The sequence below is a fragment of the Neopelma chrysocephalum genome, unplaced genomic scaffold (genome assembly GCF_003984885.1).
Source record: "Neopelma chrysocephalum unplaced genomic scaffold, ASM398488v2 Primary Assembly neopelma1_63, whole genome shotgun sequence".
NCBI classification, from domain to species: domain Eukaryota; kingdom Metazoa; phylum Chordata; class Aves; order Passeriformes; family Pipridae; genus Neopelma; species Neopelma chrysocephalum.
Window position 1 is genome coordinate 13,587,263 of NW_020897720.1, and position 70,977 is coordinate 13,658,239.

General features: G+C 45.9%; 3 protein-coding genes across 9 annotated transcripts in view; all 3 read right to left on the bottom strand.

Annotated features, from left to right (window-relative positions):
• Positions 1-29,864: 29,864 nt before the first annotated feature.
• PCBD2 (pterin-4 alpha-carbinolamine dehydratase 2) lies at positions 29,865-53,117 on the bottom strand. Of its 4 annotated transcripts, none has more exons than XM_027682573.1 (4): positions 53,061-53,117; positions 50,280-50,411; positions 33,143-33,223; positions 29,865-31,706 (listed from the first exon to the last, which is right to left on the bottom strand). In XM_027682573.1, the coding sequence occupies exons 1-4, from the start codon at positions 53,115-53,117 to the stop codon at positions 31,611-31,613; spliced, it is 366 nt and encodes a 121-aa protein (XP_027538374.1). In that variant the 3' UTR covers positions 29,865-31,610. The 4 variants fall into 4 exon arrangements, with proteins under 4 accessions (XP_027538374.1, XP_027538377.1, XP_027538376.1 ...); XM_027682576.1 differs by lacking the exons at positions 50,280-50,411; positions 53,061-53,117 and adding exons at positions 35,479-35,527; positions 39,245-39,305; XM_027682575.1 differs by lacking the exons at positions 50,280-50,411; positions 53,061-53,117 and adding an exon at positions 46,242-46,289.
• An 806-nt stretch (positions 53,118-53,923) lies between these two features.
• Positions 53,924-57,650, bottom strand: TXNDC15 (thioredoxin domain containing 15). The gene is made up of 5 exons (XM_027682572.1): positions 57,530-57,650; positions 57,071-57,438; positions 56,389-56,552; positions 56,060-56,190; positions 53,924-55,367 (listed from the first exon to the last, which is right to left on the bottom strand). Exons 1-5 carry the CDS (start codon positions 57,582-57,584, stop codon positions 55,171-55,173), a joined length of 915 nt encoding a protein of 304 aa, XP_027538373.1. The 5' UTR covers positions 57,585-57,650; the 3' UTR covers positions 53,924-55,170.
• Positions 57,651-60,515: 2,865 nt separating this feature from the next.
• Positions 60,516-70,977, bottom strand: part of CUNH5orf24 (chromosome unknown C5orf24 homolog) — a 22,861-nt gene continuing 12,399 nt past the window's right edge. For 2 of the 4 annotated variants that reach the window (XM_027682317.1, XM_027682315.1), the window contains exon 2: positions 60,516-65,168. In XM_027682317.1, the coding sequence (XP_027538118.1) occupies positions 64,599-65,165 (567 nt within the window). In that variant the 5' untranslated portion in view covers positions 65,166-65,168 and the 3' untranslated portion in view covers positions 60,516-64,598. Of the gene's footprint in view, positions 65,169-68,867; positions 68,889-70,977 lie in introns of those variants that run through there. The other 2 variants (XM_027682319.1, XM_027682318.1) reach the window with 2 other exon arrangements.

Sequence of the window (70,977 nt, forward strand, 5' to 3'; positions counted from 1 at the left end):
TTGCAATAAAAAGCTGTGGTCAGTTTAACTCCAAACTGCATTCTTCTCTTTATCTGTGGCCTGGAACTCGGCAAACCATGCAAAGTCCCATTTAAATTAATGGGATGCTTCAGTACTGATTTTAATGGGGTTTTGTATAATAAAAATAACACTTAGAAATGCCCTAACATTTTGCTGCAGTCTTGCAACAAAAGTCCATGGAACTGGGATAATAAAAATACAGGGTTTATATGAAACCTATGAAGGGTTTGTCATTAACTTCAGTGGCACAGTTTCAGGCCTTATTATTTTAGTATACCCTCGTATAAGTAAAAAATTACTTTATTAATTAAACGAGAATCTATGACTTTTCAGTCTGGCAACTTCTATTTGAAATACTTAGTCTGATATTATCAAAACAGCCAAGATATTCCAATTTATAAACCAGCCCATACACAAGGACTGAGAACAAATAAAAATATGAAACTACACATTGTTTTTTGCCCATTTTTTATTTTGCCCATCAAACAAAGCCAAGTTGTTCCTTCTAAAAAAATACTTCATATCCCTCCTTTAATCTATCCAAGAGAACAGTTTTCTGCTCAAGCTCATAGAAAACAGTAAAAACCTCCTTCAAAGTAAAATATGTTTTAATTAACAGAGCTGCAAAATAAAATCCACAGCTATGCAACAAGCCTCTCTCTGCAGCTCACCATTGTGCAAACTGCTCGGGCAAGCTGCTCTTATTAACAAGCTACAGGCTACACTCTGCTCCAAACTGATTAAGCAGGAGGGCTGCAGGCAGATTTTCTATCAAAAATGTTTCAATGGCAGCCAGCCTATTCTTTTGCTGAATGATTTTTTTTAATTTTTTTTTTTTAAACAGGAAAAAATAATTTGTTTATCCCCAACTCCAATTTCTCTAATGAGGAAAGCACATGCACAAAGATTTTATTTACCGAATAACTTCCCAACAAATAAAAAATTCCCACAGGAAATAAAAATAAATAAATAAATAAAAAGGAAAATGAAAGAACACATCCATTTGATTTTTTTTCTTTCCTCCCCTTCTTCAATCAAGTAATTTCTTGCAAAAAACCGGGTAACAACGTTCGGTCTCTGCTAGGGATGAGCAAATTTGCTCACAAATCTTCCCAGGAGATCAGTGGAGCGGAGGGAAGGCTTGTGCCCACGGGCGAACCCCAGCGATGTAAATGAGGAGCCCAGAGCCAGCTCCTCCCGACACCTCTGCCGATGCAGCCCCATGGCAGCCCGCGATACCTCCCCGGAATTACATGTAAAACAGCTCCGAATTGCTAATTCAAGTCTCGCAGAGCAGCTTCAGACCTCCCCCCCAAAAAACCCCGACAAAACCTACGTGTTAATATGCAAGAAACAAAAATCTGACCCAGTAGGAGCAGGGACAGAGTAGTGGCTGTCCCCCAGAAGCACAGAGCAAGTTATATTAAGTTATATTAAGTCTTCAAAGTGATACACGCCTGGGTACAGGAGATTAGCAGTGGGATTTTCAAATCCCTACGTGTGAGTGAGGACCAGATTTAAAAAAAAAAAAAAAAAGACTCAGAGAATCAGTGGTGGTGTGAGATTTTCCTAGAAGTGAGTTAGGCACCCGGGATTTAGACACTAAGAGTGAGACTTTTAGAGGGATTTAGATGTCTGAAGATACAGCTAAGTACACAGTGGGATCTTTGAAAGCACCCAGTACCAGTGTCTACCAGAGGTATCTGCTCTGGCTCCTTCTGAGGCTCCTCTAACTACCTGTGTGAAACTGGGAGAACCCAAATCCCTCCCAAAGGCACCCTCAAAATTCCCATTCTCCCTCCACTCCCTTCCTTTCTTTTTTTTTCCCAGAAAGTCTGAAAGGAGGGTTCACTCTTTAAGAGCTAATTCAGGAAAGTACTTAAGCACTCAAGGAAACTACTCAGAGAAATGCTTCTGGGCAGGAGGTGAAGCCCTGGTCCCAGGGAGGCCAGCTGGAGATCTGCCTCTGGCTGTGGGGCAGGGGGCTGTGGTGGATACCCACAGCACTGCTCACTCCCCACTCCTCCACTCTGCTGCTAAAGTCAGCAAACTACAGTGGCTTAAATTTGAGCATAAAGTCAAGCAAGGTGCTGGAAGCATTTTGGAGAGTTGTGCTCTCACAGTCCCTGTTTCAAGTCAGATTCTAAATTTAATCTTATGGTCTCACAAAGCAAAGACCTCACTCTTTAATCTTTTACAGGGGCAGGTTTTGGACCTTTGACAGAAAACCTGGAAAAGCAGGTGAGAAGTTTGAGGGCCAACCCCTCCCAGGGACCAGAGAACACAGGCAGCAGCCTCCCCTCCCTGCCCTGTGGAAGGCAGCAGCTTTGGGGAGCTGAGTGGGTTCAGAAGTGGAGGCTGGGGCTGGAATGTCCTGCACAGGTCTCTCCACATCTCCTGCAGCCCATGGGCTAAAGCTCACCAGGCAGGGGCTGGCACCTCCACTGGGCACATTTGCAGGGGCTAGAATTTGAAAAAGTCAGAAACTGCCAATCCACGGTCCTGTCTGCTTTCTGACCTGATCCCACCCCGTCACTTGTCCCACCCATACACACCAACAAGCTCTGACATCACACATTCCAGGGATCCCCCCTACTCTGTGTGTGTTCACCTGTCTCACATTTCCACCCCCCTCTCATTCCTCACCTGTCTATCCCGTACCATCACCCACACCTACCTCAAGTCTACCTGGATATGTGATTTAACCACTGGTCACATACATCACTCTGTTTTATGCACCTTCATCTACCTGATCTCTGGCCTGAAATCATAACTGTGAATTTCTTATGTACATGCACACTCTGAGCTCTCTGCTATAACTTTCCTAGAGGCACATAATTCATTTGTCCATCTCTACCTTGTACCCACTCATTCAGCCAACCCTCCTGCCTCCCTGTTGCCAACAAAAACCATATAACTTTATAACACATCACCTGACAGCTCCATCTCTGACATCTTTACCTCATTTTCTTCCTTATGCCTTAACACAGTTTAGTATCAGTTAAATACAAATGTTTCACATATTTCTCCCCGTTCCTCTAAGATGCAAGGTTAATCTTGAGTTAGAGACAGGGTTAAGGCTTACTGCTTAGAATTAGGGTCAAGAGTTGGTTAGGGTTGGGTGGAGATTGGTTTAGAGTTAGGGATACAGTTGGTTCAGCATTTAGGATTATGTTTGGTTTATGGCTGGGTTCAGGTGAGGCATGGGTTAGGTTTAGGAGAGGATTATGGTTGGTGTCAGGGTCAGTGGGAGGTCTCAGCTTGTGTTAGGGTTATGGACTGGGTGCAGTTTTAGGTGGGGTCAGGGTTATGGGTTAGTGCTGTGTTCAGATATTTTTGGGTAAGGGATAGGTTTGGCTTAGTGTCGTGTTAGGATAAGCTTTAAGTTAAGAGCTGGGTTTGTGTCAGAATTTAGAATTAGTGTTAGTTTTAGGATTGATTTGGGAGTCATGTCAGCCCCGATCACGTAACCTCTCCATGCTTCTTTCTTGTGTCAACAGATCTGTTCCCCTTCTGTCCATCTCATGACTGAAGATCACCTCCTCTCTCTCCCACACACCCCTGTAGGTGTTTGTACGTGAGTTTCATAACACTTAATAATCCATTTTCCCCACGTTTTCTCATTTACCTGACCTCTTTGCCTAGTTTGCATGTATTCCTGTCTCACACATCTATAATCTATCTCACTAATCACTCTCACCCCTTCTTACAGCACTAATGTATTCACCCCTTCTGCTTTTGCCTGTCATGCCCAAGACATCAATGCAACCAGTGCCACGATTAACGATACCTTTTCACAGTTTCTTTTCTACATACTCATTAAACTAGAGCCTGTGACTACTTAGCTATTTAATTAATCTAATGCAAATTTCAATTAATCTCCCTAGATTTCCATAGTACATCCTAAACTCCGTATTTTCATCTCCCTCCTTGTTTCCATCCATATTCATCTCTCTGCTCGCTCGTACCCACTCTGATGAACTTCCTGGTACCCACTCATCTGCATGTGCACCCACATCCTTCTTCATCAATCATCCTGTCCAGGCTTTACTCTGCCATTAAACATCCCCCTAATTCGTACCACCAGGCTAATTTCTCAACACTCCCAGCTCATGAATACTCCTCTGTCTCCCTATCTACTCAATATCTAGTCCAACCTGTTAGCTCGCTAATTGTTCCAAGCTTGTTTTTTCAGCATAATCTCTTTGTTCTGCATGAATTTTGTATGCAATATATTTGCTCCATTACTGTCTTACCTCACTCCTCTTTAAGTGCTTTTTTTGCTTTTTCCCATATCTATTCTCCTCTCATGTCTGTGCACTTTAATTTTTTTGTGGGGGTTGACCCAGAGCTCCCTTCACTCACCCTCATCTTGTGCATCACCTTTTTCACAGCCTGTGTCTTTGCAAGGGATCTCAATGACCAGATACCCTCTCTGTGGGTGCTACTCATCTACTATTCTGTTCATTACTCATCTATTAACTCTGCTATTGTTCTTCTTTTATCTGTTCCTCCCTCTATCCACAGTTCCCATAATCAATGGGGACAATCAATTCACCCTATCAGCCCAGATTTTCTGCCATATATTTATTCCATTCTTCCAGCTATCTTTCCATCCCTTTACCCAGACAACACACGTTCTGTCTGCTGTGAACTTGTCCATCTCAAAATCTAATCTCTTTCTCTTTTGGCCTTTAATTTATTAATCTGTTCTCTACAGGTTTATCTAGTCAATCTTTCTGGCTAGTACAAGCTCAGCTGATAATCTCTTCAGCCAGTATATGTACCCATCTCTTCATCCACCCAATTTCTACCCAGCTGATCTAACCCCAGAATATTCACAGTATTTCCAGTGGATCATCTCTTCTTCCTCACACCCATTTTCCTGTTTTAGATCTGGTAGTGCCACTGCTGCTCGTGTCACTCTAATTTATGTAGCCAAACATATCCCTACATACCCAAACATGTTGATTGATACAGGTATCAGTTCATGTCTCCACTTATTCCCTACATTCTGCTAAGTTTTCTCCTATATCTGTACTTATCTCCTTCCTACCTGTTACAGCCACATACTTACAATACCTACTTGCAATAGTTCACATTTCCATATTTTAATCTATCCATATTACATTTACTCTGCTTAACTCATCAGCCACTCAGTAATTACTTTATGTGCCCAGTCCAGCTTCCTTTCTTTCACATTTATCTGTTCCACACCCATTCAACAAACCAATACATGACACAGGGACACCTATTTGCTCATTTTAACATGGCCATCAGGCTCAAGTGTGCTGCAACCTGTCCCATACGTATTTCTTGTCAAATTAATTTCAGGATTTTTCTAAGCCTTCCTTCCTCCCTTCCTTCCTTCCTTCCTTCCTTCCCTCCTTCCCTCCTTCCTTCTTCTCCCATACCTAGCTCTACATTTTGAAATATTTCTATTTTGTGGCAGCCCCTCTCTTCTGTCCCTTATTTATCCCCTGGGTTCACCCACCCATGGCAGCCCATCAGCCACCTCATCCCTATTCCACTGCTCAGCTGTCCAGCCAGCTGCTTAATAAACTCTCTGCTCACCCAGGCAGGACTTGCTGTAACACATCACATCCCACTTCTCTTCTACTTCTCCTGACGTGCATCAACACCACCCTCACCACACCAAACCCCTGACTAGGCCACCTAGTCCATGCCAAATTTATGTGCTTTCCCTCCATCATCACATCTTCTGCATTTATATCAAATTATCCACCCTCTGCACAGCCCCCTGATTATTCTAATCCATCCATCCCCCATGTACCTGTGGATCTCTACACATTTATTTATGTATGTTCATCTAAACTAAAGTTTACACCATAAAAGCCAGCCAGCAGCACAGGGGCTGTTTGATCTGGGTGCCCAACGTGCTCTCCCTCGTTAGATAAGCTGTAATTCAGATCCACATAACTGATTTTATCATTCTCAGTGACCCAGCCTTGCATCAGGTTGATGGGTACAGGATACAGAGAGGCAGAACACGTATTGTCTGAGTAAATGTCATGTAACTCCATGTCCCAAAGCAGAAATAACAACCAGCTGCACACAAGTAGAAGTGGTGAGGGGCTCAAGACCATCATGCCAACAAGAAGAAGAAAAGTGGATGTTGGGAACAGACAAAGCAATCACCTCTGCATTGATGGAAAGTGTGATTTTCATAGTGTGGGACCGATTTCCAGCTTCAAAACCCCCGTGGCTGCAGCAGCTGCAGGGGTGTTGTGTCAGTGCCACTTTTGTCATCCTGTCTATCAGGGTAAGAGAAGTGCTGTCAAAGGTTCTCACCTCACCTGTCCAGCTCCTTATAACTTTTGTTTCCTGTTTTCCTTTGGTGCTCAGGATCTTTCCCTGACCAGGTGAATCTACACCTGCCTGCAGCTCTTCTGGGGGAGCTCCTATACAGTGAAATCTCTTCTTACTCTTTGATATCTTTTTTTGTCCTGCTCAGATTCTGGACCCTGCCCTGGCTGAGTGGGGAAAACCCCTCTGAAGCCCTGAGTTTGGAAGAGTTCAGACCCAGGAATTTGGATTATCAGGATGCTGAGCCCCGGGATTTGGGTTTGAATGCTTTGCTGTTATTTTATCTATTCTCAATTACTCTCCGAAACCAAACCAGTATCACTTGATGCCAAAAAAAAATCGGAATCAGTCAACCATCAGGTGGCAAAGACTGACAAAGCAAGTTTGGAAGTGTGTGGACTTACACTCCCGGGTGCCACGGAGGGAGCTGAAGGACTGGGATGCCCGGGGAGGCTTTTCTGAGTCCTTGCAAGTCGCACACGTGGCAGGAACCGGGGGAGTGGAGGGCAGGAGTCGGGAAACTCTTGAGAAAGTGTCATAAATACCTCTCGGTATTCCCTGAGATAGCAGAGCCCGAACATGCACTGCTGGTTGCAATCACCAGCCTCGCTGAGAAACTGTTTGTCTTGGTCTTTGCATTAGGTAAATGCCCAACCCGAATTCACTGATAAAAGCAGACACCGAAGAAAAAAGGAAAAAAAAAAAGAAAGAAAAAACAACCCAGAGACAAGGTCTCCTTTGGGCCCCCAATCAACAACAAAAAGGCAGCAACCAGACAGCCATTTAGTGAGCATCTCAAAGCTATCTGCCGTCTGCTGGAGGGGCTTTAAAGGCATCAGATTTGTGTGTTTGGCTCAAGCCAAGTGAATTGTAGTCTAAAGCTTTTCCTTGAATTCAAGGCTGTGTTTACTGCAGTCAGGGCGAGGGGAAGGAGGCAACCCCAAAGCCCTCCCTCCTCCTCTTCCCCCACCCTGCAAGCCCCAGGCTTGAAACTTGATTTAAAAAAAAAAATACAAGATTGAATTTCAGTTTGCAGGATTAGGGAGATGACTTTTAGGGGCTGCTTGTTGGAAAAAAAGGAAAGCAAAGCAGCTGGGAGGGATTAGGCTGAGCTGGCGTCTGCACTTTCAACTGATTCAATTTTGCTCCACAAGACATTGTATCTGAGCCTTTCTGGAGACTATTCAAAGCAAATCATTTTCATTTTACCATTTGGTAAGTGATCAGAGTCTATTTTTAGTGTCTTGGAAGCGTCGGGCTTTTTCTCTCTCTCCTTTTCTTTTCTTTTCATTTCTTTCCTTTTCTTTTTTTTCTTTCTCCATTTTCTTCCACAATTGAATATCTGCATTTGGGGTATCAAGAACAGGCATGTTTGGAGGGAATGTTTACCACAGCCAGCAGCTTAAATTTATTTTATGCCTCACTTCTAGAAGAAAGGGCACCAGAGAGAGGTTGGAGCTGGCAGGGCTGTCAAGCCACTCTCTCAGAAAGTCTCCCAGAGCCCAGACTCTGCATCAGTTTGGGGGTTTTTCTGGTGATTCCTTATGATTTTGGCAAATCCAGGCTGTTGCATGTGAGTCCTGCAGCCTGTGGGGCTGTTAGCAGAGGTTGGGGTCCTTGTGCCCAGCAGGAATCGAGCAGGGAGTGGGGGGGTGCTGGGGTGCAGTCAAGGGTACAAACTGTTTTTCCAGTTGATCCCCACCCCCCCGACTCCCTCCCCAAGGTTAATTTGGAAAGTCGGAATTTTTTACAAAACCTTTGGTGCCTTGGTTGCATTTTTCATGGAAAAAACCCACCCAGAAATCAGAAAACCTTTTTGAAAATAAGAAAAGGAAGAAAAAGTGTTACCACTTGGTAAGGGGGGAGATACTTTTTCTTCCAGTTAAAATGTATTTTTCCACATTTTGCTTTTTTCTCAATTTCACTTTATTGCAAACAAAAGGACTTGAAGGGTGTTCTCTTCCTTCCTTCCTTTATTTTTCTTTTTCTTTCTTTCTTCCTTTCTTTTTCTTCCTTTCTTTCCTTCTTTTTCTTTCTTTCTTTCTTTTTCTTTCTTTCTTTCTCCCTTTCTGTCTTTCTCTCTCTCTCTCTTTCTCTCTTTTTTTTCTGTTCTTTCTCTCTTTCTCCCTTTCTGTCTTTCTCTCTCTCTCTCTCTTTCTCTCTACAGTTCTTGGAGGGGTTTGGTCTGGTACACTGCTTCACAAACTGAAACCCTTCTACAAAAGGGAGGCACAGGTTCAGTGAGAGTCCCACAACATCATCCTCTGCCCCTGCAAAACCACAACTGGTTAAAAGCCTTTCCCTTGCTGACCTTGCCACAGATTCATTGTGTACCTTTAGGACAAGTTATTTATTGTCTTTGCATCTTCTCTTACATAAAATGCCTGTAGCAGGGAACAGAAAATGCTGGGGTGTTTTCCACCTCAGACTGTGTTGCAAAACATCCCTTTGCTCCAGGAGCACAAATGCCTTCTCTGCTCCCCAGCCCAGAGGTGGCAGGGAACTGATGCAATACCAAATGCTGCATTTCCAAATCAAAAAGACAACCTCTGGACGAGAGTCCTCAGGGATGAATGTTTTTCCTTCTTCTATTTTATTCTCCAGGAGGTGTTTTTCCTATTAGTGATGTCTGTAAAGGTCTTGTTTTGTATAACAGGGTGCAGATTGCATCCCAGATCGAGGGGGTGAGTTTATTCAGTGTAGTTTGTAAAGGGGGAAAGGCACCATCAGCCCCTGATGGGCATCCCTGTGGTGGTGGGAGGGTTTGGAGCAGGAGCCCTCTTGGGGCCACCAGCCCTTTGAGAAGCACAGGGCTGCTCAGGGAGAGCCCTCACCCTGCAAGATGCAGCTCGAAAGGATGGAGTCAAACAACAAGGAGGAATGTAATAAAACACTCCCCCTGTGCTGGGGGGAGAGCAGTGTGAGAAGCCCTAAAAGCACCAGATCCAAAAAAAGAAGCTGTGGGTGAAGGCGGGGAGACCAGAGACCACCCCCTGCCACGAGAAGATCTTTAGGAAGGCTTGGTGAGATGCCTAGGATCAGCTATTCCTTAAAAATCGAGGGAAAAGCCTCTCCTGCCCTGTTCTTGCTGTCCTGGGCTGAGCCTGCAGCCCGGCCGGGTGTTCTGGCCAGAGCAACCCCCACCCCCAGAGCCAGGCAGCAAGAGCTGGGCTGTTGTAACAGCAACAGTTCTTTATTCACAGGCTGGAGCAAGAAGGAATCTGCAAACAGGGGGAGAGAGGCTGGGGGGGGGGCAAAACACAACTGATCTTGTAAAAGAGACCCTACCGAACATGAAGGCCCTCGCACAAGCCTTTCATTTATCAGTCTGCAGCCAGGAGAGGAGAATGCAATAAGTGCATGGCACACAGGGAACTGGGGGTGGGAGGGTCTCTTCCAATAAAAAAGAATGGGCCTGAACAAAGAGAAAGGTTCTGCTAAACTGATGGTGGCAGATGGCATCAGCCCCACCGTGTTCCCCTTCAATTGCGGGAAAATATAGTAAAGCAATTTAATGAAAACGCTTAAATAAGCAAACAGTGCAGTTAATTGAACCCATATGCATTAGGAAGGAAATCTAAAGTATACTGATTCATTAAGTTTTATATAACTGTAAACCCCCAGAACCTAAGACAGAGTAAGAAGCCATGATGAAGTGCCAACTAGAAGGGGACCTTCTACCCAGCTTCGCCCCGGTCTGTTTTGTTATGACAAGAACAAGTGGTTTTAACAAGTACACCATAAATCAGGAGTGTGCACTCCAGCCTGGAGTCTTCCAGGTACCAAACTGAGCTGCAAACTCACATTCCTTTTCCTCTGGTAGACTTTTTTTTATTTTCCAAGACAGAAATAACTGGAACTTGGATGCTGCCATCTGCAAAGAAAATAAGCAGTGAAGAGCTTGGTTTGAGATCCTTACTAATTCTTTTTTTTTAAATTCAAGTAAACTTGGTGGTGTACCTGGGTGACACTCCCTGAGACACTTTTAACTGATCCCTCACACCTGGCTTTGACTGGCAAACGAAACTCCTCTCTTTGGCACTGAGCACAACTCTCCAGCTGTGATTTTTGGGTAGAGCTGGCACAGACAGAAAGCTGGGACTGAAAAGGCAACTGTTATACCCACAGCTTGAAAACCATCCAGAAATAAAATCCTGGGGAGAAAACAGCCCTGGCACCACTGAAGCAAGTTCGAAAGTCCCCTTTGATTACAAGAAGGGCAGAACTTCAGGAGATGAGGAAACCGTTGGGAATGCTTGGTTCAGGATTCGCCTTGTGTGATTTGGGTCTGGAGGTGCCAGCTTTGGTTCCTGCTTTTGCTTAACTCTCCTTGGCTCATGAAACAAGATCCATTCGGTTTTCAGAGAAATCTGGTTAGCTGCAAATAAAAGCCAACACGTGATGATGAATTGATCCCAAGGCACAACTCAGAGCTGGGCTTTGGGGTTTTTGGTGATGCTGATTCAAAGGGCTGTTGCAGTGACAGGATAAGACCTTCATCCTCAGAAACTTGGGTCTGAAATGAAGGTGACCTACCGCCAAGAGAAGGGTCTAAGGCTAATTGGAAGGACTTCATAGAGCATCCAGGCTGGTTCAGGAAATCCTCAGTGACTTGTGAAGACACTGAAGCCTTTCCCATTCATATTCACCTGTCCAACTCAACAGATGGGGGATGTAACAGGAGAAAAAGCTACAATATTAAGTTTTCATTCATAAAGGTGGACCAGGGAGGCTAAATCATTGTACAGTGCACTTCTTGCTGCTCAGGACTTAAAAAAACCCCAACCACCTGAAAACAAGCGCAAAGAAAACAAGCATCTTTAATGAATATGCAAAACATTATGGAAAAATATTAATTAAAAAAACCCAATAAAAATAAAGGCACAACAGTCTTCTAGGTGGGGGTCTTCATAGAGACTTAGAAATATGATGGTTTCTTGGTCTCTCCCCAGGTGGTGTCATGGGGGTCCCAAGGGATGGGGAGTGATGGGGGCACGGAGGGGCACGGGGTGACCTGACCCTGCCACCCAGAGCACTTTGACCCTGCTGTGAAATAGGTGCAGCCACCGTCTGAAGGGAAAAGTTGCTCTGGTGAGGTGACTACAGCAGCCCCTGCTTGAATTTCCTGGATGTCAGGCACAGTTAATGTCAGGGAGACAGAGGGAGAGCTCAAGTGCTGGCCCCGATTCAACGAGGCACTTAAGCACAAGCTTAACTGTAAGTAGGTACTTAAGTCCCTCCTTATATAGCAGAACATATGTTAACGCCTCGCTGAAGCCTGGGCTAAGTGCATGCTCAAAGTTAAGCGTCTGCTTAAGAGCTTTGTTGAATCGGGGCTGTTGTTTACTTCCAACAATTGATGTCTCCTGGAATATCCACAGTTCTGGTTGCAAACCTCACCCATCTGTTTTCTCTTAGCACTATTAATAGAGTCGTTCTTCAAAAAACGCACGGCGACGGGATCCCTGGAAATCTGGGATTTCTCCGCTCAGGAGAGCGAGGGACCAACAAGCCACGAGCATTTCCACAGAGATCCCTCACACTCTCCCTTTTCCCGTTTTACTCTGGGGAGCTTAAGGGAAAGCAACGCTGTTACAAAACAATGTGGGAGTCACCCGCAACACGAATAATCTGAATTCAGCTTGATTACCAAAAAAATGTGTTCCCATTTTTAAGAACCGCAGAGAGGGTTGGAGTACAAACTTGTAAATGACGAATTGTTTATGTAAATGTGTGTCAGGTTGGTATATATACATGTAAATGACATAAACAAAAATTAGTCCTATAAATAGAATATCTATGTCAGGAAATCTCGAGCTATGGGAGATTATCAGAACAGGGCTTAACTCCACCATCAGGTAGCAGGAGGGACATCTTAGGGAAATGAAGATAATTCACAATTTGGGTTCTTTACAATAATTCCCACTCCCAAGGTGATTAGCTCCACAGAAATAATGCTCCTTGTTAAAATTCACCGTGGTGAGCCTAGAAAAACACTGTTGGGGTGCTCCCAGGTCTGCCAGGACAGATGAGGCACAGAGCAACATTTAAAATTTATTTACTTTTGTCTGGTTGTTGGGCATCCCTCCCGCGCCTTCTTCCCTTTGGGAACAAGGCTGTTTGTTCTGTTGCTCCAGGCAGGTACCAGCATCTCCATGGAGATCCCAGGGAGGATTTGGGGACCCACCGAGGCCCCACAGTGTCCCCAGAGTGGTGAGTGACCATCCCAGCCACAATTTCACTGCCTCCAGCCCTCTGGGCCCTGCCGGGCGGTTTCCCAGCGATGCTGGAGACTGAGACCACAATAGAAGGAAATCACTAAAGCTGAATTGCTCCAAGTAAGTCCTCAGCAGGGTTTGACTGGTAAATATTTAACAAGGAGAACTCCCTATCCTCTCCTGGTACGTATTAAACTAATACATTTATTTTAACAAGGGAAACGCTTTCCCCAAGCTCCCGCTCAATTTGAGCCCCTGACTTGTAGAAAAGCCTGGGTAAGGTTGGCTTCCTGGGGCTCAGTAATTCACTGGGGCTAAATGAGAGATGGCTCCGAGCCACAAACTCGGATTCTGGAGGCGACAGGACCTCCCCAAGGTTGGGGAGAGCTTGGTACTGGGGTTTCCATTCCCATCTGCCTCCAAACTGGTCCAACATCCACCTCAGGACATCCCAGGTTCTGAGCACTTCAGCCGTCCCGTGGAGCCGGGTTGACTCTGTCCCTTCACGGTTTCCATGTGTTGGAAGCAGTTCACAGGCCAAGTCTTCCCCAGAGCCTTTGCAAAGCTCCAGCTCCAGGAGCACCCATCCCACACTTCCTCCATCCCCAGTCCTTTTGCTGCCTGTCCCCGTGCTCAGGTGGAGCTGGGTGCCATGGGCAAGGACGTGATGCTGGGAGAGCGAGCAGCTCCCATCCCTTCTGTCCAGGCTGGTGATGCTGAGGGTTTATTCCCCCTCAGCTCTGCTCTTTGCTCCATTCCATAGACCAGAGGGGGACTGACAACACCCCAAGAGAAAAAGTGTTTCACTATTGATGATCCTCCAGGGTGGCCAAATCCAGTAGCCCTCAGGAAGCCCTGCTGAGCCATCTCCTCATGCCTTCTGGCCTGAATGGGGCACACTCACATCTGTAACCCCACACGTGGGGGATTGGTTCTCCACAAGACCTTCCCACACGACCTGGGGCTCTGTCCCTCTGCTGGAACTGGCTCTGTGCCCCGAGCAGGATGGTGGCTGCCAGGCGAATGCTGCCTCTGCAAAACATGCCCTGAACAGCTCATGGGGCATGTCACTGGTGCCAGGGCTCACCCACGGGCACCCAAACTGCACGGCTGCTTTCCCTGCCATGGCATTGCTGTTCCTGGGGGCCACAGAGATGGTCCCACCCTCTGTGGGCAGTGGGGGCTCCGATACCATTCCATGCCATCCCAGCTGGGAGAGCCCAGCGCTGCCCCCGTGGGCTGCAGGCAGGCTCTGAGGCTGCTGGAGTCTCTCTCGCTCCCTCACTAACAATTTTCAGGCTTTCCCTCAAGGAAACAAAAATCTCTGAAAGCAACTCCCAGCTTTGCATCTTTGCTCCGAGCCATCCCATGACTCCAGCACTTCCATTCTGACTCACGGGCAGAGGGCAGGTTTGAACAACTGTGGCTGCCTCTGCCAAGGCAATTATGACTCCTGGCATCGCGGCCCAAAAGCCTCTGGGAAACTTTCCCTGCTCCGCTTACCCCACTCGCGGTGTGTGTGATGATGTGAGAGATGTAGGCATGGCTCTTGTGGTGGGAAATGGAAGATGCCAGTCCTTGATGCATTGGGAAGAGCTCCCTGGTACCATAAACCCTCTTCTGCTCACAGTCCCTGGAGCAGAGGCTGCCTTGGCACCTCCCTGTGTGCCCACAGTTATGTAGTGCTGCGAGATCCTTTCAGGAGAGGCCACCAGCATGGAAACATCCAACAAAACCTGCCCTGGCCTGAGCATCTGACATTTTTTTGTCCTGCCTGTGATCTGACATCATGTTTAGCCTTCATCACCACCAAAAGCTAACCTGTGAAGCATCTCCAAGTATTCCTTCCCCAGGTATTCCAGTCTGCCTTCAGTTCTTCACAATATTTAATAAACTCCCCTCTTGAAAAGAAAGGGCTGAGGAGAAACAAGGAATGTTCACCTCCCCCTCACAAGCAAGCAGAAGGTCCATCCCTGTCCCAACCTTCACCTGTCCCATCCCACAGCAGCCAGTGAGGTCTCTCCCACCACCAGTAGGAAAATCAGTAGGAAAATCCTTTCCACTCTGTTTTTCTGGGACTGTGATTCCAGCGAGTCTCACAGCAGCTTGGCAGTACAGTAAATAAGAAACAGATTTCCAAATGTTTTGATTTACCATTTTTTTTCTCTTTGTAGCATCTAAGCCCAGGGGCTGAGGACCTGACTCCACAAAGTCTCTGTCCTGCACCCACAGGCAGGCACCCAGCACGGGCTCAGCCTGGCAGGGGAGCATCCTGGAGGGGAGCATTCCTTGTGGAGCAGCAGCTCCTCAAGCCAGAGGAGCTGCACACACAGAGAAGCTACACTTCTGTTCAGAAGTGCCCAATTCCAGCGTCAAATGGAAAATTGGACAGAAAAGCAGGCCCTGGAGTGCATCCCATGCTGAGGGTGGTAAGCCATGAAACATTCCCTGCGATGGCTCCTGTGCTGGTTTGAGGTGCTGTGCTGCTGCCTCTCACAGTTGTCCCCAGTTGCATTTTCCCCTCGTGGTGTCTCACACCTGTGAGCATTAATGACAGACAGGTCTGAAAGCTCTGGGGCTGATTCTCTTCCCACATCAGCATCAGTCCAGAATAACTTCAGTCCAGAACAACTTCCTCAGCTGGAACTCGCCCTGGTGCACGGGTGTGCGAGAGGAGCATGAACTGAAGGATTCAGGTAAGGATCCCTGTTATAACACAAAACCAATTTTCAGGACTTTTCTTAATCTCTTTCTAACTGGACTCTCCACTCTTTGAACTCAGGGAAGTTCCCACTGAGTTCAAACCCTCCCCTACAGTGTTCCTTGCTGCTGGCACAGGCAGAGGGGATGGCTCTGGGTGATGTGACTTTTATGTATCAGAGCATGTTGCTACCTATGAGTGCCATATCAAACACAGCATCCACCTAAAGATCACCTCTTGTGCAGGGTGAAGTTGGGCTCCACCAAGTAGCATAATTTTGGAACGAACTTCGAGCCCTTTTTTAAGGAAAATCCCTGTAGGATTGGGATATCTTGCAGAGTAAAGGTTGTTCTCCCTGCCTGATTCACCCAGGTGATGACTAAGCTCACAAAGCATTCCTCAGCCTGTGTGTTACTCACAGATCTTTCATCCAACACTTTCTCCCAGCACAGGAAAATAATGTTCTGCAGAAAATGATGATTGCAGCGGGAAACCCCTTCTCTATCCACTTCTCCCTGTTGTGCAACCACATTGTTCAGGGTCTGCAGCCTTGGAGAAACACTTCACAACACCTCAAGGGAGCCCTCTGGCAAAGATCAGTCTCTGGCCTGCACATAAAATCTTATCTTCACAAATTAATTTTTCTCTTTTAAATACAATGTTTCACACATTGCAGATTTGGGTGCAGAATACATCAGAGTTGGGTAATGAGGTCAGGTTAGTCCTAGCCTGGTTCCAGCCAGAGCCAGAGTGGCAGCAGTAGGTGATCCAGCCTCTAACACCAACATGCCTTGAAGCATCCCCATCATCTGCTGGGCAAGGCTGACTTGCAAAGCAGGCAGATAAAGTGTGTGCTTATGCATCTTGTAACACTGGCACTCTGATGCCATGGTACAGGGTAATTCCAGGGATCACAGAGGTAATATTTGGAGTGGAGAGCTTCAAAGCAGTGTCTAGGTGCTGCAGGAACTGATGCTGGCGTGGATTTAGTTCCCAACCATAATTTTCTCTAGTATTTTCTTTGCTGCTACGGAGCTTGTTTCAAACTCAGCTGACAAAGCAGAGCAAAAACACATCAGAGGCAGCCAGTGACATGGCTAGATGGGGTGATTCTTCCTCCCTGTGCATGTGGGAGCTGGACACACCGGGATGGAGGACCTGGAGTTTGTCACCCTCCAACCCAGGCTCACAGGCACTTCCCAGGTTGTTAATTCCCTGTGCAGGCACCTCCCAACCTGCCAGAGCTCCACAGCAGCATCACAGCTCTGGGTGGAAGTGCTGCAGTGTGGAAGGCACAGGCTGGAAAACAAAAATGACACAGGCAGCCTCCATGAGCAGGCCAGGGGTGTCCAAAATCCAGCCACGGACACGTGCATGCAGTGCATGATCACACACCAGCACAGACAGACAAGGAAGTTATGGTGGGCAGAGGTTTATACTAAACAAAGTCCTATTGGATTATAAGACAAAATCAGCATCACCCTGGTGAGTAGCTTGGGAAGTAATTAAGAGCAGTTTTATAGGTGCAAGATCCCGCTGTGCCATGGACCAGTAAAACCGTGTCTGAGTCTTCTGATGGACACATGCAGGGCTGTGTGTAACACACAGGCCAGGCTCAGGCTGCAGGTGTGCCAGTGCCTGCTCATCCCACCTCCCTGACGGCCTGAGGGAGCTCAGGGCACTTCACATGGGATCCAATCCACCCCCAGCACATTGGGGAATGGCTCCTCCTGCTCTGGAGCTGATTCACACAGTGTACGAACCAAAACTAAAGGGCCGTGGTCCCAAAAAGCTGGACCAAAAAGCTTTGTGAAGCTGAGCTTTGAGGCAGCAGTGGAGGAGCAGTGCTGAGAGGCTGGAGATGCTCCACTTCCCTACGATCTGGTCACCCAGCACCTCCAGGCTGGGCAGCCAGAAATGGGGGCAACGAGGAACAACCAGGTGTTCTCCCAGATCCAGGGTTTGCGTTTTAGCAGTTCAGCCTCAGCAGAATGGGCAGGAAGCTGATTCCAAGATGACAAAAGGGAACACAACAGTGGGACCCACCAAGCCGTTGGGTCCTCGCTCCCCAGAACCCTCAGCCAGTGCTTGGCTGACCCAGTGCCAGGGGCTTGGGATGCAGCTCATGTTCCCAGACCAAGGCAACGTTTTAACTGTGCCAGTTTGAGCCATTAATAGTTGTCTTTACAAACCCTCCCAAGCTTCCAACGCTATGTAAACAGAAGTGAATTAAAATTATTTCTTTCCATCACTGTTTGAAATGTGTGATGCTTTTTCTAAACGGCCCCACGAGCAAAAGAGATGGGAGGGGGGGTCTGAAACAGTTCCCTGGCCTCCAGCCAGGTCCCAGAGAGTGCTTTGTATCTCACTTCAAGACGGTCAGAGCAGGGGTTTAAGAGGCTTTGAACACAAACAGCGTTAGGTTGGTTAAGTCCTGCTTTGACCGGTGGCGAGCGATGGAGACATAAACAGATTTCATTTGAACCTGGCTTAATGTAGCTGGGTTTACAGAGGCCCAGCTGATTTCCACATACATCAGGAGTGGTGTATATTTAGGGTGGCAGCGTGGTCCAGCAGCCACCAGTGTGGGTGCCCCGGCGCCGGCGCTGACCCCCCGTGCACCTCCCAGCCATCCCCTCCTCTCCTTTATCTGCAACATGGAAAGAGCTGACCTACTTCACAGAGCAAACCTGGAATCAATTAATGTCTAGCCTGCATTTAGGAGAGGCAAAACACTATATAAACATTATGTATCATTTAGCTTCTGAGGAAAAGCCATCGCCTGACAGAAGGGGCCTCTCCTTTCTATTTTATGAAGCCCAGTTCACACTAGTGCAGCCCTCCTGACTTTTTTGGCCTGGTCCTAATCTACACCAGCCCAAATTGCAGGAGAATCCAACTCACAAAGTCCATTAACATCCCTCATTAATAAGCAGGAGTCTCTTTGCTGAGAACCCCATTTGATATTTGGCTGCTCTGTGAGTCTCCCCAGGACAAAGCTGAGGGTCAGCATCACACTGTGCTGCTGGCACCTCCCAAAACCAAGGGCACTGTCCAGAGGGCAGCTTCACACTGCCCAGCCTGGCCAAAGGGGTCGAGCAATGTCCCAACACAGAGCTTCTCTGAGCAACCTGTGCCAGGGCCTCACCACCCTCACAGGGAAGATTTCTAGAAAGTACCCTCTTCATCACTATGCTTCCAGCAGTGAAATAAATGAGAGCCTGACATGAGCAGCATCTAAGCAAAATTATTGATGCATTCTGACAGAGATGAGTGGGTTGATCTTGCAGAGCTCTCCCTGCCACTGTTGAGGCCCTGCCTGCCTTTCACCAACCCCAGAGAGCTCCTCTCCACCACTCTCCTAAATCTGCTCCTGGGTTGCCATTTGCAGGGTTTTTGTGCCTCAAAGCTTTCACCCAAGCTGGCTGAGAGCTGCTAACAGGAGCTCCTTGTAAAAGAGTGAAGGAGAAACCAGGGACAACTCAGCTCCTGCTGAATTTGTTCTTCATGTTCTCATTTGCAATCATTTTGTGTTTTATGAGGGATACTTCCTAAAACCTTGCCAACATGATGGAAACACATGTGGTGCTCTAATACATGATGTGACAAATTTGGTGGAGAGATGAGATGAAAACCTGCTTTTCTCCGTGGCATATAGTCCAATGAGATGGAAAATCATTGGGGCATGGGGGGTATCTGACCTTCCCCCAGCCGTGCCCACCACCTTGGAGCAACCTGGTCTAGTCAAAGGTGTTCCTGCCAAATGTTCTTTAAGGTCCCTTCCAACCCAAACGTTCTGAGATCCTATGTTCCTCTGGCAATGCTGAACTCCCACTGACTGTGCAGGATCACGAGGAATGGTCAGACAAAACTGTCAAGACCAAGAAAAACTCACCTAATGTTACACCAGCAGTGCCATCGAAGGCACAGCTCGTGGCTGTCTCATGTCCAGGTCATCAAAGGCAGGAGCCTGTTTGCACAGGAGCAGAGAAGCAGCCGTGAGCCCTCAGCACCCCTGCTACAAGACACCCACCTCTCTACCCCCCATCATCCATCCAGGAGAGATGCCGGGTCCTCTCCAGGCGCTTTCCCCCCTTTTGTCACCCCCAACACTCATTTCTGGGTTCCTGCCACAGCAGGGACAATAACAGGGGATTGTGTCGGGGGCAAATTAAAGCTGTGCAGCCAGCCCTGCTCTGCTAATCCCCGGGAGGGGGTCAGGATGCCTCAGTCCCCATCGCCTGTGGCACAGCAGGCTCTGCCACCGCGGTCACCCAGCTCTGTGCCGGTACAGCCCGTGCCGTGCGGGGAGGACACAGCTCTGCCCTTCCCTACTCCGGTTACCCCGAGCCGTGTGGGTGTGTTAGGGCTCAAACACGGCCAGACCAAGCCAAGCCCGTTGTTCCAAGGTGCTAACGAGCATCAGAGCACAGAAACGAGCTGCTTTGTTCCGAGGCATCGCAGCCTCAGTGCCGCTTGGTTTGCCGCGACTCGGAGCGCAGCCCTTTCGCCGTGCCAAGGCTGCTCGATCTTAGAAAGAGGGAGCTGGCAGGGACAGCACTGCAGGCCTGGGCTCTAGTCCCAGCCTTGCCACAAGGTTTCCAGGAAAAGGACGCAGGCTGTGATGTGTTCCCAGCCCACAGTCGCTCCAGAGCTCAATGGCAACGTTCCTCCCTCCATCAGCAGCTCCGGGGCCGGAGAGGCGGCTGCGCTTCCACCCGCTCAGAGCACGGCAGGGAGAGCAGAGATTTCCTGAATTACTTTCAGTCACAAAGGTTTCTGCCTTGTTTTAATGAAGGTTGGAAGCACAGGTAGCAGGCAGGGCTCTGGCAGCCACTAAGGATCCTGTTCTGCCTGAAGAGCTTTTAACTTTCCATCCTCTTGTGATCCGGCAAAGATTTTGCTTTCATGCCTTCCACAATCTCTCCCAATATGCCAGGATGTTCCCAGTAGTGATGCTGCAACCTGCAGTGAGAGAAGGGCATGGTAAAAGGGTCCCAAAATGCCATGCAAAATGGGAAGGGCCATGTCTAGGGCACATGGAGAACTGCACCCTTGGTAAGCACCCCTCCACCACCCAGCAGGGCAAGGAGCAGTGGAGAGATCCCAAGTATTTTGAATCATGTTGAGCCTCCTGACTCCGCAAATTTTCTTTCATATCCTTGAAAATAATCTTCTCTCAAAAGATCAGAGGACAGTGGCAGAAGGGCAACCCAGGAGTGGCTTCACAACGTGTGCCATGTGCACACAAAACAGTTTTCAGAAGCCCTAGTCCTGGAGGAAATAACACAGAGACTCCTGACAGTAACCACAGTCACCTGGAGTCCAGGGTAAAAGAGAATTTTTGATATCCAGGGATTTTTTTTCTGGACTCCAGGCCAGACTGTGGGTTTTTTAAACAATAGGTATCACACTGTGATCATAGGCTTGTACCACATTAAGGTTAACCCAAGATATGTAAAACTCAGCAGCCTCCATTTGGGGGATTTGTGGGAGGTTTTTCTGGTTACATGGTTTAGACTTGCTGCCTGGGGTTAGTTGTTCCCCAAATAACATCCAGAGAAGTCCCTTGCTGAGGGAAAGCCCAGGTCAGCCTGGACTAGTGCTGTAAGAAGGCAAGTTCTTACTCCCAAACTTCAATGCAAACACATTCTCCAACCCCACTGTCCCCATAAACATGGGATGTGCTCTCTCCTCTCTCCCAGGCGTGCTGAGGGGTGGAACATGTGAGCCAGACCATGAGGATGGAGCCTGGGGCTGTGCACCCAGAGGAGACCCAGGACCCTGCAAACCCCAGAACGTGCTAGGGCTGGGCACAAGGAACAACAGTGAATTTTCCAGCAGGATATTGATCCCATTTGTGATGGACCCCGATCCCACACCGACACTGCATGGTCCTGGGAAACAGGACCTCAGTCCTCCTGATGGGGATGAATCCAGTCCATTTCTAGGATGCACCATATGATGGTGCCTTCCCAGACTCTCAGTATGGCTCATGCTGAGAGCACTTTTCCCTGGGAAAACAGCCTTGAAATATCCATTCATCCCAAAAAAATAATTCAGTATCTCAAAGGGGCATCTGATTTTGTGACTTGGAGTCTCTCCTGTAGTCACCCCTTCCACCATTACTGACCTGTTCAGTCTGTCACCCCGGAGATCCAGGAATGGCAAATACAGGTCAATAAATGGGATAGTGAAAAAAACCCACCCATAATTATGATATCAGGGTGGCACAAAGTCTTGTTGATGTCATCCAGCAGCTCACTGAAATCTTCACTCCAAGTGATTTTGTGCTGTGAGAAAGAACAAGCACAGGAAGGAGACACTCCCAGCAGGAAGGAGGTGACCCTTGGGACTGTCACCCTGTAGAACCCTCCGTTTGCTTCACACCAGCTGTGAGCTTGCAAGGAGGTTGTCTGGGATTCCCATCCCCAGTGCACTTCTGGAGAAGGCAGATGTGCCAGGCAGTGCAGGAGCTCCTGGGCACTAATGGGATGGGGGTACCTGTCCCAAGGGAGGCAGCCTGGGGTGTCCCCAGTGCCCACCCAGGCAGGCGGGTCCTGCAGCCCTGCAGGGACCCCCACCCCTGCCCTTGTGTGGGACCCAACCATTGACCCACTCAGTCTAGGACTGAAACCAGTGATTCTCTGGCCCAAAGGCAAGAACACTCTCAACCAAGCCATCCTGAACTGATTATTTTCAAATTACATTTGCTAAAAGCAAGAGTGAGCAGAAGAGTTGGGGGAAACAGGGAGTCACATTGCTCTAATCATTTACATTTCAGTGACAGCTTTACTGCATTTATTTCAAGTCAGCTTTGCAAAAGCCCTTCATCAGGCAGTGCTCAGCTCTCCTGCACCATGTGTTTCAAGTCCATGGCAGCATTTTGGATGCATCACATCGAGGGGCTGCGAAAGCGCGGGAAGGAGCACGACCTCCCTCGAGCACCCACAGAAAGGGAGTCCAAGCCACGCTGGACAGGGCTCTTGGCTTGACATGACCTGAAAGGATTCCTTTTTAAACTTCTCTTTGAAGTTAAACAAACTCAGGCAAAACCCATCAAAACCCATTAAGAGCTTTTTCCCCACCTCTGTAATACTTTAAGCACTCTGTGCCGCCGCGATACTTTCAGCTGCACGTGTGATGGGCCTACCAAAAAGGCCTACAGGATATACAGCCTGGATTATTATAAAAATGGGCAAGGGAAGAAAAGGAAATTTTTCCTCCATGGAAAGCTTTTCATCCATGTCTTGCCCTGCTGAGCAACATCTGACATTTGCAGGCAGTGCTGTCGGCCCAGAGCCCACCCACTGCAGCGGGACTTGGGTGGTTGCTCATGTTCTTCCCCTGAAGATCCCCAGAAGACCTTTCGGGATCTTCTGTTTCTTGACCCAAACAGCAACGTTCTCCACTGCTCTGCAGTCCTGTGCATCCCTCTGAGTCCAGCCCTGCCACTGCCAAACCACGGGGATGTGAGCGAGCCCCTGAGCACCACTCCCAGCTGGGGGGGTCAAGGGATCAGTCAAGGAGATTTGGGGTTCACAAAACCCCTGGTCCAGCCCCGGAGCTGTGCAGCAGGAGGAGGTGTTAAGGGGGCCACCTTGGGCCTGGCAGCTGACAGCTGATGGGAGCAGATGCCTCTTGCATGGGATTTTCCCTTTTCCCCCAGCACGGGCAGCTGGCCCTGGCTCCAAGTAGAGACTCGCTGTGGAAGGGCCAGAGGCAGCAGCTGAGGGAGATCTTGGCAGGGATGAAGGCTGGGAAAGTGTGAGGTGACAGCCTCCCTGGAACACCTCTGAACCAGCTTTCTTGCTTGTATCCTCAGGGCTGTACTGGGAATTAAGGAGAAGGAAGGGGCAATCACCACAATGCATGGGAGCATGACAAAATCCAGAGGCTGTGGATCAGCCTCTGGGACTGGGAAACGGCCCTTGTGGGGCTCCATGGTGGGTAAGTGCTGCAGAGTGGGAAGACCAAGGGCTGCTTGGTCCCAGAAGCATCACAGCTACCAAACAGGGGCTTTTCCCTGCCTTTTGAAATATGGGCAGGTTAGTAATGGAGTAATGGATTCCTCTGGATAAGGGATGCAGCTGCTCCCAAGCCCCTGCATTAATAAATTAGCTGAATAAAAATGATCAGTGCAATTAACCCCCGTGCCTTGGGGTTTGAGCACAAACTGATGGTAGAATAATGTCTCTGCTGCTCCTTCTCCGTCATGCAGGATGAGAGACAAGAGACCACAATCATCCTTCATCTCTAAACCCGCTGAGTTTGGTGTGAATTCCTGGAGGAAACAGCAGAGGGTTTTCCTGCCTCCCTGCACACGTGGGTCTCTCTGGCAGGGGAACAAAAGCCATTCAACCCCCCAAATCAGGTGACATTTTTGCCAAGTTATGTCATGGGGTCGGGCAGGTTTGGGCTGGGGCACGTGGTCATAAAGAAAACCAGCCACCCAGAGCTGAGGGTGGCAGGGGGGCTGTAAAACACTCCCAGCAACTGCAGGCAGGCCAGTGCCTCCCATGCAGGGCCATCAGCTCATTTTGGATCACCAAGGCTTCTTCTCCTGCTTCAGGAACCACTGCAGAGTCCTGTGAGCTCTTATTGAGAAGGAGCTTTGTGGCTCACAGTCTGCACAAGCAGTAAACTACATCAGAATTAATCCCAAATATATTTTTTAAAAAGCAGAAAAGTTGATTATTTTCTTTTTTTAGTTTTTTTCTTTTTTAGTTTTTTTCTTCTTTTTTTTTTAATAGAAAAACCTGGCATTTTGAAAGTTTATTTTGAAATTGAAATAAGGCTGAATGGGGCCTACACTGAAACGGGGATTGCAGCTAACAGAACGTCTCTGTATGGAATACAACAAGGAAATTATTTCCTCAAGGTGGAAATTTATTGCTCCAAGGTGGAAGGCAGAGTGTTTTAAAGAGGTTTTTAATTAATAAAGGGAAACGTGCCAAGAATGTGTTGCATGTTTGAGCTCTCTGCATTAAATACTGCTAACCTGTTGAGGGCTAATTTAGGCTTCAATTAATAAATAACAATACACACAGAGGCATAAACAGCCTCCTGCACCTTCAGCAAAATGCATTTAGATGGTTCTAGTGCATTTTAAACAAATTTAAGGCGAAGAGGTGTTGTCTCTTGGGATGCCAAGTGGTTCAGGGCACTTGTCCCTTCAGGTCAGGACACAAAGCCAAGTTCCAAATGCCCTTGGAGTTGGTGAGAGTTTGCAGGATATTTATAGCATCCCTGGAATGGGAAGGGACTGTGAGACCCTGAAGAATTTTTGTCTTTGGCATTTTTTCCCCCAGCAATGCCATTCTAGGCACTCTCACCCAAAGCCAGGATGCAATTTCCCAGTGGTCCCAGTCCCTCAGGTGTTAAGTCCCACGGACTTCCATCAAACCCTAGTGCTGCACAGCCCAGGTTTTCAAAGGCATTTAGGCTCTTAAACTTGCAGATTTGTGCTGACTGGGATTTTTTTTCAAAGCACCTCAGCATTTTAAGTGTCTCAGGGGGGAACGGTGCCAAATCTTATCCTACAGGTTTTCTTCCTTGTGGTCCCCAGGCGAGGCATCTCCTGGCAGTGAGTTCCACGAGTGCATGGTGTGAGGCTCAAACCAACAAACACACACTTACCCTGATTTAAACCTCCCCAATTTTGCCATGCATCAGTTTTCTCTCTCGTAATCAGTCAGCCCAAACTGGAGCATCTGATCCCCCGTGCCTAAATTATTTATTATTTCATGCACTCCTATGTGTCCTCCCTTCTCCCAGCGACACAGAATAATTAACATATAAAAGTCTGGTGATAAGTGAAGTTTACGATCCAAACTAGAGGAATGAAGGCTCAGAAGTGAACATTATAAGAGCCCTGTGCCAATAAACATCCCACTTCTGGTGGGCTACCCAGCCAATTAATTACAGGCAGAAATGCTGGCTGAGCATTCATTGCCCACATAAGCTCCTTGCTGAAAAATAAACCTCCAGAGTCGTCAGGAGAAAACTAAGTAGGAGATGGTGGAGAGAAAAATACACACAGACCAAGAATAGGACATGACCTATGTTTTATAGGGGTTTTTGTGTGTGTGTGTGTGACTACTCTGCTGTAGTAAAAAAAGAAAATCTCTCCTCTCCTTTGGGGATAGAGAAACTGGGGGAAAATACAATGGACAAGTCATGGGCTCCTTAAAAAATCAGGAATTATTAATTTTCACCTTTTCTCATGGGCTACCACAAGCCCATGTTGGGCCAGCCAGCCCCTGAATCTTGGGTACAGGAGAGTCCTGGGCTTGAATCCCCCCCTCTCTGCTGTGACTTAGCTATGGAGCAGTGCTCCACACTCATCCCACTGCTGTCCTGGGTGAGCTGGACGATGGGGAGGGTCTGGAAACCTTTGGTTGTCCCCTCCAGTGGGTGAGTGTGGTGCTGTCCACGGGTAAGACACGGGAGGAAGGCAGTGAGGAGGATGGTGGCACCTGAGATCACAGAATCCCAGAATGGTTTGGGTTGGAAGGGACCTTAAAGGCCATCTCCTTTCACCCCTCTGCTGCGGGCAGAGATGTCACCCACTAATCAGGTTGTTCAGAGCCCCATCCCACCTGGCCTTGAACACTTCCAGGGATGGGCCAGCCACAAATTTTCTGGCAAACCTGTGCCAGTGCCTCAGAGTGCCAGGCACATGCCAATCCCTTCCCTGCAGGGAGCCTGGTCCTGCAGCCAGAGCTCTTGGAAACCTCTGATGCTCGTGACTGGATTTCTTGACATTAGCCAGGCCTGGCTATATATTACTGGGATGTATAATCAAGGCTCAGAGGTTTGCCTACAGTAGCTGCCTTGTGTAAGACAAGGAAATCAAGGAGTGTGACCAAAAGAGATTTTTCAATGTGAAAATTGAGTATTAAAAGGGTGCTGAGCCAAAACCATGAGGGGGAAAGGGTTGCTGTGGAAAGGACCAGACAAATGGCATTTTAAGAATGGTTAAGTGTCAAATAGGCGAAGGGATCTGAAGCTGAAATGCATTTTATCCAGACTCTGAGCCAGTGCAGGCAATGGCACAGGGAAGGACAGTGGCCTGACAGCCACCCCAAGCAGCTGTGGGTGCCAGACCCCATCCCCTCCTGGCCAAGGCACATGGGAGCACACCTTGCAACAGCCTCAAATAGGTAATGTAAGCATCTGGTAAGAAAATTGGAAGCAACTCATCCATCCTGGAAGGATCTGGACGCTCCATGTGCCACTTGCATGATGGATCTATGGAACAGTTGGGTGCTTCTTACCTTCCCCCAGTCACACTCAGTGTGGGTGGCAGGGTGGAACTTGCTGTTTGATGTCACCACCTTATGAGGTCACTTCCAGAAGAAACCACACAGGCAACCTCCAGGGCCAAGTCCTGGGTAAATCAAACTCCAGCATTAGCAGTATAACCAGCAGACACCGATTATTCTTAATTTATTGGGTTGGAGTTTAGGCACCCACCTGCTCCTACCGGGGGGAGTAGGTGTGCGGACACTGGGTATGATCCCTCCCAGCACCCCGTGGGAACAGCCTGGCTCTGTGCCACGGGGGGAGCAGCCAGGAGTGAGATGGAGACCATCACACCCCCCTGTCACCTGGCTCCCGTGTCCAACAGCAAAAACTGCCCAGAGCTCCCATGCTGGGCCGTGACTTTGAGCTTTGGGGGCTCACCCTCCTTTCTTTGTGCACCCACCAGGTCTGGAAGCAGAGCAGGAGCCCAAGCAGAGACCTCTGCTCTCCCAGGGCTCCAGCACCCCTGCAGTCCATGTGGGTTGGCTGGCTCTGACTGGACAACCACTGGCAGCCTGGGCTCCTTCCAAAGTTCGTTTGCAAACGAGTTGTCAGCTCCTCACCACAGCCCAAAGCCTGCAACAGATCTTCAGAGTGAGCAGCTTTTACATAAACACAGCCTTTGATGTCAGCAGGACAGCTCACGTCCGTGTTTGCTCCTTTCCTTGGATCCTTAGGAGAAAGAGCACTAACAATTGCCATTTCCATGAGTCAGCAGCTCTGTGCTGCGAGTCTGGACGCTGTGCAAGCACTTGTTCCAGGACACACACAAGTTTGGTTAATCCCGAGGTGCATCTTGGAGTGAGCCACAAATATTTGTTTCTTGGAGCAAACAATGGTGAAAAACTGAAAGTAGGTCATGCAGAAGAACTCATTAACTTCAGTTAATTGACAATCCCCTCATTAACCTGAGGCTTAAAGGGCCAGAGGAGATGCACACGCCAGTAAGAAGTTGCAGAAAGCGCAAAGTTTTCAAAGTTATGTTTTGCAGGATTGAAAAACCCTGTGGAGGAGGGAAAGGCAGAGCAGGGTTGAGGACCTGGCAGGCTGTGAGACTGAGCATGGAGGCAGTGCTGGAGCAGGGATTGGGCAAACTCAGGAATTGTGCTCGTCACCCAAAACCAGGGATGCTGCAAGAACCCCTGACCTTGGGCCAAGCCCCACCCAGGGAACATAAACCAACTCAAAACTGCCACGGGATCCACCCTGTGGTTTTGCTCTGCTGAACCCCCAGGGCTCCAGACAAGACCAATGAACAGGCAGTGGTCAGCAGCACAGAAGCCCTGACACGTTCCAAGGGATGCTGTGATCCCTCCGGCCCCACCCTGGAGCCAGGGAAGTGTCACAATCTGAAAAGTAACCACATCAGTCTGTCCTTCCAGCCTGGAGAGGCAGCTGGGTGAGGACATGTCCTCAGTAACCTTCTAATGTCCAAACTGCTCCAGATGAGAGAGGTTAATTAACAGAAAATCCACCTCTTCTTCAGCCACTCCACCACCACCCCTCGGCCTGCAGTCTGGGCAGGCAGGAGGAGGAGGAAGGGCAGCAGGAATCCCTGTGCAGCCAGACCCAGCCGTGACTCACACACCAAGATAGACTTTCGCTTTCTAACATGTTCCTGCAGAGCTGTGGGAGCCCATCCCCAGAGCCCTGCAGCACATCTGATGCCGCTGCCTCTCCTTTCAATATGACTTTTGCAGTTTACTGGACCTGAGCTCCCAGTGTGGGGAAAGAAAAGGATTATTTGCTGGCCCTGTTTCAGGGACGGTCCTGTGAAGGTCTGATCTCCAGCCTCACAGGAGCTGAGCACCAATCCCAACCACACAGCACACTGCAGGCATCTCTCAGCCTTGAGTTCTTGCTTTTTTAATTTCCTGTGGCCACAGAGCACCACTGGAGGGTCTCCCAGGGACGGCGTTTCCCATACACTGTGAACAAGGTTGGTGGAGGGGACACAGCGAGTTATATCAGTCTCAACACTCAAGTTGCCTGCAAGGAGGTTGTTTCTGACGGATTATCCAAATATTTTAATCCACAATCAGTCTTAAAGCAAAAAAACCCCCCCAGAACTCCAGGGGAGTGTTTAACCTGGTGGCTGGCAGCCGTGAGCCGAAGCTGTGATTAGTGATTAGTTTGCAGGAGCAGCAACACACTGCCTTGGGGTGCAACTTTGTGGGCTCACGGGAAGCAGGTACCAGGCTGACCTCGAGGAGAAGCCAGCACAGCAGAGGAAGCTGTATTTTGGGCAGCTGCTCGGGCTGTAACATCCCAGAGCAGCACATGCCATCACCTGGGAAGGACCCACCCCCTGCACACCGGCTGCTCCGGCTCAGAGCTGGGCTGATGATGCTCTTCACAAGAGAAGGAGCCTTAGGCTGAGTTTCCTGGCCCAAATCCAGCGCCTGTCACTAAATCCTTGCTGTCTAAATTTGCTGTGAAGTTCCAGCTCAGCCAGGGGGGCTGTGCATCCCCTCCCCATGGCCCCCGGCACCCCGAGCCGGCCGCACACGTGCAGGTGGGGAGGAGCTGGGGAGAGGTGGGAGCATGGAGTGGCTGGGAGCTGCCTGCCGTGGATTTAGGGAGCCACAAGAAGGTGGGTCAGGGCTCCCCAGCATCACAGGACTCCCCTGCCCAGCTCTGCAGAAAGATGAGGATGCTGCCAAGACAGGGTGGGAGGTGAAGTTCAGTGCAGTTTGGGAAATGCAGAAATGATGGGAAACCTGCCTAAAAACCAAACCAGCCCCAAAATAAAACATGCTTGTATAAGAAAAGATCTTCTTTATGGCATCTGCAGAGCCAGGATTTCACTGGGAGAGTGCCTCCCAAGTCAGCACTCACTGGAAAAGAAAGTGGAAGCTGTTTATTCCCTATTTTTATGTTACTATTATTGGTACTACACAGCAATGCTCACCTCACTTGCAGGTCTGTGGGATGCCCCAGGAGTTAGCAAAAAATTACCAAATTATGGCTGAAATTATGGCTAAACAAGCACTGATGACAGAACTTAGAGCATTTCAAAGCCACCCTTCCCTTTCCTGAGTATATTTGCCTCTTTGCAGATCAGGATTCTCAACATCCCCAGGACAGCTCTGTGCCACAGCCAGACAGTGCAGCTCTCCGAGCTGAATTAGCTGATGGGGATCTTTTTCCTCAGAGTATGTAAATAAATATCAATATTCTAAACCAAGGACCTCCCAGCAACGAAATATTATTTATCTTAAATTTATCTTCAAACTAAACAGCTTTGTCACATATGTACAATAATAAAGAAACAAATTACAAAAGAGGAATTTGATTTTATTGGTTTTATTCAACGCACACACAGTTATATATCAATTCCTAACAGCAGGCTTTTCACAGTTCATTAGAGAAGTTGTCAAAACTTTGGGTGAAGCTCCTTTCACTTCCCCACCAGTGACAGGAGACATCACAGCCTGGTTGTTTGTTTTAGCTTTATTCACTCCTCACAACAGTGACCATTTTCAAACCATATCGGGGAAATCTTCCACTTCACTGGGGGAAGGCACTTGTGAGAGAGGGACATCCGAGCACGTAGCCTGAATTTGGGGTCTTTTTTGGTATTAACTTGATATCCCAAGTAGGGTTCCTGACAACAAACCCCAGCATCTCGCTTCCTGCCACTAATTAGCACATGACAGTGGCGCTCGCCGAGGATTTACAAAAAATACCTTTCTTATTTCATCGACGCGAGCGCTTGGGTGGCAGCTCGTGGCAATTTTGCAGCCCGAAATATCTGAGAGACCACACACCTCGCATGTCCCCCCGATATGGGGTTTGGCACTGACGTCTCAGCTCTCAGTAGCTGGTGGCTGTGCCGCCGGTGTCATCCCAGCAATGCGCTCCAGCATTTCAGAGGTGTCAATCTCCCGGCCCGGAGCTGCTCCCAGGGCATGACACAGCACGCTGGGGACACTCAGCAGCGGGACTGCGGGGAGAGAGGCCCTCCTGGGAGCCTGGAGCGGGATGAAATCTCCCTGCCGGCACCGGGAATCTGTCTGGGTGAGGATCACGGGATAAAAACAAAGACTTCGGAAACCGCGGAAGGAATGGTTTTAAACCTTGACAGTGGGATCTGCGGCTCCCGCCACAACGTTTGCAATGAGTAATTGTAGCTACAGAAGAAAAAAAAAGGGAAGGGTGAGCACAGGTTCAGTTGAGCCCAGCTTAGCAAGAATCCTGCTAATGCCGCTTCCTTCAGCGCCGGCAGCTCTGGTCGGGGCTCCGGGCATCCGGCCAAGCTACCCCGGCCTGATCCAGCAGGTACTGGAGCATTACAACACAAATAATGGCTCAATCCTGCAAGGTGCTGAGCACTGACCTGGCCAAGCACTCAAGCCAAGCAGGCTTCATTCACAGATGTGAGTGCCGGGAGCTCGCCGGGATTTTTTTGTATTTGCTGTTCCAGAGCTGAGGTTTTCAGCAACTGCAAGATCCAATCCTGCACCTGGAAGTGTCCAAGGCCAGGTTGGACGGGGCTTGGAGCAACCTGGGATAGTGGAAGGTGTCCCTGCCCGTGGAGGGGGTGGAACAAGATGAGCTTTAAGGTTCCTCCCAACCCAAACCAAGCCAGAGTGGACTGACCTGGCTGAGCTGCTCTTACCCCATGTGAAGTGCAGAGAGGTACAAATCTATAGGAGGGAAGTGGCCAGGCATGGGGCAAGATCATGTGGCAGCTGCCACAAGCTCCTCTAGGCTTGGGGAACGCTGACACACGTGGGTGGGCTCCCAATTTCATTCCAGCTTGGTTTAGTTACTAAACTTCATTATTTATATGTTCAAAACTTATTTATTGCTGGCTTATCTGCTGCATCCTCCTGCAGAGCCAGCAATGGGAAAGGACAAGCACAGGCATCCAGAAGGGTCTCAAGACTAAGGTCTTAAAGGTCAGCAAAGCTAAGCCACTCTTTTTACAAAATATCTTGTCTCAAGGGGTTTGTGAAATCAGGGTTAAAAGGAAAGAGGGACACCATTTAAACACAAAATATGGGTGGACATTAGAGCAATTTACATCTTGGTTAAACTGAGGCAGCAGCTTTGTCAATAAACTGAGCCAGCTTCACGTCTCTCTTGCTCAGCCCACCGCAGTCATGGGAAATCAGAGTTATCTGAACCTGCCAAAAAGGAAAAGAAAGGGGTTACAAACTCATTTTGATCTCTGACACGTAGGCAGAGTTCTCTGGGAATGCTGTGTGTCTCCACAGTGAACTGGTTTCACTCCTGGCAAGGACAGAGCGGGACCCTCCCTGCTCAGGCAAACCAGAAGATGCTGTAGGTGAGGAGGTTTAACAGAGCCTGGAATCTCACCAAAATGAGCCCCTTTGCAGAATAACACAGGCTTTGCATTCCTGGGCTTCATCCAAGAAGAGGTGTCCGATTAAATCACTTGGTCTTTACAATAAATTCCATGGACAGGTTTCACGAAGAACCTGGGCCAGTGACCAAGCTGCAAGAGCTGGGTCAGGGGCTCATGTGTTTTGTTAAAAACCAGCACCCTGAAGGTGAAGAAATTGTTAAGATTGTTGCAGGTTAATTAAAAAAAACAAAAACCAGACCAGTGCACGTTGCTGTGACGTGGCTGCCTCGTGGGTCTGTCTAGACTGAGCCAGATGCCAAGTTGGGCATTACTTTGTCTTGCCTTTGACCGAGACTTTTGGAAGACAGAAGAGGAAAAAAAGACAAATTCTGAATATTCTAGAAAGCCATGAAAATCATGAAGATCACGACTTTGTCCAGTGATCATTTAATGTCCCTTAAACAGGGTGACCAGAGGGGCTGATGAGGAAGAGCCTCAGCTCTGTGCTGGGAGCCTCAGCTGTGTGGAGAGGTGGGATGTCCATGCTCGTCCACATGTCCTTTCTTTTAGTATATTTTTAGGGGGATTGCCATATATTCACCAAATGCTACAACAAACAAAGTGATACAATGCAATGAGAAGTATTAGAAAACAAAACCAAAGGGAGAGCAATGATTTCCCCCTTCACACAGCACCTTTCATTCGAGGGCTGCAGTAATCCCTGTGACCCTTGTAAATATGAGACCACCACCAGTTAGGTAATATTATAAACAAATTTTATAAGCTGCTATGTTCAGACATAGGAGCCTACAATTTTTAAAAAAATCACACCTAAACTGAGACTGCCAGGCTCCCATTTAGGTACCAACACACCAACACTCTGCTACCCTACACCACTGAGCTCCCGACCTGCTGCACAGAAAGGAATGAGAGCTGGGGAGCAGTTTCAAAAGAGTGATTTATTCAGGTTGGCTAAATAAGAGCTTAAAGGCTTCTATTTTATTTTTAGATCACAGCCAGAGAGGTGAAGCCACAGGCCCAAACCATACAGTTGGCAGCAGGCGCAAAGAGCTTAATTCTCCATTCCCCACCACCGCAGATCTCAGCATCTCTTTAAAATCTCAAGTCTCTTTATAGTAACACTTCTCATTCCTGTATCTTGTAGACAAGCTACAAATAAGGCAGAGAGAATGGACCAGTGGTTTGGTCTCCATAACTTGCCATGTGAGTAACTAGGGCTGGTGAACACGTTACCTTGTTGTAGACATTGAACCACTCCGGGTGGTGATTCATCTTCTCTGCTTGTAGAGCAACACGGGTCATGAATCCAAAAGCCTAGGGAAAGAGAGAGCAAAGAGGAAAATACTCTTCCACCTGCCAGGACTGGCAGCAGATTGGCAAGATTCACCCAAAATCTCAAAAACTCCTCGAGATGCCACAGAGGCAGCACTTCAGTGTTAAAGAAGCATTTCAGCTTCTCATGCCACTGGTGCATTTCCCAAAACTGCTGAAATCACACCCTGCAGACCCTGGTAAATCACTCTGCTCAATGTCACTCATTCCAGGACTCAAAGCTATTGCAGAAGAGCACTGATTTTACCTTCAGCATCCAACAGGGATTTTAAATATCCACCCCAACCCCCTCTCCCTTACTGCATTTTAGAAACGTGACATTTCTAATTAAGCATCGTGCCACAGTACTACCAACACTGCTTCCAGAAACACATCCTTCTGCCTAACTATTTTGCTATTTATTTTACTGGGGAGAAAGAGGCAACAGGTGGGTTTGCCCCTCTGCTTTATGAGAAATATTTTCCCTTAAAATGAGTTAAAATAGGCTTTCCAATCCTCTGCCCCTACGTTCTGCACGGCACGCTCCCCCAGGACACAGGTTTTTTATCACGGGCTCAAAAAGAAAATAATAACAGGCCCTTGCCAAAATACTTAAGAGCAAATCACTGCATTATAAAGAAAATTAGAATGTCCATGTAAATCTTGAATGCAATTATGCAGTGGGGCCCAAAGAGCCCGGGAGCGTGAGCAGGACGCCTCTCAGCAGCGAGCTTTGTTCATACCAAGCTCCATCCATGGGGTTCAGGACCTGAATTAAGATGCAAAGCTGGAGGAACATCCACGTTACAGTCTGGTTCAGATTATAATACAACAAGCTCCACAAACCCCTACCTGATTTAGGTAGTTTTTTAGTGCTAATTTATGGAAGAGAATGTATATAGCCCGCATTCCACCAAGCGATGGCCATTTCAAACAAACATGTGGTCCATGAATAACATATAATGGTTGATAATAGTTTCAAGTCTTTTTTCCTCTCACAAATTACAAAAACCTTTAAGGAAAGGAAAAAGAATCGGTGCCTGGATGAAGTATGACTTTGTTGGTCGCTTTGCCAGTCAAATGAATGCAAACGTTATAATCAGAGAAAATCACTCCAATGAGGTTTGTCATTTGGAAATCACCAAACTGTCAGCAATTAAAAAGCTTTTTTTTTTCTTTGACCCAGGAGCATACCAAAATTCAGAAAAATCCAACTTCCCTTGAAGCTCTCGCTCGGTTTAGTTTTACTTGGAGTGAACAATTACTTTTAAAAATTTGCCCACGTTTCAGCAGCATGCTTTGAGGCAGAAAGCTGCAAGTTGTGCATCAGATGTTAGCAATGATTTGGAAAACTTCTGCATTAATAGTGCTGAATGATACTTGATTTAAATGGTTTTTAGAGGGTCCATGGGCTTGACAGCAATGCTATTTCCAACACAGCAATCTATACACAGGAATGTCCCCAGAAGTTTAAATTAGTGATGTGTCTGCAGCCAGACTGGCTTTGTAGAAGCAAACAGCAAGGGAAAAAATAAGAATAAATCTATAAAAACCCCTACCAGGTTTGTGCATGCTCTCCTGGGGTCTGTCTGTGCATCCCAGGAACTCAGTCAGCCAGGCTGCACTGCACAAACACAGTCAGTCACTGGCTGTGGGACAGCAATCATCGCTCCAGCAAAGGCTCACAGAGAGAATCACACAAGCAAACGAGTCTGCAAAATTAACCTGCTCTGTAGACCTTCCTTCAGACTTCAGGTGACAAATCCTCCCCATCAGTGGACCACCAAATCCTCCCAGTCCATGCACCATCACACCACTCCACTACCTCTTCCCTGCAGTCAGTGAAGTCTCCGGCTGCATAAAACAGACATCGGTCTCAAAACGGTTCATCCTACCAACACTGCTCAGCTTGAGGCTGTCCAACTCACGAAAAGGAATAAATTCCAGCATGGAGAACCCTCCCCAGGACAGGTCCTGCTGCTTGTTGCTCCAGCTGCCCACAACAGCCCCAGTCTGGTGTCCCAGTGAAGGACGAAGCCCGCCCGCCTTCGTGCCCCGCTCTGCTCAGAGACGTTCTCCCTCCTTGCACCCACAGCAACTCACTCCTTGCATTTTAGTTTATTTTAATTACACACAAAAAGCATCTCCCACTAAGAAAATGAGCTACGGAAAATGAGCTACCAATGCAATCTCCATTAAGGTCCTAAATGCTTCCCTTGCTAATTAAATGAATTGGAACGCTATTGTTTATGGATCACCTTTATATTTGTAGAGCCTTAACCTTTCTTTGGGAAAATACAACTGGCTCTGGAAGGAAAAGATATTTAGATTTGATTAGATATGAAAACACTATTACATAAAATCAGTTTGGACATTTCTTCACGTCTTGAAACTTGATCGGTAATTTGGTCTAATTGGTGATCAAGGAAACTATCTTGTGATCAATTAAAGTAATTACCGCATTCCGGCAACACAACCAACCCTAATTTGAGCAGGAGTCTGCACTTCTTCAACTTTAATTAAAAATAATGAAAATTATTATGCAGTCTGCAGTGCAAGATCATTGTCAAGACTGCACTGGTGGGGCAGAGTTTATCAGACCATCACACATTTCTTGATGAAAGTGGGACAAGCACTTTACTCACGACAGTGAAACCCAACAAAGTCTTGACTTTCACTATATTATTAACAGGGATCTGCAGCCCCTCTGCCCCTAATGAGAACTTTTTCTGATTTTTCCTTCAAAAATAAAAAGAGAGGAGAAAAAAAGGATATGTGCATTTTCTAGAAGCCACAAAAAAGTATTAAAAGAGACTTTGATGTATTAAATATTATAAAGTATTCTGGTATTTCAGTAACAGGCATATTAGACAAACATTTTCAACCTAACCCTTTTAGGACATTTGGGCTAAAATAGCATCCAGACAGGGTATTCTACATAAGTACATCACATCACCCAAATGATGGCAGAGTGCAGAGTCCTAAAATGAACCATGAAGAGCAATAGAAGAAGTAAGGAGTGAAGCAATCCTGCATGGACAGGATGCCTTGGATGCACTGCTACATCTCTTTCCTTCGTGTCTTTCAGAAGGAACTAAAAACTAACGTTGTTTTAGTTGTAACATCACATCTAAAATGTATGTTAAACACTACCAGCCATAATATGTCTCCATGAGATAAAAATCAGGGCTACTCTTAGAAGAACAAGTTAACCCCATGAAGTGGAAAAAACTCAAAAGCAAACTTTAAAAAAATCCAGCTATCTCAGAATGTTTGGCCAAACTGCTTTTGGAAGTGATAAAACCCTCCATCACAAACTAAGACTTAATGTGACTTTTGTTTCCTGAGAATGGGAAAACCAGGGCCAGACACTTTGCTGTCAGGAGTGGGAGGAAAGATGAAATTCCATCCTCCCCTCCGGCCCCGCACAGCGCTGCGCCGCTCCGGGAGAACCGCCGGCATCCCGGAGCTAATCTGCTATTATTCTTCCTTTCACACTCCTTAAGCGAGGAATCCATTCATCTTAATACTTTTTAAACAGGCTGCTTTTTGTACAATGCTTGCCAACATTATCTTGATGAGTTACACATCAAAGGCCCACAGGTCGCTGTGTCGTGCTCATACATCACCCACCACGAGCCCCCCGTGATGGATCACCCCCCGCGCATCTCCAGGAGGAAGCAGCTGACAGTACTTGACTCAGAAGTGGAGATATTTAAGAAAAACAGCTGAAAGGCTCAACGATATAACCACACACACACACACAATTTTTATTTGTTTGTTTTAAAATGAAGTGTGCACTCGGGCTTCTTAAATCCTTCGGACGCCCAGCCAAGGAAAGCATGTGCTAATCGCAAGTACATTAAGGTTTCTGCCTCCCATCTGTCATTATAATGCTGGAGGTAGCATTAACCTCGACCTTCTGCAGTGTAAGGGCTACCTGTCTTCCCTTCCCCACCCACCCAGGCTGCATCTGTACCATTTATCAGTGGGAAATTAATGAATTAGTCAAGTTACAGTGACGCTGTCATGCAGGAGATGACCACGCCTCACACGTTTGCTCTCCACTCACCCGAGTAAAAAATACCCAGGAACACGTGTTCTCCTTACCAGTTTGACACTTAGAACAATAAAGTTAAATCATTAAGGTTCACTCCCAAACTGCAGAAGCTTTCACATATCCAGCTGACATTATTACCTAACAGTGAGCTCTGGGCCAGCAGATAAAAGGAAAAAGCTCTTTAATGTCAAGGTTTAGCTTGTCACAAGGGTTGTGCTCTCATGAAAAAAGCAAGGTTTATTTTAATTCTATTTACTCCATTACTAAAGACTTCGATCATGTAAATATGCAAAAATCATCTCACAAAGCATCTTCATCATCTGATCATCTGTCACATCTCTTCATCTGAGAGTGACCATATGGTTAAAACACACAAAAAAAGAGGAATCTAATTAGTATGTGGGAAGGTGATGGCAGCACAGGAGAACAGGTATTCATTCCCAGAACCATGTGCTCATTTTGGGATTCTTCCCCGTTGGCATCATCAGTCTGCCTGAACCATCCTCAGGGACACTGGATCCACGTGGCATTGGGTATTTTCTTCTTCTTTTTTGGCTGTGCCTGGATTGATCCACAACATAAATCAGGCAATTCCCATTGCTCTCCCCCTTTTTAATATCATTCCACAAACAGTGGGACAGTAATTAAGAATGCAACTAAACCAAGTCCCAAAATAGAGCCAAACTCAGGTTACTCATGTCCCCGTCTCTCTGGCAGTTCAGGCGTTGTGCCTGCAATCCCTACTCCCTCCATCTCACCCCATCCTGGTATGGGCAGCCTGAAGGTGAACAACACCTGACAAACCAATGGTAGAAATTTGGTTTTCTCCCCTTTATTAGCTCGAGCAGCAAAATATTGTGAACAGAGCCAACCCTCCCGTTCCCCAGCATCGCTCGTGGCTGGGGAAAGCAGTGCTCCTAACTCTGAAGGACACTCATGAGGGGAAGGGATGGAAAAATACTCAGACACACGGGCATGGACTGAGATGCCATTTCTGTCTTCGTAGTAAAATCTGAAACTGTGGAAACCCCCACAATTCCCATTTCCAACTGAATTGTCTGTGCTTTTCTGTGTTTACAATATTCTTTAAAAATCCAGAGCTGATCACTCTCATCCCCGGTACTTATCTGCACACCTCATTTACACAGAAGTGTAATGCTGCTTTGCACTCTAAAAAAAGTTATCTATTTATATTCCTATTCTGGCTGTAAACATTGCTCTCTGTGTTAGATCTGCAGCAGTGAATGTGCAAACCTTTACACCACGTTCTCCAAAGAATGCTGTTTCTGTCTCCCAACACTTGTTTACAATTATGTCTGTGAAGAAACCAGCTTGCCAGCTCTATATCAAACATTTTTGACAGCAAAAGCACAAACACTGATCTATTCTAAGTAGTTTGCCACTCTATGTAATCTTGGAAAAGGCATTCTTGCCTTTGATTCTAAAAATGTTTATACTTTGTACATTATGCAAATAGTTTTTATATATTAAGAAATAATGCAAGCAAAGCTCAAGTTAAATTAAATTCTTCAACAATAACCTTGCCAAAGCACTGATTTTCCTATTAAAAAAATTATTCCAATTTGTTGATCTTACATTGGATGAAACATACTGTAACAATCTTCATAATTTATGTCCTGTTGGGACACTATGATTTAAAGTAACATAATACAGACCAGCATCACTGCTAATCTAAACCACCTGACCAGATAAACAACAGTTTCCCCTTCTCTCTTCACTGAGGGTATTTCTGTTTATTGTCATATGATTTCCCAATTTGAAGAACATGCAGAGTGAGTGGAGGCAGAGAGGAGTGGGAGGCACGGCCTTGCCTCGGCGGGGACGGTTCCCTCACAGGTACCAGCACAATGTCAAGAGCTGCAGGAGATGACAGAAGGCAATTCCAGGAATGCTGTCCCAGGGAAAGCCCACGCTGCTTGTGGCAAAAGGAGGTTTACACTCACTCAGCACCATCTAGACCCAGTGTGGCTCAACACAACACAGCTCTGATGATGCTCGAGATGCGACTCTCTGAGTCCAAGGCTTCATCTTCCCAGCTCAGCAGTGACCTAAGCTGTGACATCACAGAATCACAGAATGGTTTGGGTTGGAAGAGACCTTAAAGAGCATCTAGTTCTAATATCCCTACCTTTCAAGGCTCCCTACCTTGGAGCCCTTTGGTTGCTCCAAGTCCCGTCCAACCTGGCCTTGGACACTTCCAGGGATGGAGCAGCCACAGCTTCTCTGGGCAACCTGTGCCAGGGCCTCCCCACCCTCACAGGGAAGAATTCCTTTCTAATATCCAATATAAACCTACCCACTTTCAGCTGAAAGCCACTAAGAGTCATAAAGCAGGTGCAAGTGCCATTTGCCCCATCTGAGATTCAACTGGTCCAAAAAGCAAACTGGAGTATTTTGCTCAGGGGAGGGACAGGGCTCAGAGCAGGGCAAGGGACTGGGAGGAAGGCAGAGGACACTAAGCTGCACTTAAATCCTGCTCCTTGCTTCGCTCTGCTCTTCCTCTCGAGTTCCAAGTGTGTGAAAAACCCTTGTGTGCAATAATAACAAACCTCAACCTGATCTTTTCTAAAGCCCATTTATATCAGGATTTTAATAACTGCTGAATTTAGACCTTTTTTCCTCTCACTGGTGATAATATAATACAAAATGTTTCACCTATTGCCTTCTTCATCACGTCTTGGCTTTTCCAGCAGCCTCAGTGCTGAGGATCTTTTTTCCTATTCTCCTTTTTGTTACAGTAAGTGATTGCACCTGGGTTTCATGAACAGAACACAGATAATATTCTTGGTGATTCAATGCACAGACTTCACACCAAAATTAATCACCTATTCCACCAAAAAGATTTATAGACTTGGTGGAGCAGAAGTGACAGAACATGGAGGTGTCTTAAGGCAGCATAAAAACTCCTTCCTGGGAGTGATAAAAGTTTCAGTGTCAATACAACCATATTACAAAATACATTCACTTGCTTACAGGTAGATAAATATGATTATAGTTCTCTATAAAGACTACTGCCAAATAAGTAGATACCCTAAATCCCAACCAAACCTGGAACAAGGTACATGTGATGTATCATTTCACATATGAATATTCAAAATAAATGGGTTTTTTTCCCCTTTTTTTCCCAGTCGCTTAACATTCTAGGTAACAAAGACTCATAAATATTATCTTATTTATTAAAAAATGTAGATATCTAACTTAGATATTCCAAAAAAAAAAAAAAGAGGGAAATAATCCCAGTTTTCAGAACTGAACTAGGACGTGGAATAAATCCTCCAGCTACGTCATCAGCTAAATGTGGCTCAGCACCTCCCAAGCCATTATTGTGTGCTTTGTGCTAAAAAATGGAATATAAAGGTTGCACTTAGGAGGTTTACACCAAATAAAATAGCAATTTCAAGAAACATGACTTTTTAAAATGAGCTTTTTGCACCCTACCTAAAAACATGAAATAACACAGTGAAGCCCCCATTAACTGAGCACCTGCTAAAGCAATCAGGCACTTAAAATAATAAACTCTCTTGGCTGCACAACTGAAAGAACAATGATAATTTGACTTGTTAAAGCAAATGTTTGGCCCAGCAAATCAAACCCCTGGCTGTACTGTAATAAAGCCATCACACAAACCACTATAAAAATAAAGTAGTAACAAGGTGCAGGGAGTCCCCAGTTCCAACCCTCTGAATTCAGGCACCTGAATCATCCTTGATTTACGGTGCCAGACCATGACATGAAGGTGCTGGAAACCAGAGCAAATCAGAACTAATTTAAGTGAATGCTCCACTTCTCAAAGGTGCTCAAACCTCTGACTCTGAGTGCAGGTATGGTGCAGAAGAACAGAGAAGTTCTTTATCTCATCACACCACATTTTGGATGAAACAGGTCTGGCTGGAGCAGAACAAAACACTACACTATTTCCCCCAGTGTTTCTTTTCACTCACATGCAAAGGAATGATTTCATCCTGCAGACATGAAAGAGAAGTTCACGTGCCATCCACGCTGTTGATAACACCAGGAACGCTCAGACAAAACTCTCCCTGGTCTTTTGGCCAAGATTATACACATACTATCAGTTTAATATCCAAGGTCTTCTCTGCTGAGTGTCCAAGGGCAATCATAACCTGCCTCTGATAATCCTCTAAAGCTCTGCCCTTTATGATCCTAAGAACACATCAAAGAGTGGTAAGAAAGGCTTTGCTTTATGATGGATTAAGAGAAGAAGAAGCTGGTCTCGTGACCATTTCATCTTCCACTATCCTGTCAGCATTTTTGGTTTAGTTTGTTTTTTTAAAGACAAGTTCAATGATTCAAACACGCAACAGAGAAATCACGATGGAGACTCGGGGAATTTGGAGAGGTCTTCCCATCACCCTCTTGGCCAAGCCAGAAGCTAAAAAGACCTAAAGATGTGAAACAAAGCAAACTAAGGATTTACTGCAGATCCAGTCAGGGGATTATTTCACTAAACTGAACTGCTGAAGGTGTCCTACTGTACTGTCAGAATGGGTCTTAATGTTTGGACACCTCCTATAGTAGGACAGTTTAGATGATACACAGGGGCAGTGAACTCAGCAGGAGACTTACCTGGGCCAGCACTGGCAGGCTGTTAATTTATATTGCACCCTAAAATTCAAATATTATTTTGCAATCAATCATTTTAAGTCTAGAAGTGATGGATCCTTGGGGGGAAAAAAAGAATAAGAGAGACCAAGTATCTTCCCAGACAACATGGGGCATCCTTGAAGCTCTGTGACCTCGGGTCCCCTGCCTGGTTTGCCATGCCCACTGTTCCCTCTGTGACCTGCAGGTCACCTCGACCTGAGCTGCCTCTCCTGTCTCTGGCATTTGGAAGAATGGCAGGAGCAGGTCAAGGAGAAAAGGACAAAGGCAGCCACGTTAAGATGTATTGTTGAGAACAAGGCTCACCTAAGTGGCAGAGTATGTCCAACGAGCAATATTTTGAGAAGTTCCACAGGTTTTTTTTGTTTGCTGGGTTTTTTTTACTAAAACACAAAAGTTTCTCTGGGCAACCCAAACCACTTGTACATTGGTACATCTGGAAGTGGAGAGACGGGCTCACGAGGGGAGGCAAATTCTGAGTCCTCCAGTGAACATCAAATTTCTTTTAGAAATTCATATGAGCACACCACAAAGGGAAACCCTTTGTAAAACTCTGGGTTTTTATTAGATTGGGCATTACAAGACCCGTGCATAACCACAACATTCTGGGCTTGTGTTTTGCTCACTACAAGCACCCATCCACTGTACCATGGAGTAAAGATTCCCTCAACCAAGGACACCCTTGGTCATACACAGACACACATTTAACTGCCTACTTTTGTTCTCATCACAGCACAAGAAATATCACAGTGAGTCATGAAATCAGCACTTTTCCCTCTGATCCTAGGAATAAACAACATTTTCCTACAAAGCCTCCTCAGCAATAAACCCAGCAGTGCAGTGCTGACTCAGCACGGGGCTCCCACCAAACCCCTCCGAGACATCACAACCAACCTGAAGTTTGTCCAAAGGCGACTTTTCCTTTGGAAAACTAAAGGAATAAAGGGCAGGGAGAAGAGGAAGAAGGGAAACTCTCCCCACAAAAAAAAAAAAAAAAAAAAAAAAAACCAAAAAAACACGTGAAGCAGCTTCACAGAAGAGGACCGAAAAAAAACCCCTCCGCTCTTGCCTCGCCCCGGCAAACCGCGGCCCCGCCAGCGGCTTTGCAGAGCAGATGTAACGCTTTAGCCGAAACGTGATTGTTTGTGAAAGAAATAATTCTGATCAAAACCCCCAAATTGCAGCCAGCAGAAGCGCTGCACTTCGTCACGCTAATCCGGGCTGACGGGGAGCGGCGAGCGGAGATTCCTACTGCGAGAGGAGCAGATGCGAAAGGTCAGCGCCGGCCCGCGACTTCAAACCCCTTAACGTGTAAAACAGGGGGCATTAAAGCCCGGAGCGGCTCGCGGCGGGATTAACGGATGTCCGCTAAGTGGGTTTGATGTGCTTTTCGGTGAGTAATGGTTAATTTTGAAGCAGGGGCGTTGCAGTTTCATTTGGGTTCGTTTTTAATTGCGGCGGCGGCGGCGGGCGACGTCCCCGAGCGAGCGCGGCGCTCTCCGCCCTGGGAGGATGAGAAAGTGAGAGCTGCTGCTGCTAAAGGCAATTTAGGGTTTGGAACCGTACCCAGGCGTTGCTCCAAAAGCAAGGGGATGCAAGAGGTTAAACAAGCAAGATTGCGTTTAACCAGCATCGCCCCGGCACCCCCATAAAAATAAGTTTTAATGCGTAAAGAGTTTCAAGGCACCGGTTTTCCTTAACTGAGAAGGTAAAAGAAATTCAGCTGAGTGACCACCTCCTTCAGAAAAGGCAGCAGCAGTCATACCTGTATTTTCCCAAATGAAGTTGCTCAACTAAATTCAAACCCACTGAATTTTCCCTTCATTTTCCAAAGGGGTTTTAACAAGGAAAGTGCCCAAACTGTAGCTAAAATCAAGTTGACCATTCACCCTCTTTGGGCAATACAATACAGCAGCCCTGCCCACATGGCTGACAGAACATTTGTTCTGTTTAATTCAAACAATCAATTTGTGCAGCTGAAAAAAAAAAAAGAAAAAAGGAGAAACAGCTTGTGAGATCCAAAAGGCATTTTGACAAATAATTTCTTTCCCACTTTCAGATCAATGCATGCAGCAAGCATAAGGCAAATGCTGTAATAATTTTTACTTGAGTGATAATAAATCCATCTTTTAAGGAAAGCAATTTGTATTTGAGTCAACTGGAGAGCAGCCCAAAGGTCAGCTGGGTGGATTTTAAGCAGTGGCCTGAATAAAAGGAGATACAGCAGCTCTACTGGAGGGGAGGGGGGAAACTCAGCAAGTAGAAATGCCACACCCCAATAATTATAAACTATAAAATAATAGTTTATTATAGGGAGAAATATCACTTAGCAACCTGAACTAGCAGAAGGCTGGAAGGAGGCTGGAATGAGACGACCTTTAAGGTCCCTTCCAACCAAACCATTCTGTCATTCTGTGGTTTTGTACACCACCAGCCATGGTGGATTTGGGAAGGAAATAAATCCTTTACTGCCCAACTCCCAGGACCAGATATTTCCACCATAATTTCTCACCCCTGACTGCCAGTTAACTGGAGGCATCACTGGACACAGGTTGCACTGACCAGAGCACCAGTGGCATGTCCTCCTCCCCCAAGGCCAAGGAAGGAGTCTCATAAGCTTTCAAACAAGCTGTCTTCCTAGAATTTCCCCTTTCATCTCCCCCAGACCCTGCACTACCCTCCTCCCCTGGGCAGTGCCAGGCAAGTGGATCCATGTCCACGTCCTGCAGCTGCACCCTGACCTGCTGACTCCGAGGTGAGAGTGTTATTCACTCAGTCCATCCCAAGAATAAACTCTAGGAAAGTGTGACCATCCAGGAATCATATATTTTTACTGTGCTCTGCTCCAAGACACTTGATCCAGTTCATTCCCTGTGTTTCAGCCTGCAGGTTAACCTCTGCCAGTCCCACAGACTTCACTATCAGTTTCTAATAAAGGAAAATGTCAACAGGCAGATACGCCAGAAATTCATTATTTTCAGATACAAAGATTTTCTCAGCTCTGTAAACCCACCCATAAATAATTCTGATTTATGGTAAATCGGTTATTGTATTCATAAACGCCGGGAAGTCAGTGAACAACATAACTACCAACAGAAATACTTTCATAACTTTGCAGGTGCACAAATCACCGCATATGGGAGAGGCACTCAAAGGATAATGGGAAATGAAGCAGTCTAGGAAAGCCTATATGAAAACCAGCACCTACCGAGGTGGATAAAAAATATAATTTATTTTCGGGCGACGAGCAACCAAACGCAAAACTCCGGCCGAGGGAGCGAGCAGAGTGATACTGCACTAAAAACAGCAATTCCCCCCAAAATGTACAGAAATGGGGCTGACTTTTGATTAGCAGAAGTGACAGTGGGGCTGAGGCTGCTCAGGCTTTGAGGTTAAACACAAGTGACATAAGCTGCACCTGAATCCAATCACTCCCCGCGCTCCGAGAAGATTCACACGCGAGGACTGAATTTGTCACAAATGGGTTGGTTTCCGATCCTCCCATAGCCAACTTGCTTTATTCTGACCCCCATTTAACAAATCAACTTAATGGGCACTGGGAGTGCTATAAAACTTAACAATGGAGTGATTTTAACTTTTAAAATATAGTTATGAAGCAGAATGTTGGAGAGCTCCTTCAATACTGGAAATCAAATTAAATCTAGACATTTTTTAACAGTCTTGACAGATATAATCCTAGTTACCATGTAAATTTATGGTAAGCTGCTGTGATATTAGCCACAGGTGCTACTTTTAATATATGGCCCGCATCTGGCTGGGAATAAAATTTCTCAGAGGACTGAAAATGACCTCACTATCAGACAATGGAGAAGAAAAAAAACACAAGACCGCTGTGGCATATAAAAAGCTGGAGATGTGGTCCACAACCGAATATTTACCATAAAATTCATTTTAACTCTGCAGATCGTAGGTTAAAGGATATTATGTTTTCAATACATGAAAGGCGTGGACGTATTTCAGCCAAACAGCCAAAAGATTAAGTACAAAAAAGCAGCAATGAAATACACTGCCTGTATATATAAAAACAAATTTTCCAGCCTTTGATCAATGTAGAAAACAAAGCAATGTGTTGGGAGCAGAAAAAGGAAGGATTGACAGATTGTATTACACTGGCACCAAGTACTGCCATCGAGAGAAATCAAGAGCATTCGTTGCATATCCCACCAAATTCATTTGGATGTGTAACTGGGATCATACAACAAGGATGTCAATTTAAAGGGGCAAATCTGAGCATGTCTCCCTACAGCCAAAGGAAAATAACTGGCATCACAAGGAAGAGGGAGGAAAAAAGGCATCTACTGTAACATGCTCTGTCTGACTTTTTTTCTCCTGGATTCCAAGCAAGAAAGATAGCAAATCTGGAAGGGAAATGCAAAGTGAGAATAATAATTTATTTAATAGTTCTAGGTTTTTTGCAAATCTTTAAATATGATCTCAAAAACCAAGACTCCACAACTGAACTGAAACACATGTGCTTCTACTCTCACTGCACAGTTTCCATACCATCCCCTCTACTCAGGCTCATCCTCCACCTCCATCCTCTAGCCCCAGAACACAAAATGTATTTAAAATAGCTTTAAAACTCTTAGAGCGTTTGATTTCCTGTCATTTTAGAAAATGACGTTAGAGGGCCCATGGAGACTTCCCACATGATCTTATTTTTAAAAAAAAAAACCAAAAAAACAAACTTAATTAAAAACTTACCCTATAAAAGAAAGCAGCTGTAAAGGCTGAACCTGACCATCAGCAAAGTTGCCCACCTTTGTAATTTCCTAACTGCATTTGCTGCCTTGGTGTGATTACCTACGGAAACGCAATCACACAGGCAGTTGCCCCTTAAACCCCCCGGTCAAATCCAACCAACTTTGACAAGAGACATGGAAGCCTCAGAGCTAAGATGTTCCAGCAAATTTGGTGGAAGTGAGCAGCTGGATACAGGAACCAAAGGGAGAACTTGGCACCCGGCACTCACAGCCCTTCACAGCCTGCCCAGCCCGGGACTGGGCTCGGATGGATCTGGGAGAAATTCCCATTTTTAAGCCAGGCCTGTCCCCTTTGCTGGATCACTGCTCCCAAGGTGAACTGACCTGGAATGCTGGGAGAAGTTACCAGCACGGTCTGGAGGTGTAAATTAACTTTCTATCCCAATTCCAAATTTTGCTTGAGCAGACTGGAAGCGGAGAGTTTGCTCCACTGGAAGAAAAACATTTTGTTTCAGTAGCACAAAGACACGGATGCAAAGAATGTCCCTTCGTGATGCTACACCATGGTCTGAAAGCCTTGCTCACCGCTTTTCTCTCCCCTGCAGCCTGGGAGAGAGGCCCCAGAGAAGCTCCCTGAGGTGGCTGTGAGGTTTATTGAGGCTCACCAGCACCCAGATGGGTGGCAGGGATTGGGACTTGCCATGGAGTGCTCCGAGCCAACCCGCTCTCCAAGACCCCACTCACAGCCAGAGGTTCCTGTCCAGCACAAGCTCCTTGGGAAAAGAGACTCAACACGGGGGCTCTTGAGTGAGTGCACAAAAGTGAGAGTCCTGAAGGTGAAAGACTCCAACTTCAAATCCTTGCTGCCCACCTGCTGCTCCACAGTGGCAACAACTCCCAGGAATTGCAGGGCTTAAGGAGGAACGGGTGCACTGGTGCCATCGGCACAGCTCTTCTGGACAAGGCTCTCTCCTCCACGGCTGAGCTGTGCTTGTTTCCCCACACATACACTGCTGTATTTTATATTTTATACAAGATTCAGAACACCCACCCACCTGGGGCCTGCCTCACACTGAAGGCAACGGGAGCATCCAGCACCAACATCCTCCAGTCCACCAGGACCCGCAGCAACACAACCAACACAAGGCTGCCAGCACGGCCCCCAGACTGGTTCCCAGCTTGTTTCAGAGAATTTCACCACCAAAGCCCACTCTCATGAAAATGTATCTTCAGACTAACAAACAGCACCAGGGCTTTCAAGCTGTGGGTTACAAACTAATTCCCTGAGCCAGAAGTGTCATTAGCTTGTCAGCCTCACAAAGGCAGCTCGCTGCTGATCGCTTTTAACCGGGCTAATCTCAGCCTGAAAGCTTCAGGAATCTAAATAACTCTTGTTGCACAGAAGTTTCATTTCATTCTCATGCTGAAAATAATATACATAAACCAAGCTCATGTCTACACATTTGCACGACTTTATAATAAAAGTTGTGTTTATATTCTTAACATCTGTTGACATACACAGATTTTGTAAACCTGGCATAGATTTTGAAGCCACAGAATTTTCCATGCATCATGAACACTATCTGCAAGAAGCAATAAAAAAATAAAAGGCAATGAAGACATTAATCATACCAATATCATCTGCAAAACATAAATTTGAAATACCTTTCATGTCAGCTCAAATACTTTCTACTTTTTTTTTGTTGGTTTTTTTTGGGGTGATTTTTTTTTCCCGCACCTGATTTTACTCCATCTGTAAAAAGGCAGCAGGAAAGAACCAAGAATGAAAGAGACTGTTCCAATATCTCCCAAACAATTCAAGTGGCAATTTTTTAAAGTACCTTTTGTGAGACAACATGTACTAGAATCATAAATGCACAGCTCATCATTTATCAATAAGCACATTTAAATATACTCAACTTCCTTTACTGATATGTGCTCCATCAATCTTCAGATTAGGAAGACACATGGAAATGTATCCATGTTGTAAGACAAATCTACACCACCAAGAAAAAACACAGCTTTGTGAATTTTTGTCAGAGCAATGGGTTTTCCAGATACCTGCTGATGCACACAGTGATCTGCCTCCTGACCTGCCTGTTGGCAGACACTGCCCAAGTCCATCTGATCAAACTGACTTATTTATTTACAGTGGGCAAAACTGCTTTAAATTAACTTTAAGGAAAACAGAAGTCATTTGTAGTTGTGCTGAACCAATAACCCAGCAGAGATGCTCTTTCACGAATATTCAAAGCACAAAGGTTGGAAATCTCAGCTCTTCCAAGGGTCACTTCTATCTCACCATGTCAAACCTGCAGGTTGCTCCAGCCCTGAGCTGCCTGCACATCTCACCAAGGCTTCATGTGAGCTCCCTCTCATGGGCTTCTCCCCTTCACTGCCCTCTGCATGATCTGACATGGTTCTGTTTGCTCTGTAGCAACCTTCAGGTCTGAAGTGCAATCCAGAAAAAAAAGTACTCCCTGGACCAGCACCGTCCTGCTCATGAGCTGGATCTGCCTGCAGTGGTTTTCTCTCTTGCTTTCACCCAGCTCAGAGGGGCTGGGATCACCTCACTCACCTTCTCTCTGCTGCCTGGGCTTTACTTACCCCACAACTGCTGACTGAAAGAGTGAAAAAAAAGAGCCACAGTTACAAATTGTTGTTTATCCAGCTCACTGTGGTTTCCTAAAACATCCTGGTCTGGGCTTAGGCACAGCCATGTAAATAAACAGCTCAGAGCACAGCTCCTGGTCCCCACACACACCAACAAACCCTTGGCATCCCCGGGCTGGAGCTCACCGTGTCCCTCCACAGCGAGGGAGAGAACCGGCTCAGAGAGAGCCATCATCCCAACAAACCCTGGGAATTCCCTCCCTCCCCAGAAAGCACTCACCCCTCCCTCAGAAATAAAACAGAAGGGAAATGCACGCCCTGGGAACGTGACTTTTCCCAAGCAATGTCACGATTCCTCAGAAGGGAATTTACAGGGGAATGGGGCTGAACGCACATCTCAGGGCAAATTCAGTGTTTCTGAAGCAAGTTTGTAACTGATGGTCCAGCACGAGCTCTTGTGGGTTTGAGATGTGGCTCAGGATCCTGTCTCCAAATAAAAACCAGCAGTTTGTGTGCCAAAGACACTGAGAGATCATCTTTTACAACTCATTCAAGGATGTACCAGAATTCTGTCTTCCTGCTTAGAAGGTGAAACGTGTCCCATTTTCCCCACCTTATTTGCTAAAGTTTCTGTTCTTGTATTTACCCATTTTTCTCAAGTTTATCCCTGACAAAAATGAACCCCACTGTCCCTCAGTTATGTATTTCCAGCATTCATTTATGCATGCTGGTAATGAAAACAACAAAAAAATGGAGATCAAATACTATTTGTCTAATTCCACAGTACCAACCTGGGCCCTAATATTATAATTATCTACTTATCAACTACGAAATGGAATTAATTTACTCCACCTAATGAGATCAGAATCAGGGAGGAATTCGTCAAGGCAAAGCCAAGAGGATTTGGCCTCACAGGGATACTCCCAAATTTCTGAATACAAATATTTTCCCATCAGGATCGTATGGAAATTAAAGCAGTCACATTTCCTTTATATGAAAAGTGGTGTATAACAGTAATTACCTGATTAAAATTTTTGAAATTGAACTCCTTGTAGATGGCATCTCTTTCACCCAACTCGGACCAGCCCGAAGCTTTGAGATCCAGTAAAACTTGGTTCCTCTCCTCTGTTGTCAACCAGTGAGACTGGGAAGACTATTGAGGGAAAAAAAGAAAGGCATGGCACGAGTGAGGCTGAGGTTCTCTGTTGCACAACAATGAGAAAATCACACGATGAAATTGTGGTTATGTACTGTGCAAAGGTAAGGATGTGGAATATTCACTGTACAGTTTCTTACTCTTTATAATTTCACACTCCAGTTACACCCAAAACAGCCAAACCCCATCATTTTTCTTTGGGCAGATAAATCTGGCTAAATGCTTTTGTACAAAACTAAGGAAAAGCAACAGGCTTTTCCCCAGGAATGAATATGGACACCAGCACACTGCACCCTCGGTCATCTGGATTATTCAGATGCTGTAACACCTCAAATAACTTTCAAGTATTCCACTCTGTCATATAAGCAAAGGATTATTCACATTATTTGCTAAAGGTACAATTATAAGGCTAAAAGAGATATCAGGAAATATCTGTTTCAAAAGAGACAAGCAAAACAGGAGATTGTATTCTACCCAGCTTGTAGTTTACTATTTTGAGAAAGCAGGAATGGATTTTAAGACAGCACATGCTGTGGAGTTCTACAAGGAACAAAGAGCTTTTTGACTGCATGGAAAGAAAAAATATGACAATACAGACACAATTACAAGAAGTTTGAAGTTCCTGCTATAAGCTCTAGATTCTGCAAAACACTGATGCTTAAATATGGTTTATTTGAAGTGATAGGAGTCCTCCTGATGCCACTGGGAGCACAGATGTGACAGATTAACACTTGAATATCTGAATCAGGGGCTGATACAGGCCAGAGCCAGACACAGAGGCCTTTGGAAGAGGTTTGACACTTCTCCTAAAGGCAGAGACTAAGGGCACAAGAGCTTCCTCAGACAATATATCCTGACAGAGGGGTCTCAGTCTCACACAACAAAGGCATTGCTTTGGTGGGAAGAACCTTTCTCCCCAGTACAGCTGAATTCAGGTTGCTTTAGTCTTTAGCAGCTGGCACAGCTTTCTGAGAACCTGCAGAAAGGCAGTTTTGCTCCAGAGCTTCTCTCAGACATGGGAGGCCAGTGAGGACCCACTGCCAGCTCAGCAGCTCAGGACTATCCACCTTTGCCAGCCGCTGCTCCAGCGGGAGCCCCGATGCCACCAGATGGGGCTGTGAGTCTGAGCAGAGCAGGAATTAATGCAATTAATGTGACCTGAGCAAGGCTGGGAGATGCAGGAGGGCCAAGGAACAACATTTTCATCAATAATATGGGATAAAAAACCCAAAACAGCATAAATCAATCTAACAGCACCACTGCTGCTGCTTGTGTTCAGTGGGATACATCCAGAGATGGAACCAAGGGATGGGTTTTACAGGTCCCAAACTGATCCAATTTAGGCTCTTTGCACTTCAAACACAACTTTGGGCTTGCAAGAACATAAATATCAGATTTGTCATTGCTATAAACACAGTCACAGGCATGAATTTCTTACATTCCTCTTTTATCCAAGCATATATAACAATCACCACAGTTCAAGGCTGTCTCAAAGTGTACTATTTTCTCTGGCACAGGATGAAGTCAGTCTGCTAATTTACAAAAAATCACGGGGGTGGGTGGGTTTTTTTGAGATAGCAGAGTCCAGGATTGCGAGCAGGAGGCAGCACAAAGTCCACTCCTGCTGCTGGCACAGAGATGTCCTGTCAGCTCTGGGGACACCGTGGTGCCTTCCTGACACCTCACCTGACACACGGGCATTGACAAGACAGTGCTGTGACCTGAAATTGGATCACGCAGTTTTAATAGGAATATGGAGACTGGGTTTGATGCCGACGTTTTGCTTTGGAACGGGTTGTGGAGGCCACATCCTGATGCAACATGATATTCAGAAATGTAGCAGAAAGCGGCAGGAATTTGCTTGAAGAAGGAAGAAGATAAGGTGGGAGATTCAAATTGCATTTCTGCAGTCACCACCTCCCAGCAGCACATCATGGGCACAGCCAGAGCCCCCAGGGAGGCAGGAACAGGCACCGGGTGTGGGTTTGATCCTGTGATTGGTAATGTTCATTTGGAGGAAGCTCGGGGAAACGGTTCATTAATTATATTAAAAAATTAGTACTAAACATCTCATGCCTGAGGGCCGAGGGCTGAACCCTGTGAGTGCCACTTGTTATCAGCTTTGTGTAAAACAACAATCAATCATGAAGTGGGATGGTGGCACGATACAGGGAGAATCACAGAATGGTCTGGGTTGGAAGGGATCTTGAAGATCACCTTGTTCTGACCCCCTCTGCCATGGGCAGGGACACCTTCCACCAGCCCAGATTGCTCCAAGCCCCATCCAACCCGGCCTTGGACACTTCCAGGGATGGGGCAGCCACAGCTTCTCTGGGCAACCTGTGCCAGGGCCTCCCCACGCTGGCAGGGAAGGATTTCTCCCCAATATCCCCTCTAACCCTGCCCTGGGTGAGTTTCACGCGATTTCCCCTCGTCCTGTCCCTGTACGAGGCCCCTCCCCACTCAGGCACCGAGCGGTGGCACCGAGGTGTCCCCGCAGCCCCCTGTGCTCCATCCCACCCATCCCACCGGGTCCCGCAGTGCCGGGGGAAGGCGGGCGGGCTGCCCCGAGCCCGTGCGGGTCCCCTGCGCTCCGCCGAGCCCCCCGCCCGGCCCGGCCCTGCCCTGGTCCCCTCGTCCCCTCACCATGGCCCGCCGCGCTCCCAGCAGCGCCCGCCGCAGCACGGCCCCGCCGCCCGGCATGGCCCCGGCACCGCCCCCGCCGGGAGCCGCCCCGGAACCGGGCAGGAGGAGGGAACGGGGAGCCGGGAACGGGGAACAGGGAGCAGGGAGCTGGGAACAGGGAGCGGGGAACAGGGAGCTGGGAACAGGGAGCTGAGAACAGGGAGCTGGGAACAGGGAGCTGGGAACAGGGAGCTGAGAACAGGGAGCTGGGAACAGGGAGCTGGGAACAGGGAGCAGGGAGCTGCCTCCGCCGCCGCGCCTCCCGCTTGAACGAGGCTCGGAGGCTCGGGGGGCTCCCCATGGCTCTGTGCGATTCCCTGCCAGGAGGGTGCAGGGAGGTGGGACGGGGCTGTGCTGCCGTGAGAGCACCAGAGGAAACGGCCTTAAGCTGAGACAGGGAGGTTCGGATTAAATATTAGAAAGTTTTCCCTGTTGGGGTGGTCAGACACTGAAGGGGCGGCTCAGGGAGGCGGTGGGGTCACCATCCCCTGGAGGTGTTTGAGATGGGTGATGTGGTTCAGTGGTTTAGGGGTGACAGTGGCAGTGCTGGGTGGATGGTTGGACTGGACGATCCAAAGGTCTCTTCCAACCTCCGTGATTCCATTATTCCGTGACACCTACCCGAGAGGAGAACGGGATGCATCCGCGGGTGGATACTGTTGCACTGCGAGCTGCCAGGTTTCATTTCCATCCCATGGGGCTGCACTGAAACAGCCCCGTTCCATTTGTAAACACATCCCTGTTTCTTCAGCAGTGTGGAGATGAGCACCAGGGACAATCCAGCCCTGGGCCTCTCAAACTAACCAGATGGCAGGGGCAAGAACACTCATTCAAAATCTTGGATCTTTATTAATAACATCCATCGTAGCTTTATCTTCGGTCATACCAAAGTTTTATCAGTGCAGTTTCCTTTTTGGACACAGAAATACAGGACCTCCACTTTCCAAAGGAAAAGACAGAGCCAGCAGAGAAATACTTGAAGAATTAGGTTGCAGAGATATGAACTCTTTGTCAAGCAATAAGTCTTTGTTTTGCCTTAGCTTAGTTTGCTCTCTAAATCTTCCTATCAGGGTACCCTGGCAAGACTCCAACATGATAAATGCTATGCAATCAAATAATCCAAACCCCACAAAACATACCAGTCCATACCTTATCCAAAGTCTTCCATACTAATGATAACTAAAAAAAAATCAATTCTTTATGTAGCCTCAGCTGGAGACTGTGGAGCCAGCAAAGATGGTAGTAGAAATTTAAATAAACGTCAGGACTGACTGGTCTTGCTAATTTAGGCAGGTGAGCAATAGTTCAGAAATTGCATGTTTTAAGTCCTATAAGAAAGTGACTTAAAAGGTTTCACTAAAAACCTCATTTATTTTTTTTTTAAAAGGACAATTAATACAATTTCATCCTCCAGGAATGTGGTAAATAAGCTGTACATACACACACAAAAATAGTGAGGTCAGCTTGGGAAGTTATTCTAAATCTCATAAAGAACTGCCACCAAGTCAAAACTCAGGGCAGAGTGAACGAGAAAAGCAGCACCACCCCAGTGCCAGAGGTGGGAACAGTCAGCTTGGGAATGAAACAGCTTTGGAACTGTTACTGCTGGCAGACAATGGAACAGCATCTTCATGGTTCATTTTACTGGCAGTTAAACTAATTTATCAACATCTCCCTTCACCAGTGTTTTCCTTGCAGTGCCATGTACAGACCAGTGAGCTCTAAAAATCCTCCTTGGTCTACAAGGGAGAGCTTGTACACCAGGGAGCTCTTCAGAAGAGCAAAGTAGAACTGTATCACTAATTACACTGGAGCCCATGAAAAAGAGGCCAATCAGAGCAGCTTAATAAATACTTTAGTTCATGTTTCTTCGTATCTGTTTTCTTACCACCGTAGTCGCCACGAACGTGCTTTTTACAGGTTCAGTAGTTGATAAATAAAGCCGATTTTTAGTCGTTATTATAAATTACAACCAACAAATTCAACAGTTCGTCCTTAGGTGCTTCTAGGCCACAGAAATTCCCGCTCTACCAATAAGTGGGATTTCTTGTCCCTGTTTCAGCATCTGAGGTTATTCCTGGTGTTCGTGCTCTTGTCCCGGGATGAGCCACCGGATGCTCTCGGTCCGAAGGGTCGCGTAGAGGACAAAGCTGGCCAGGAAGAGCACGGAGAACAGGAGCAGCCAGTCTATGCCCTTCGTCAGGACGCTGGGCAGGGGCCCTTCCCAGTCCTCCTTTGTCACAGCCACGTCACTTTTAGCTTCTATCCCTAAAAAACAAAGCACCTGATCAAGGTCATAATCCTCAAATACAGAGAGGCTGGTTCTACCTGGAGCTTTGTTTCTGTTCTCAGACTAAGGCTCATGCACAGCCAGACTTAAAATTTTGGTGAGATGGCCATTGTGTGTTAACATATACCCAGCACAGGATTTACTTACATAAAAACATTGATTCTTATGTGTATTTTCATAACAGGACAGGGCTTGTTCTGTCCTCCCACGGCACAGCCTTGGGTAAGATTGTGGGGGTTTTTCAGTGCACGGAAATTTAATTTAGAGTGTTTTTTCAGGAATTTTATTTTTGTGCATTTCTGGAAATGTAGATCCACACAGCAGTTCAGTGTAGATTAGAAGAGAACTAGCTGGCTGCCAAAGAGAATTAAATTTATTTCACTTTCAATTAAATTTTTGGGCAGGAAGATGTGCTCCAACCTTCTAGTACCCCCTCTAGCTAAACCCCACTGTTCCCCCTGCTCTATGACAGCAGCCCAAGGTACTGATTTTCTGCTCTCAGCACACACAGAAATCCAGCTCATGGCAGCAACTGATTACATAAACCTCTGCTGGGTCCTCTCAGGGTATTCATGAAGTTCATTTTAAGGAACAAACACAGGGAGAGGAAATTTTGGAGTTAAAAGCCAGCCTGTTCTTCCCACTGACACGTCAGGGCTGATTGACACACCTGTTTGGTTAAAGATGAAGTCTTTCAGGGTTTCCAGCGTTCTGTCTGTATGATTAAATCTAGCCATAGGTTTAGCACCTTGGAAAAGGAGGATATTTGGTACAGCCACAGTTCCAAATCTAGTTGATAAACTGGTGGATATAAGGCAAACACAAAGTATGAAAAAAATGAAATCTACTGGAGGAAGAAATAAAGACAGTCATGTTACAGGAATTGTCAGTCTCACTAAATTAAACTGTCACCTTATATGGAAAAAAGAGCACTGCTGTTTTTAAAACTCAAAATTAACAGAACTAAACTGCTGCTGGAGCACGGGGAGTGAGAGTTACCTGCTGTGCTGGGATGCATCCAGCGCCAGGAAGCGAAGGGTTGGAAATGCTCGGGGTAAAGAGTTAAAATGAGGTGCCAGGCTGGCAGAAAAGCGGCACCACGGAGTGTAGAACAGGACCAACGTACAGTCACTGCTGTTTGGGTTTAGGAACTCCATCAGGTCCTGGGAGAAAGAACAAGAAGAAGCACGGACAACTACGTATTTCACAGAGTTAAATTCTACCTAGGGATGCACCGCTCAGTCAATTAGATACTGGGCAATATTATCAAGTTAACTGCACCTTTGCTTAATCTTTTTACAACAGGTAAAGCTTTCAACAACAATCAACCTTTTCAAAGGTTGATTTAAAAGTTAATAATTAAAAAATATACAGAGGCATAGCCATTACAAGAAACAAGCTGGCAGTAAGTGCCATTAACGATTTCAGAGAGAAGCACCAGTGCACAGAGCAGCAAAGCTGGCAGTTCCCTGCAGGCACAGAGATGACAGGCACAGGCACATGGAGTGCGCTGTACTTCCATTTTTTTCCAATCAGAATGACCCGAAACGCCTCCTTGCCCGGACATATCTTCTCTTCGGTAGCACAGAGGATGTTACACAATAACATTCACTAAGTGAAGCACTGAGAGCACCACGCCGACACCTTCCCCCCCTCCGGTGTTCACCCCAACCCCGGGTACCTGCGACACGTTCAGGATCTGCAGCGTGAAGCGCTCGATGCCCGTGGTGTTCCTCTCCTCGCAGTTCACCTTGGGGGCTTTGGCGCTGTCGGTGCCGTTCGGCTCCTCGGGCAGGACGGGCTCCAGCAGGGGCTGCTCGCGGGGCGGGCCCGGGGGGGTTGCGGGGCTGTTCCCCGCGGGGCCGCACGCCCCGGCCCCGGCCCTGGCCTCCCCTTCGCAGGGGCCGCCGCTGGGCTCGGCCGGCACTGCCGAGAGCAGCACGGGCGGCTCGGCCGGGGCGCCGCTGCCGCTGCCCAGCATCGCGTCCGCCATCTCGGCCGTGCGGTACCGCACGGGCTCGGGGCCGCCCGCGCCGCGCTCCGCCGCCCCTGCGGGACACAGGGCGGGGAGGAAAGGACGCGTCAGTGCCCCGCACCTCCCGCCCCGGCACCGCGCACCCAGAGCCCCCCCCGGTCTCACCTGCGGGAAGGGCCCGACCGAGCCAGGACAGCGCCAGCAGCGCCAGCGGCCACATCCTCACCCTCACCCTCGGCCCGGGCCGCCGCGGCCGCGTCTCCCCGGACAACGATCGCTTCCGCCAGATCCCCGGGACACTTCCAGTTCCGCCGCTGTTCGTATTTCCGTGGGAAGGGCCAGGAGAGGGCCGGGACAGCCGCGCTCGGCAGGGGCGGGCAGAGCCCAGCGCGGGCCGGGCCGTGCGGCAGCGCGGTGAGGGCTCGGCCCGGCCCTGCCCGCGGTGGACACGAATCGTGCGGATTTAACCGAGTTTTCTCGCGGTTCCGCTGAACCCTGGGTTGGGATTGTTCAGCCTGGAAGAGAAAAGCATTCGGGGTGACCTCATTGCGGCCTGCCAGTACCTGAAGGGAGAGTAGAGGAAAGATGGGGCAAGACCATATACAAGAGCGTGTAGTGATGGGAATGGGTTCAGATTGAAAGGATAACTTTCGATTGGATATTAGGAAAAAATTCTTTGCTAAAAATCTTTTCGGGGAAAAATCCTTCCCTGTGAGGGTGGGGAGGCCCTGGCACAGGTTGCCCAGAGAAGCTGTGGGTGCCCCATCCCTGGAAGTGTCCAAGGCTGGGTTGGACAGGGCTTGGAGCAACCTGGGACAGTGGAAGGTGTCCCTGCCCATGGCAGGGGGGCCAGAACAAGATGATCTTTAAAGTCCCTTCCAACCCAAACCATCCTGTGATTCTGTAACCCCTCCCTTGCAGGGCTGAGCCCACACCGTGTACCCGGAGCCACCACCCAGGCTGGGTCTGGGGCTGCTGCTGGAGGTGTTCCCCTGTTGGTTTAAAGGAGTTCAGGTCATTAACCCACACACCCTGGAAAAAGGCAGGGAAAGCAAAGTACATGTGTAAAAGTAAAGATGGGTGTCAGCTTTATTACAGAAATAGGATTTTTTTGGTTGTTTTTTACTTAGGGACACTTTTCCAACTCTGTCCTTCCTTACAGCACACATTTTCTTGCTTGAATTTTTTTCTTTAAAGTCCAATTTGCATAAGCACTGATATTGAGGACATAATAGCCTAAAAATAGAAAACATGAGGTTTGCATATAGAAGGAAAATATTGAATTAGACCAGCTGATACAGAGCAAGCTTGAAAGCAAAAACACAAAAGGAATCCAAGGTGGTATGGACTAGTGAGGAAAAAGCTGCTCCTTTCCCCCTTGTCCTTATGCTTGAGTAAGGGCAAAGCAACATTTTCAACTTGAAAATGATTTTTTACTGTGAATTTAATCCTAACATAATACCCTTCCTGCCATACGTAAGACAAATCAAAATGGCAGGTTTTTTATAGTGATTCTAATTTATCAATGGAACACAACTGAACTCCTGAGAATCATAGTCAGGCTTTGCCACACCTAACTCCCAACAAACATAGTGTGCCAGAGCTTAGCCATTACAGAGAAGGCACATTTAATGTGCCTGCCAGTTTTGCTGCAAAATTCTTTTCAGTGGCTTGCATTTTTCTGATTTTTAATGCCAAATGTCTGTTTTCTGGAAAAAGCCTATCAAAAAATACATTGTTTTGCATCTATTAAAAAATCTTGGCCACATTAGAAAAGCCGCTTGCTAGGGAAGGAGCTGAAATTTAGCAAACAGGAAGATTTGCAAAACACGAGTCCTTCTGCACCCATGAAAACTTGGTGGGTATTTGTGCAGCTGAGACTTTGTGCACCTGGACTGCTCAGTAACACATAAAAATGCCAGTCCAGCCCCAGAACAAGCCCTGCTGTCTCACCATACAGAAATCTGAAATTATTAAGAGACAGAACCATCTCAAAGACTCTCTGAAGATGTCCAGCTTGTGCAGCTGATACCCCACCACTGCCAGTCTGTCAGCATGAATAAATCATAAACTGTCATCAGAAACCACACCAGGTGTGCATTGAGGGAACAGCCCTGCAGCTTCCACCCTTCCCTCCATGGCAGGGAACACAGCAGCCATGGAAGCAGTCAAGCTGAAAAGCTTGTGTTCTTCTATGATATCATTTGTGTGATTTAATAGCTAATACTTAAGGTTTCCTTAGAACCAAGAAAATAATCCATTTTGCTCAAGAATCACATCCAGGAACTGATTTTTAGACCAGGATGTAGCAGGCTGAAGCTGAACTCTGTTCTGAACATATCCAGTCACCCTGAAAGCCAAATATTTAGCATTATCAGAATCACCAACAAAAAAAGCCAAACAAACAAGCAAAACCCCAAACAAAACAAAAAACTCACACAAACAAACAAGGCATCAGATGTCCTTTTCAGGTAAAAGCAAAAAGTCTGCAAAATAACTGCAACTGCCATTTGGAATGTCCCAACCCCAGATGTATTTGGAAGTTCATGGAAGAGAAAAAGGGTGCTGGAAAACAAAGGGAGGATGCAGACCTGGGAGTTTGGATTGCAGCTTCTGGTAAGCAGGACTGTCTGTCTGCCCCGAAGTTATTGAGACACTTCAGTAAAGAGAAAAAAATAAAATTAAAAAAATTAAAAAGAGGCATTGAGTGGTATGCAGAGCACATCTTACCAACACAGATAAATTGGAATATTGTTGCCATACAGGGATAAGGACATTTTATTCATCACAGAATAATGACTAATGACCACCATCCCATGAAAAGTTTCGTTTCTGAGTACTTGCAAACTGATTTCCATGTGCAATAAAGGAAAAAAAAATGTTAGCAGCTTCCTATTTACCCATATATGGCTATAACTCCTTTCCTCCCCTCTTCCATTTGAGAAAGGACAAGAACAATTAAGTTACTGTTGCAGTGCTTTCAGTTCATTAAAAAATGAGCAACATTTCCTGACATCTTGTCATCCACAGAGGCTTTTTGCCTTCATGCAAATATATGTAACTTGCCTGTAACAAGCAGGTATCAGTCAACAGGGATCTTCAGCCAGAATTTATAAGATATTAAAAAAAAAAAACAACAGGGAAGAAATGGTTAGGTTTTAAAGTATTAACTTTATTAATAAATATACATCCATATGATGATGTAAATACAGATCATGAACACTACTCCATTCCCATACACATAATTGCACACGAGTAGCTCAAGTTCATGGACATAAAAACATACACAGTATCTAATCAGGCTTTTTACAGCAGAGGACAGGGTGCTGATAATACTAGTTATTTAACAGATTATTGTTTCCCCCAAAGTAAACCTGTGGAAAAGGAAATGATGAAAGATTAAAGTATCAGAAAGTGGTTCAAATTTTAGAATACAGATTTTTCTATTTGGAAAAAAAAAATCACAAGGAGAAAGGTCTAATCTCTACTAAAGTCATAAATATATTTAAGCAGTGTTAAAATATATGCATTAAAATAGAGAAGAATAAACTTCTTTTGTGGTCAGAAATGAAGTTTGCAGTTCCAAGTATTTATGATTGTTATCAGCTGTTTCAACTGTCAACTCTAAGGATAGTGTGAAACATTATTATACATATAACAAAGAACAGCAGAGTCACAGCTAATGAAACCATCACACAAATGACTTCACATTGCTCTGCCTTTTAAAGCTCTTCAAAAATGGGGGAGGGAGTTAATTCTCATCTGAATTACTCTGTGTTTTGTAGTTCCAGGTAATTCTTTTCACAGACACATCACTCTTCACTGACAATGCTTGGTCTTGTCCTGACTGAACTCTAAGATCCTTCAGAGAAAATGAAAATATATTCATTCAGAAGAGAGATCTTTAATGGCTCTAGTTATTTCGATTAGTTCAAACTAAATCCAAGATATAAAGAACATTGCTTTAATGACAAAGCTAAGTGCTGATTTCAAAAATACTATCTTTGATATCAAAGTCAGCTGCTTCTGATGGTATCTGACTTTTTTCTGCCAAAATATGGTGCTAGCATCTTGAATCTGTCCAGTGCAAGACTTTATAGTAGCAAAATTATTTGGTTTTAAAGTTTAAGTAAATTTAATCAGAAAATGAATAGTAGTTACTATATGTATATTAAACAGTGAACTTGTATAGCATCATTAAGGAATAATAGCAAGCTAATACATTTCATTTATGTATAAATAAGACGTTAGAAACTTGATAATTCAAAGAAATTATTAAAACCCAAACTTGACATGTCGGTCTTCTGAACAGTGTTAACACACAACAGTGATCCTAGCTTATGAATAGCTGAATTATGATATATGATATAAAATAAGCAATTTACCTTACAAGTAATGTTTTCAATACTATGGGGGGAAAAGGCCAGTTTTCCCATTGGTACTAATAAAGTTTAGGCATTAACATGCTGTTTCAGTGTTTCTCATGGAAAGAAAAGTGTTGAAAAAAGCACAATGTATTCTGCAGAGTACACACAGGAAGAGCAGGAGTATTTGAAAATTCCATTTCTAGTCACTTTGAATCTCTTATCCTCTTTTTCCTTCCCCTCACTGCAGGGCACCAGTAAACTCCAGTCAGATATAAAACAGAGCAGAATTAGGAAGTGCCCAGCAGTGCACTTCTGGTCTCCTTCCTAAATCTGGAGTGCCAAGCAGCCCATTACAGACTCTGAACACTTTTCTACTTGATGCTCATCATTTCACAACTGACAACATTAATTAGTTTTTACTGGGATTATATTCCATCTGATATAATTAATAAACACTGTAATGAACAGAAATTGCTTAGGTGATTTCATTATTTCATCAGCATACTTGAATACAAATTATACTAGCAGAACAGCAATACATCTGCATTATCTCCTGACACACAGCACAGCACCATTGAGTGGATGCACAAGTGAGGAACGGAGCAGGAGCCAACAGGATAAACAGGAGGAGGTAAGGAGTGGAGTTTCTCCAAGGGACAGTGGTGACATGCAACACGTTCCTTGCCAGCGAGGTGTGACACTCCTGCAGTGATACATTCAGCTGAAGAGGACTGCTTGCCCAGCTGAGTTCAGGAAAGAACTTAAAGCAGTCTTGAGTTGAAAAATCATCTGATTAAAAACAGCCACCACAACACAGATCCTGAGGGTGAATGAGCTCACGTTAGCATTTGCACGTGTCAGAAGTGACATCGTTCTGAGAGAGGCTGCTAAAGGTCAGACTGGAGAGTTTGCTGAGGAAGAGAAGGTACAACTGGATTTCAGAGCTTCACCATGAAGAAACTATTCCTTAGTAGCAGTTTAGCTGCCATTAGTTCATCTATGGACTAAGGAGCCATCCAGTATAAGTTGAGGTTCATTGTCTTAGTTGCCAGTGCATACACAGTTCCCCCAAAACCATTCAACACACCTATTGTAAAGTACAGCAAAAGTCCAGCTCAATATGTGTTAGGCATCACTGGAACACCTGAAGGCTTGCTGCTTTTTTCCTGATAAAAAAGGTATGAAACATGACATCTGTTTCTTAAATTGTCAACACTGAAATCAAGAGGTCTCATCAAAATGACAGCAGGCCAGAATAACATTTATGTTAACAAAAATTATCAGCATCATTACCCATTCAGCTCAATGAACTCAAATTTTTATGCTCCCCCAAATCTGCAAACTCCCCCCTCCCCAGATATTTCAAGCTACAAATTTATCACAAAGTCATTTGATATGTGAAATGACTTAAATGTAAATTTTCTTCCAGATTAAAAAAAAAAAGCTTTAATTTCAGTAAAATAAATTTAGGACCAAGAATATGCAACATTGAGGACTGATTTTTTTGAAGTCTAGATGAAAGTATTTTACACATTCGCACACTCTCTCACACTTAAAAAAAAAATTAAACACACCCAGTTGAAAAATGGAGCAGTTCTTTTGGGAGGAAGGAAGGTTTTAGTTTGAGTCAAGAAAGGTATTTATAGTTAACCAACAACATTTTTTTTCCAGCTTTCATGCATAGATGAATTACTCCGTATCTGGGGTGTAGCAGTGCAGTAAACTGCATCCTGTTTGCATCAGCTATACAGTTTGCCTTTATAAATCATGAAAATGGTGTCCTTTGGTAGATATATAAGCTTACATAACTTAAATATAAGTGTCAAACAACGAAATAATTGTATTTCCAGGAATATCTGGCAAAATTGAGTTTAAAAATTTGGCAACAGTGTCTATTTAAAAAGTTTAATTTGTAAACATTATAGGTTAATACTTTAAAAGCTATTAAACTGTCGCCATCTAAGCACAGGTTTTAAAGGCCAAAGCCAGCGTAAATAGGTATTTACAGATTTAAGAACTTACTGCTTAATATTAACCAAGTGCCTAACCAGAATGAACAGTACTTAATTTCTTATAAAATATTTCAAATCTCAAAGAATTATTTGTGGTTTGGTATATGTACTATTAGGCATTTCACAATTACACAGCAGTGACAGTGTAACTAAAAGAACAGCTCTCACCCAAAGGCAAATTAACTTGTCTTAGTAAGGCTGTGAAGCTGTAACACACTGTACAAATGCTCAGGTCTCTCTAGTATCTTCAAAAATATTTTTGGAGTATTAGTTGTAATTCACTTAATGCTACAACTCCAGAAACAAAAGCCACCTGAAATCACCTTAAAAAGAAAAGGCTGGGGTTTTTTCATTTAGTTTTTAAGTATCTATTTGAGGTCTGTAGAGGCTCCTGCAGAAGTGAAAAACGTAGCTCACTGCTTTATCAATTTTTCTTATCAAGTAAGAACTTAACTGCCTAAGTTGCTTATTTTGGGACAGGCCACATCATGATCCATCAGCCAGCTAATTCTGTCCTCCTTATTTCAAATACTTAATGCATCACCACATCGAGATTTGTGAGAAATTGGATGTAAAATTAGGGACATGGACATTACCTAAGTATCGACACCAAGGCATAATTCATCGCTTCAGACTTTCTAATCAATTATGATTTAAGCCCAACAAAAGCCCCTTTAAACCAAAGCCTTCTCAATGTGACTGTAAATGTTATGAACTGCACCCGTAGCTAGGGCATTATTTGAATAGAAGTAAAATCTAGAAACCCAGACTTAGACAAACATTACAACAAAACGCGAGAACCATGCCCAAAATCAGTGTAAAGCAGATTAGTAAGGAGTTACTAATTCCCTCCTTTCATTCATTAGGCTGTTTGATTTTGCTACTAGTTTCACCAGCAGCGTGTACTCCTCTGTTATGCACCATAGGGTAAGGAAAAGCTGCACTGCCACAAGTATAATTTAGATTTGCAAGCCGTGATAGAGCTTTAATGCTACCTGGAGGTCTGCCTGGGCTGACTTTGTATCCTGCTGCTTTAGTTGTACCCAAGGGTCTGCCTGGACTTGTCTTAAATCCGGCTGCTTTGGTGGTCCCCAGGGGTCGGCCTGTGCTGGTCCGGTACCCTGCTGATTTGGTGGTCCCTGAGGGCCTCCCACGTTTCCCGGAGCGGTTGAGGTTTTTCTTTTTCTTCAGTTCATCTTTTGTCTCTAAATTCCTGCCGCTCGTGGTCTGCAAGTGCGACTCGCTCAGGGCGTCCTGTCTCTGGCAGGCGATGGGTTTGTGGGCGACGGCGTGGCCGTACTTGCTCTGCTGGGTGGCGTAAAGGTCGAACTGATCCGCGGCTCTCACATTGTCTTCGTTAAGGCAAGAGCTCTTGCCGGTCCCACAGAAAGCTGGATTACTGCTGGCAACAGGGTGCATCATTTTCTACCAAAAATAAGAGAGAAAAACATGTATCAATATATAATAATATTTTTATTATCATCATAATCAGCGTTGCACAAGCGAGAATCTTTCAGTAGCTACCCCTGTTTCTCAAAATTAGTCCAAACTATTTTGTCTATTTTTAGTATTGATGCCAGTAAATTACTTTTTAAATTGAGTTTTAGTAAGCTTTTGCTTGAGGTTTTGCACAGCAACCTTTAAACGTGGTTAAAAAGGACAGTTTAAACCATGTATTATTCAGATAGGTATAATCAGAGAAGAAGTAAGTGGGAAAAAAACCAAACCAACAAGAGCATTTCAGCACCAAGATATACAATATTTGCTCACCCACCGCGATTTCAAAACCTTTCCAACCAAATCTCATCTAAATTTTACTTGTTCTAGTTCTAAGATTAACCTGTGACTCAGCCAAGGAGAGATAAAGTATCACACTTTTGTTTTACTAAATATAGGGTCCTAAAGATTTTTATGTTTGTTTAACTGAAGCAAAATAATAAAGTGCTAATCAGTTCTGTAATCTCATGTCACAATCAGTGTCAGAGAAAGAAACAGGTAAGGCATTCAGCAAGGCAATGGTGCCATAATTGGGAAAGCAGAGGGATGAAATGAATCTGTAACGAAGCAGAAGGTGCTGGATTGCAAAAATGCCACTGCTGTCCTAGTGAGGAGAGCACGTACAAACTGCTGGTAATGCCAACACTGAAGTAACAACTCTGGGAAATAAAATTATGTTTTCACCCATTCAATTATATTGGTTCTACAACTTAAATAAGTTGCAAATACTCAGCTTAAGATAGCAATATTTATCCATGCTGAAGACAAGATTAAGCCAATAAATATCTGGCCCATCACAGTATTTCTGTGCCCTACAGCCACACTTAGGACACCAAATACTTCTTCCCATGGTAAATTTCTCTAGTAGACAAAGTCTGGAACATTTATTACAGTTTCTCTGCAACAGCTCTGGAATATCACCTACAACAACACCATTTACACTCTACCATTGATTACTGAATTTATTTGGCAGTTATGAATGTCTCCTCCCAGCCAGAGAGAAAGCACACAGCAGAGACAGTCTATTTACCCTGGAGTAAATCCCCGTGCTCTTTTCTCCTGATTGCAAAGGATACATTCCCTGTTGGAACACTCAATCTACCCTGGCTTGTCAAATGCACATTACAGCACGCATTACTCTTGTGCAAACATATGAATATATGTCAAATAGTGAAATTATGATAATAATATAGTTTAAATATTAGATGTTCTAGCAGAGATAATCCAAGTGCTACAATGCTGGTGTGTTGCACAGGGTACAAGTAGAGCAAAGTGAAACCACTGTTACTGCAGGTGTTAACTAGCAAACAAACAACTAAGAATAATTTGCAAGCCTGTGCTTAGCAAAGGACAAAGGAAATAAGCTCAGGTCAAGAGACCAGACAGATTTTTCCATGCAGCAATAAAAAGGAAGCTTAAGGTTTTCCACAATTAGCAGTCCAAAAAATGTTACGTTTCCTTAACCCCACTAGAAAAGGGCCTGCAATAGCACAAAAAATACCGGAGATTTTTCATGATATGTAATTGCAAACATGAGGGTTCTAATAAGGTCCTTCTGCTGCGGAGACAGTGAAGCCCAGCAGCCCTGAAAGGCTGTTCAGCTGTTGGTTGGTACTCCAGAGACACTTGGAGTGGTGGAGCAGCATTCTTGTCTCAGGACTCATTTTAAACACAGGAATACTGGCTTTGGCCCCAAAAAGCTGCTCAAGCTCGACTGCCACAAAGAAGCATCAGTTCAGCTGCCCAGTATCCAAGGAACACACCAGAGCTGGGAGAAGGCACTGAATAGAGCAGGGGCCCCTGGTATTTCTCATGAGACCAACCACTGCTCAGACTCGTTCCTGTCTATGTTACATTCTTATTCTCTGCTTTTTCTCCCCATTCCACTCAGGGGGTGGGGGGGTGATTTTTCCGACAGATAGCATCAATCTTTCCAGGGGAGAACCATCCCAGGTACTCCAAGACAGTGAATACATTCTGCTGTAACTGCCAAACGCTGGAGCTCCATCACCACAAGCATGTGTTTTGTGTCTGCTGTAATACCACTGAGAGCTCTCAATGGACTCTAACTTCACACACAAGACCTGGCTGACGCTGGTTCACCTTCCATCTGGCAACAACCAGTATCACTGGAATGGATGAACGAAGAAAGATGTACAAATCAGTAACTGTTTAAAACTTCTTACAAGAGGAAGCTTAAACAAACCCAAATCTTGATGGAAAGCTGCCAATGGGATTTTTTTTTAATGCTTTCCCCCCTCCCAACACCATTTTTCATCAAACCATGAAAATTTCAAGTAGTAGCCAAGGTTTCTATTCTGTGTTTTTTGATTTAAGACTTTTTTTTTTTGAAAAGTTTTGAAAAGGAAATCTGTAATTGAGCTTAATTACCCTAACATGGCCATCTCCAGCACAGCTTTACTTCATTCACATTACAGCAGGGAATAAAAGAATGCAGTGAGTCTATCTGTAGAGTGGAAGCAGGTTTCTTGGCAGGGAGATATACAGTATAAAGGAGAATTGGTATAAAATGCAAAGCTATGCCAATTTAAAAATCACACTCTAGCTAAATTGTATAGCCAAACACACACAACTTTGTGTGCAAGCATTCTTGAATAAAACCCACCAGAAAAGTTTCCAACAAAATAGAACTTGCTTGTTTTAAAACCTGTAAATAGACACATAAAAATATTTGCGACAGTTTACTTAAATCAGTTTTTAAACTGATTCAACTGACTCTCTGAATAAACAAATAGTTAAGATGAGGCACTGCAAGAAGGATATTTAGTCGTATTTCAAAATGAATCTTACTGGAAAGTGTCTGCAGAGGATTTTCTGTATGGATCTTTTTCTGTCTGGTAATTTATATCTACAGCAATGCTAGGAAAGGGAGGAGACACTGGATAAGCTGGCTTTGGGAAAAGACAGGCAGCACTAGAGCTTCCCATGCAACAAAGCACAGAAGTTAGAAAGAAAGGGGACCATCCAGGTGGGACTCAAAGCTTTGCTGCAGGGGGATGTCTGGACACGGCAATGACCCCTCCCTGTACCCTAAATGCAGGTTAATATACCATACAGCTTGAGCTTACAGCTGCTAAGGCTCCCAGGACTGATATGGCCCATTGCTCTCCAGGCTTGAAACCCTGCAGAAAATCCCCATTCATGGCTTGTTCACTACACAAAATTTTTAAGATCAAAGCTACTCAAATGACATTACATAAAATTCCATTACACAAAATTACGTTACACAACCCTCTCAGGTTGCAACGTGATGCTGTCTTTGGCTTTCCAACATCATGCCCTTTGTCTTCTTCATGGGCAGAATTCAGCTGCCAGCATAGACAAGGTGAAACCTTTGATGAGCAGAGAAGCTCTCAAGCCCCCCAGAACAGGCACTTGCTGAGGAGCTGTTTTATACTGAGACCTGGACCTGTGACCCATTGTTTGCACTGAGCAGAATAATCAGTTCCAACATAAGCAGCACAACTGCTCTGCTCTCACCCAGCCCAGCCTGTGCTCTGTGGCCTGGTGAGCTCCAGAACAGGCCTGACTCAGCAAGTGCTTCTGACCTCTGATAAAACACACGAGAATCAGAGCAAAATGGAACAAAACTGGAAGTACATCTACATGACAGCTTTCCAAATGATGAACACCAGGAAAGGTAAACTCCTCTTGCCAACAGGACAATTTTGCTTTTAATGCATGTAAACCCCACTGGTTTTTCAGAGGTTTTCAGCACTGAGCTTGCAATAGTTTCAGCAGGGTCGGTGCAGCTGCAGGAGGCTGTAGCAGTACATTTTCATCACCATCCAACACACACAAAGTATGTGACAGCTACAGAACGACACGAGTAGCTACAAGTATCATTTGTGCACAGTTCTCTGAAGGCCTGGAGCGAGCACAGGCCGGGCTCTGTTCGGGATCTCCCATAAAGGGCTCTCTGTGCCCCATTCCTCAGCACAGGGGCTGCAGGCCCTGGGGAGCTGCAAAGGGCTCCACTGCTTTGCAGGGGGGTTTGAGCAGCAGCAGCAAGAATATCATCCCTTTCAAGACTGCAACAGAGATATGGTATCAGTTCTGTTCTTCCCTCGTAGGACAGCATGTGTGAGAAATCCTTTCATCACTCACTGAAAAGAATGAATTTATCAATTTAAATGTTTTTCAAGTGTCCCCTTTATTGTCAGCTCCTTTTCTACACGTTAACTAAAGTAGGGCCTTACCTAATTTTTAAAACCCTCTAACTGCTTGCTTTCACGAAGCTGCACCTTACTTTGAGCATTCCTCTAAATATAAATATTTTTAAAATACTAAGTATGAAATTTTATCAGTGGCACAACATATACTAACACCTGAACCTACAACTGAAATCCAATCTACTTGTGAAGCATGATAACCAGTTTCTCCACACTGTGCTTATGAAGCCCTTTCTGAAGTTGGTGTATAGTATGATTTTTCTCACCATCTGACACTAGGTAAAATATATTAAAAACTGTCAAAATATAAGAAATAATCTCTTTACAGGAGTGACTTGCTAGAGCTACTATGTGACAACATGCGACTGCAGATTGAGGAATCAACACAGTTCTGGAAACAGTTTCTATCTCAATTACTCTTAGTGCAAAAACACTAAGAAATTAAGAGTTCCCCAAGCAATACAAGAAGTTACAAGTATGGTCCTTCCCCCTGCAACCCAGGGTAATTTTCTTATGTGAAGTTAAGGGAAGAGTTATTTGGAGCTGGAACACCCACCCCCTTCAAATTCCTCTTCCCCAGTCATGCCAGGCAGAGGGGGAGCCTTCCCCCTCACCAATCTGTGATTCCTGCTCCTCACCAGAGCTGCAATCCTGGGTGCTCCTCTCTGCCCCCAGGAATTCGAGGGTTTTGACTCAGACACCCTTGGAGAAACAATTCTCTCCAGAGCCTAAGCACCAGCTTTGTCATACAGACAGAGCTCAGCTGCTCTCACAAAGAGGTGGTGTTGGCAAGCACCAGCAAGGCTGAGTGTCAAGCAAACTGAACTTTTAGGGTTCATTCATGATTTGATTGCAAAACCAGGCAAACAAGTAATCGTTAGGCTTTCTAACCCTAAAAAACAAATAAGTCATATCCAAGGGCAGAGTTTCACTCGATGCTAACATCAGCAAGGACGTCAGCTGACTTCTTCCCACCCTAAAACTAAGATTATATATGATGATGAGGAACAGGACACTTAAAAGGGTTAAGACAGCTTCACAAAAATTAAGGAAGATGGTATCAATGATTTAATTACCTGTGCACCTCCAGTTACACTGACACAACTGAGAGTTTGGTTTCATAATCAATAGAAACCACTCTGAATCCACACTTTCTGAACGGGACAATCTTGCCCTTTCCTCTGCTCCCACATTCCCATTCCTTGTGCCAACACCAACTATTTTGCAAGAGCAGGGCAAATCAACACCAGGGATCTGATCCAGGTGAAAACTAATCCAACAAGAAAGCAAAAGCAACAGTTTGTGGGCAAGAAAGGTACAGAAATGCACATTTCCATTAGCACAGAGACAGACTGAGGTCCCAGGTCAGCCTAAGCCACATTACCCAATGGTTGTCACTGACCCATTCCCTGGTCCCTGTTACTCAAAAAAAAAATATCCAAACCAGGCCTCAAAACCATGGTCTTAATGGACTTAGAAATCCTGGATGGCAGCGCAGGGAATGAGGGTTGGGGAAAAACCCCACAGCTGGGGATGGAGCAGCG

Excerpts from the sequence above, each read along its gene's own strand:
- PCBD2 (XM_027682573.1), bottom strand. The coding sequence starts at position 53,117 with ATGCCGGGCGGCGGGGCCGTGCTGCGGCGGGCGCTGCTGGGAGCGCGG. Across the intron at positions 33,224-50,279 it reads ATTTCAAAAATTTTAATCAG|GCTTTTGGATTCATGACCCG; the intron begins GTAATTACTGTT and ends CTCTTTCCCTAG. Across the intron at positions 31,707-33,142 it reads GGTTCAATGTCTACAACAAG|GTTCAGATAACTCTGATTTC; the intron begins GTAACGTGTTCA and ends CCTTTTTGGCAG.
- TXNDC15 (XM_027682572.1), bottom strand. The coding sequence starts at position 57,584 with ATGTGGCCGCTGGCGCTGCTGGCGCTGTCCTGGCTCGGTCGGGCCCTT. Across the intron at positions 56,553-57,070 it reads AGATCCTGAACGTGTCGCAG|GACCTGATGGAGTTCCTAAA; the intron begins GTACCCGGGGTT and ends TCTTTCTCCCAG. Across the intron at positions 55,368-56,059 it reads CTTCATCTTTAACCAAACAG|GGATAGAAGCTAAAAGTGAC; the intron begins GTGTGTCAATCA and ends TTTGTTTTTTAG.